General features: G+C 43.6%; 1 protein-coding gene across 2 annotated transcripts; it reads right to left on the minus strand.

Annotated features, from left to right (window-relative positions):
* Positions 1-31299: 31299 nt before the first annotated feature.
* Positions 31300-56599, minus strand: LOC106586625 (atypical chemokine receptor 3). Of its 2 annotated transcripts, none has more exons than XM_045707681.2 (2): positions 56313-56599; positions 31300-35415 (listed from the first exon to the last, which is right to left on the minus strand). In XM_045707681.2, the coding sequence occupies exon 2, from the start codon at positions 35363-35365 to the stop codon at positions 34232-34234; it is 1134 nt and encodes a 377-aa protein (XP_045563637.1). In that variant the 5' UTR covers positions 35366-35415; positions 56313-56599; the 3' UTR covers positions 31300-34231. The 2 variants fall into 2 exon arrangements, with proteins under 2 accessions (XP_045563637.1, XP_014029587.1); XM_014174112.3 differs by lacking the exon at positions 56313-56599 and adding an exon at positions 45751-45927.
* Between the last annotated feature and the right edge of the window lie 9707 nt (positions 56600-66306).

A 66306-nucleotide genomic window follows, 5' to 3' on the forward strand; every position in this document is an offset into this window, starting at 1 on the left:
TAATCCTCCCAGTCAACCAGGTACTGGAAACCCCTGCCCCGTGGTCAAACACCCAGGAGGTGTTTCACCATGTAGGCCAGATGGCCCTCGATGACACAAGGAGGAGGGGTGGGCATGGAGACTGTGAGGCACGGCTTAATCCTAAACACATGGAAAGTAGGGTGAATACGGAGGGTACGGGGTAACAAAAGACGGATAGCAGTGGAGCTAAGGACTCTATAGATGGGAAAAGGGCCAATGAAACGGGGGACAGTTTGCGGGAATCCACCAGAAGGGACAGATCCTGTGTGGAAAGCCATACCCTCTGTGGTAGTGGGGAGCTGGAGTCCGGCGGCGGTCCGCTGGTCGACAATACCTGGAGTTGGTCTTGAGAAGTTCCGCCCGAGCACTTCTCCAGGTACGTCGACAGCGGCGGACAAACATCTGGGCCGAGGGTACGTTGACCTCCTGCTCTTGTTCTGGGAAGAGCGGAGGCTGATACCCCATAGAGCCTCAAAAGGGGAGAGTCCCGTGGCTGAACAGGGAACGGTGTTCCGGGCATACTCCACCCAGACCAGTTGTCGGCTCCAGGTAGTGGGTTGGTTGAGACCAGGCATCTTAGGGTGGTTTCCAGGTCCTGGTCAGCTCACTCCAACTGGCCGTTGGATTAGGGATGGTATTCGGTGGACAGGCTGGCCGATGACTCAATAAGGGTGCAGAATGCCTTCCAGAACTGAGACGAGAACTGAGGACCCCGGGCAGAGACCATGTCCACCGGGAGTCCATGGATCCGGAAGACGTGCTGCACCATAAGCTGGGCCGTCTCCTTGGTAGAGGGTAGTTTGGAGAGAGGGATGAAATGGACAGCCTTGGAGAACTGATCCACTACCATCAGAATGACAGTTGTTGCCATCAGACGGGGAGAACCCAGTGACAAAGTCCAGAGAGATATGGGACCAGGGACGATGAGGGACAGATAGTAGCTGAAGGAGGCCAGAAGGAGCTTGCCATGGAGTCTTGTTCTGAGCACACACAGTGCATGCTGCAACAAAGGCAGAGATGTCAGGAACCATTGTGTGCCACCAGAAACGTTGTCAGGGGAAGGCTAGGATATGACGGGAACCTGGATGACAGGTCAGCCTGGAGGAATGAGCCCCTTCCAGGCCCCGGGATTGGACTGAGTTAGGAACAAACAACCAGTTAGCCGGGCCCCCTTCAGGTTCAGGCTGGGAACGTTGTGCCTTGCGGACCAAGGTTTCAATACCCCAACCCACTGAAGTCGCAAGGCATGGGGTAGGGAGAATGGTTTCGGAGACTGAGGGTGTGGCAGAGGAACTGTATAGGCGGGAGAGGGCATCAGGCTTCACATTTTTGGACCCTGGGCGGTAGGAAACGGTAAAGTTGAATCTTGTGAACAATAAGGCCCACCGGGCCTGCCTGGAGTTAAGGCGCTTGACTGTATGGAGATATTCCAAGTTCTTATGGTCGGTCCAAACCAAGAATGGCTGTTCTGCTCCTTCCAGCCAGTGCTTCCACTCTTCCAGCGCCATCTTGACCACCAGGAGTTCTCGGTTGCCTACAACGTAGTTCCTCTCTGCAGGATTGAGACGATGGGACAGGAAGGCATAGGGATGGAGCTTTTGGTCCTGGGCAGATGGTTGGGACAGAATGGCCCCCACTCCAACATCAGAAGCATCAACCTCTACCACAAATTGACGGGTCAGATCCAGATGGACGAGGATGGGTGCTGTTGTGAACCGCTGCTTCAGGTCCACGAAGGCTCTGTAGACAGCTGGAGACAACTTGAACTGTACTTTGGGAGAGGTGAGTGCAGAGAGGGGGGCCGCCTGGGTGCTGTTGCCCCGAATGAAACGGCAGTAGAAGTTAGCGAACTGCAGAAAACGTTGTAACTGCACCCTGGACGTAGGTTGAGGCCAATCTACCACTGCTTTCACTTTTTCAGGATCCATTTGGACATTTCCATCAGCAATGACATATCCCAGAAAGGAGATTGTAGAGCGGTGGAACTCACACTTCTCAGCTTTCATGAACAATTGGTTCTCTAGGAGACGCTGAAGGACTTGTCTGACATGAATAACGTGCTCTTGGGCAGACCGGAAAAAAAACAGGATGTCATCAAGGTAGACGAACACAAAACGGTTTAGCATGTCCCGGAGCACATTGTTTACCAGAACCTGATAGACAGCGGGGGCTTTGATGAGTCCCAACGGCATGACCTGGTACTCATAATGTCCGCTGGCTATGTTAAATACTGTCTTCCACTCATCTCCTTCACGTGTACAAACCAGGTGGTAGGCATTCCGAAGGTCCAGCTTGGAAAAAATGGTGGCCCCGTGGAGAGGTTCGAAAGCTGAGGAGAGGAGTGGTAGGGGGTAATGATTGTTGATCGTTATATCATTCAGACCCCGGAAGTCAATGCACGGACGCAGGGTCTTGTCCTTCTTCTCCACAACAAAAAACCCTGCGGCAGGAGATGAAGACGGGCGGATGTCTCCAGTAGCCAGAGAATCCTCAATATTCTCTCCCATGGCCTTGGTCTCCGGGCCGGGTAGAGAATATAGCCGACCACGAGGTGGTCTGGTGCCTGGGAGGAGATCAATGGCTCAATCATAAGGATGGTGCGGTGGAAGAGAAGTAGCACGTGCCTTACTGAAGACCTCCAGGAGGTCATGGTACTCAGTGGGAACGGCAGAGACATCCGAGGCTTTGCTTATGTCCTGAGGGGGACGTCTCAAGGACGGCTGTTCTGCTTTAACCCTTTCACGCGTGAGTTCCAAATATCTCTAACGGTCGCCCCAGCGTGAGTTTTTTTATGCACGTGATGTTCGAACGTTCTCTCCATTCCAGGATGTGATTGTTACATAAACAACAACACTGAATGGCTCAGAGTGGGAGTGAGAGGTTACCGTGATTGACTGCCTGCACGCGCCATTTGTATCAATAAATCACTATCAGAAAATGTTTTGTGTGGTATTATTGATATATTTAGTATTTTATTGACGTTTTTCAATTACCCGTGATAAATCATGCATTCCGATTTTTGCATAAATTGTAATGGGCGCATAGTATGTGTGTAAAATAATGTTTTGAAGGTTGTACTGATTATGATGAGCTAAGCTAATTCCAGCTATGTGTATGGAGCCATGTTTCTTGACATACAATGCATTCTGGGTTTCACGTAATCATCCGTTTGACCAAAGATGTTATAACAAAATGAGGTGAGTAAGAGTTCACTCATTTTTTGAGGACTACAAATGAATGGTGGGATGTGAACGACAGTAGATGATACACCCCTTCAACACTATAAACAGACCGAACTCATCTTGTCTTTTATTATCTTTGGTTTCTGTGAGGAAAAAAAGCATGGCTGCGAGCTGAAACTAATCGACGGATTATTTTCAGTTTCTAGAAAGTGTTTTACCTAATTATTTCGATCAATGGTGAGCTCACTCGTGATGTGATTAATTATACATAGTAATTGCTATTAGCTAATTCATGGTATAGTTTACGTCAGCCGAGAGTTAGAAAATATGACCGCTTGTGTTGCGTCAATCTTTCCTCAGTTAGCGCTAGGACAAATGTAGCCTACATTTTTCCAGTTAGGATGATTGTGTTATGCTATACATACTTCTGTGAATATCTGAACATTGTATCCAAAAATAAACTGCTCACATTCTGGACATAACTTTGTAAGGACTGTTTGTGCAAATAGTTTCTGAAAAAAGTGTGGCCAGCTGCGCGCTGAAATTAATCTACGGATTACTTTAAATTTCTAGAAAGTGTTTTACCTAATTATTTCGATCAATGGTGAGCTCACTCGTGATGTGATTAATTATACATAGTAATTGCTATTAGCTAATTCATGGTATAGTTTACGTAAGGACTGTTTGTGTAAATAGTTTCTGAAAAAAGTGTGGCCAGCTCAAATGCTGATTGTTGCGTCATTCGAAACTGGCCGTTCTAAATGAGCGTTCTAATCACACGGGGCGTGATCGTACGCTTCAGGGACCACTGTAGAACGATCACACCCCGTGCGATGGTACGTGTGAAAGGGTTAAAGCACTGGAGATGACAAAACGGGCTCCAACCCAGGATGGAGCTCGTGGTCCAGTCAATAACAGGATTGTGTTTCTAGAGCCAGGAAAGCCCCAAAACCACAGGAACATTGGTGGAATCGATGAGGAGGAACTGTATCGTCTCACTGTGGTTTCCTGATACCCGTATATGAACGGGCACTGTGCTATGGGTGACTCTTCCAATAGAGTGGCCGTCCAGTGCCCTTGCATCCATGAGGACAGAGAGAAGTTGAGTGGGAATACCTAATTCAGAAACCATGGTAGCATCCATAAAACTTTCATCAGCCCCAGAGTCAATGAACACCCTGAGAGACGTAGACTGGTCACCCCACAGCAGAATCACAGAAAAGGTGGGCCGATGATGGAAATTAGGGGACTCCCAGTCTGGCTCACCAGAGTACTTGTACCCACTAAAGAAAAGGGTTTCTTAACTGGGCAAGTGGCTATATAATGTCCCGCCCCTCCACAGTACAGACAACAGTTAGAATTCAGCCTACGTGAGTGTTCCCCAACCGATAACCTAGCTCTTCCCAGTTGCATGGGCTCAGGCGTATCCAACTCACCCGTTGTCGATGATTCTGCCACACTACGGGAGTTCTGATGTACCTGCAGTAGTTTTCGAGCCGCCTCCCTCCCGGGCACTGGAGAATCAAAAATCTTCCTCACTTCTGCCACGAATTCCTATAGGCTATGGCACACAGCAGATTGCTGCTCCCACACAGCCTTTGCCCAGGAGAGCGCTCTTCCGGACATTAGCGTGATTAAATACGCTATCTTCAATCGGTCCGACGGGAACAAAGAGGGCTGGAGTTCGAAAATGAGGGAGCACTGGGAAAGGAACGCCCGGCAGGTACCAGGATCACCAGCATAACGCTTCGGAGGAGGTAAGCGGGGTTCTCGGGAGCTGGGGTAGGTTGAACAAATCCACTAGTAGTAGCAAGGTTACTGGGTGGTTGGGAGGTCTCAGATGTGACGTGCTGCCTATGAGCTAATTCATGGATTTGCTCCTTGATAGCCTTGAGCCCTTGGTCGTGGCATTCTGTCAGGGAACGAAGCCCTTCCAAAAGGTTCCGCAGTAGCTCCTCATGCCTCCCAATGGTGGCTCCCTGCAGGGAGACAACGTGACGGAGCTGGTCCAAGTCTGCTGGGTCTGTCATGGCCAGTTCGTACTATAAGGGCACAAGGCGAGACCCAAATGCAGACACAGGAGGCAGATGGTTGAGCTCCTATATTTATTATACCAAAAGTGGTAGGAAAAAGGCAGGTCGGGGACAGGCGAGAGTTCATAACCAGGTCAGAGTCCATACAGTACCAGGCGATAGGCAGGCTCGAGGTCAGGACAGGCAGGGGTTCAGTGATCAGGTCCGACTCCAAACAGTACAAGGGAATAGGCAGGCTCGAAGTTAGAACAGGCAGAGTGGTCAGGCAGGCGGATTTGGCGTCAGGACAGGCAAGGGCTAAAACCAGGAGGGCTAGGAAAAAACAGAGATTGGGAAAAATAGGAGCTAAGAAAACCGCTGGTTGACTTGGCAAAACAAGACGAACTGGCACAGTGAGACAGGAAACACAGGGATACATACACCGGGGATAATAAGCGACACCTGGAGGGGGGTGGAGACAAGCACAAGGACAGGTGAAACAGATTAGGGCGTGACACTCTCCAATCTGTTTTATTTGATTGTCACTCTGTCTCAGGATATCAGCCATGTGAACCCGTTTAGCGGCTTATCATAATGGCATGCATTACCAATGCAGTCATAGACCTACAGTATGATGGGATTACTGGCCTAATGGGCATGTGCAATTAATGTGCCCCTTGTCATTGTACATCTGAAGTAGAGAATAGCTAAACTCATTTGCATATTGTTGAGCTAGCTATGTGTTCTAAATTGTAAATGATTACAGTAGTTAATGTATATGAGGCTAACCATAAGCCACATTTTATACATGCTTTTTCTGACATCAAATTGTTTAGTGCAAATTCAACCCTATTTTAGGTACAGTACTGTACATGAAAAGAAGGATCTGAGAATTTGTAGGCTAATTAAAAATAGCAAAAAGGAACATAATGGGGCGTGGGGAACGTTGTAATTCTATATTGTTCATTTGCTGAGAATGATTTTAGAATACAGATAAAATCAGAAGGTGAGAATCAGATGTTAGTGTTAATGGTGGATGAAGAGAGATTTGCACAACAATGTTTGCAAGTCAAAGCCATAATTTCCTTTACCCAAAGTACCCATTCATGTGCATTTTACATGTAGTCCTACAGTGCCTTCAGAAAGTATTCATACCCCTTGACTTATTCCACATTTTGTTGTGGTACAGCCTGAATTCAAAATGGATTTAAAAAAAAATGTATAACCCATCTACACGCAATACCCCATAATAACAAAGTGAAAACATGTTTTTAGAAATGTTGGCACATTTATTGAAAATTAAATACAGAAATATCTCATTTACATAAGTCATCACACCCCTGAGTCAATACTTTGTTGAAGCAAATACAGCTGTGAGTCTTTCTGGGTAAGTCTGAAAAGTATGAATGTCACGTCGTGACCATAGAGTGGTCTTATTTTCTTTGGTGGAGATGGTCAGGACATGACTAGGGGGTTTACCTAGTTTTTTTCTATGTTATATTCTAGTTCCTTTTTTCTATGTTGGGGTTTTGGTATGATTCCCAATTAGAGGCAGCTGGTCATATTTAAGGAGTTGTTTTTGCCACCTGTGTTTGTGGGAGTTTATTTTTGAGTTAGTGCATGTAGCACATCTTCGTCACGGTTTGTTGTTTTCTTTAAGGTTTATTGTATGTCTTGCATAGTTTCACATAAAAATTTAAATATGTGGAACGATACCCACGCTGCGCTTTGGTCCGTTCCTACACACACACGTGACAGAATCTCCCACCACCAGAGGACCAAGCAGCGTGGTCAAGAGGAATGGACCTGGGATGAAATATTAGACGGGAAAGGACCCTGGAGGCAGGAAGGGAAGTATCGCCATCCGAAGGAGGCGATAGAGGCAGTGAGAGCAGAACGGCGATAATATGAGGAACTATACCAACAATTGAAGCCCGAGAGGCAGCTCCCCCCAAAAAAATTTGTGGGGGGGGGGGGGCACACGGGGAGTTTGGTGGAGTCAGGTTTGGGACCTGAGCCAACTCCTCGTGCTTACCGTGGAGAGCCGAGGGGTGAACCAGAGCCAGTCAGGGAGACAAGTGAGGAACTCGACGCAAGAATCCGGAGAGAGGTGTTGGCATTGAGAACGCTGCAGAGCGGGCGTGCTGAGGAGCGTGACACCAGTCCGGTGTCATATGCACCTGTTTCACGCATCTGGCCGTCAGTGCACCTCCCCAGTCCGGTACGTCCTGTGTCTCCTCCATGCACTCGCTTTAAGGAGCGCGTGACCAGACAGACACCGTGTTATGCAGTGATGCGCACCGTATCTCCAGTGCGTCTCCACAGCCCAGTGCGTCCTGTGCCAGCGACCCGCACTTGCCTGGCTAAAGGGAGCGTTCAGCCAGGACTGGTTGTGCCAGCTCTACGCTCCAGACCTCCAGTGCACCTCCACGGTCCAGTATATCCTGTGCCTCCTCCTCGCACTCTTCCTGAAGTGCGTGTCCTCAGTCAGGTACGTCCTGTGTCTGCTCCTTGCACTCTCCCTGAAGTCTGTGTTCCCAGTCAGGTACGTCCTATTCCTGCTCCTCGCACTCGCCCTGAAGTGCCTGTCACCAGTCTGGTGCCACCTGTCCCGGCTCCACGCACTAGGCCTCCAGTGCGCCTGCCCAGTCCGGTGCGTCCTGTGCCTGCTCTCCGCACTCGCCCTGAGGTGCGTGTTACAAGTCTGGCGCCACCTGTGCCAGCCCCACGCATCAGGCCTCCAGTGCGCCCCACACATCAGGCCTCCAGTGGTTTATTGTATGTCTTGCATAGTTTCACATTAAAATGTAAATATGTGGAACGATACCCACGCTGCGCTTTGGTCCGTTCCTACACACACACACGTGACAATGAAAGTAGTATGAAAGTATGAAAAAAACTATGCGCTCTCTATTGTAAGTCACTCTGGATAAGAGCGTCTGCTAAATTACTGAAATGTAAATGTCTTCCCCACCTGGATTGCGCAACATTTGCCCATTGTTCTTTTCAAAATTCTTCAAGCTTGTTGATCATTGCTAGACAACCATTTTCAAGTCTTGCCATAGATTTCAAGTAGATTTAAGTCAAAACTGTAACTTGGGCACTCAGGAACATTCACTGTCTTCTTGGTAAGAAACTCCAATATAGATTTGGCCTTGTGTTTTAGGTTATTGTCCTACTGAAAGATAAATTAATCTCCCAGTGTCTGGTGGAAAGTAGACTGAACAAGGAGGATTTTTTTTAGGATTTTTCCTGTGCATAGCTCCATTCAATTACTTTTCCCCCCCACTCCTTAATGATTGATTACAAGCATACCCATAACATAACGCAGCCACCACTATTCTTGAAAATATGGAGAGTGGTACTCAGTAATGTGTTGTTGTATTAGATTTGCCCCGAACATACTGTAACACTTTGCACTCAGGACCAAAACTTAATTGCTTTGCCATATTCTTTTGCAGTATTACTTTAGTGCCTTGTTGCAAACAGGATGCATGTTTTGGGATATTTTATTCTGTACAGGTGTTTTTCCTTTCAGTCTGTCAATTAGGTTAGTATTGTGGAGTAACTACAATGTTGTTGATCCGTCCTCAGTTTTCTCCTATCACAGCTATTAAACTCTGTACAGTATCTGTTTTAAAGTCACCATTGGCCTCATGGATAAATCCCTGAGCGGTTTCCTTCCTCTCCGGCAACTGAGTTAGGAAGGACGCCTGTATCTTTGTCATGATTATGTTTATTGATACACCATCCAAAGTGTAATTAATAACTTCACCATGCTCAAAGGGATATTTAATGTCTGTTTTTTTTTAACCTATCTACAGTACCAATAGATGCCCTTCTTTGCGAGGCTTTGGGAAACCTCCCTGGTCTTTGTGGTTGAATCTGTGTTTGAAATTCACTGCTTGACAGAGGGACCTTACAGATAACTGTATGTGTGGGGTACAAAGATTAGGTAGTCATTCAAAAATCATGTTAAACACTATTATTGCTCACAGAGTGAGTTCATCTGTAACGGCCGTCGAAGGGAGTAGACCAAGGCGCAGCGTGATTAGTGTTCATCATGAATTTATTGTACTGAGAACACATGAACAGAGAAACAACAGACGACAGCCAAACAGTTCTGTCAGGTAAGAAATACTAAACAGAAATAAACCACCTACAAAACCCAAAGGAAAACAGGCTACCTAAGTATGGCTCCCAATCAGCGACAACGATGTACAGCTGTCCCTGATTGAGAGCCATACCAGGCCAAAACAAAGAAATACAAAACATAGAAAAAAGGACATAGAATGCCCACCCTAGTCACACCCTGGCCTAACCAAAATAGAGAACAAAACCCTCTCTATGGCCAGGGCGTGACATCATTCTACTTATTATGTAAGTTATTAAGCACATTTTTACTCCTGAACTTATTTAGGCTTGCCTTAACAAAGGGGTTGAATTCTTAAATAAAATATAAGACATTTCAGCTTTTCCTTTTTAATTATATTGTAAAAAATGTGAAAAACAATTCTTCTTTGACATTATGGGGTATTGTGTGTAGGCCAGTGACAAAAAAAATCTCTATTTAATCCGTTTTAAATTCAGGCTGTAACACAGCAAAATGTGGAAAAAGTCAATTTTTACAGGAAGTGAGCTATAATCATCAATGTCACAACACAGGTATAATGAAAGAGCCATAAACTATAATATATGAGAATAATAATGTTAAGATACCATAATCCAATTGGTAGTTTATTACATGGGAAATTCAAGCTTAATGTATCATTTACAATGTTATAATGCGTGTTACTGGTGATTTCTATATTTGGTGGGCAAATGTCACAATTTAATTTAGTCAACACATTCACAAATGGTGCCTTTGATATCAGTTTTGAGGTTGATTTATGTTCATAGCAAGCTAGCAGCACAAGCAAACATTGTTGTGCAAATCTCTCTTCACTCACCATCAACATCAACATCCTTTGTAATCCTTCTCCATGCCATTTACGTTTTTTGATTTTGATTCTGTATTCTAGCAAAACGACATCATACACAATTGGAAAATCAGACACAGCGATTATTGGCTTTCCACCATCTTTTTTGATTGTGCTTGCCCGGAACTAATGACACGCACAACTATGTTTCATGAACGGAAGATTTTCAAGCAAACATTTGCTCCTTAGCTGATTGGATAATGGCAGCGGTGGCCGCGTGCAATTTGCGTAAAGTAGAGCAGAGCGGAACTTTTTCTATCGCTCCACTAGTAGGGTTCTCACCGCTCACCTTCCCATAATCCCCTTGATCCGCGTGCTCACGTTGAAAATGAATGGGAGAGGATCTTCGTCTGACAAATTCGGAAGTGGTGAAAACCATATCGTTTGGACCACAGGAAGAGTAGCTGCTGCCTTGGCAGTAGCTAATGGGGATCCTTAATAAATACAAATATGTAAGTCATTGTAATGTGTCTGAATGCAAAACTGTAGCCTTATAGTTTCTTCCTAATAGGGGTGTAAAACATATTATTACTGGAACTCATACGCCTCCACATTCCTTACCTTTACTATAAACATATTTTACTACCTCATAAGCAACACTGAAGCCCCGTCTCAGTCAACATCTGTGGTACTGGTGACTGGTTGTCTTTATAAAAATCCCTGTTTCAGTCGTTTGTTTACCCCAGGTGGACTAGCTCTGGAATGTAGCTGTGATGTTTTTGCCTACACTTCACTTTCCAGCCCTCAGTCCAGCTGCTCTCTTCCTCTGGCCCAAACCTCCATGATCCTATTCTCTGAGGTCACTTATAGGTGGTGTTACTCTGCCAAGATATCTTTGGGGTGGCAGGGTAGCCTAGTGGTTAGAGCGTTGGACTAGTAACTGAAAAGTTGCAAGCTCAAATCCCCGAGCTGACAAGGTACAGATCTGCCCCTGAACAAGGCAGTTAACCCACTGTTCCTAGGCTGTCATTGAAAATAAGAATTTGTTCTTAACTGACTTGCCTAGTTAAATAAAGGTAAAATAAAAAAAACGATAGCATGACCTTTGGTTTTAATCCATTCACTCCCATCCCTAATGCCGTGTTAGCTCCACTTCGCAGATCATAAAGGGCTTGATTGTTATAAGCAATATCCTTCTATCTTGCTAGTAGACCAGGTGCAGGTGGAGGAGATTGGTGCTTGGCCTATAGTCTTCTGTTAGTCTACCTAATGTACCACACAAGGGTAGTATAAGGATATCAGATGCAGGGATGGAGGTATGTGGATAATATAGTAAAAACGAGCTATAAGGCTGTTTGCTCTGTGATCCGTGACTTACGATAGTGTACTGTCGTAATCAGCTGAAAACAAAGAGCTCCTTGTTAAATGAGTGCTTGGTTCTCTGTCATTTGTCGGGACAAAATGAGGTGACTCCCTGTTGACTGCAAGCGTAGGGGAATGAAAAGCTTACCGGCATCGATAGAATTGGGAGTCTAATTCAGCCCATACCCCCTATATCGACTTCATTAGGTTTTTCAATGGATTGTTATGTCTGATTATTCTGGCTCTTTCAAAACATTGAGCTTTACCAAAGCAATCAAACCCTTTTAAGTACACAATATTAGTCAATATACATTGATGCTTATTTTTCTAGATCAGAATCTGGATGGGTATTTTTCTCCAATGCAATATTATGGTTTCAGATCAGATGTTTCTCCTATCTCAGTGGTTATTTCAAACCAACTTTGAGGCTGCAGTAGTTATCTACACGTCAGCACTTTTCTTTTATCACTTTGGCTCCACGTTAACATGGTACAGGTGGCTTATTAAAGCCTAAACAGCAGCATGTATGTCAGATGGGTTTGAACTCATTTTACACGCTTCTAAAGCACATTGATTTATTGGCTATTAATTCAACTCAGCTGGCATATTAATTCCAAACTCTCTCCAAATGTGAAGCCTGAAACAACAGAGGCAGTCTCAGTGAAAACAGACATATCAGACCACCCAGGATAGAACCAGACTGAAACAAAATATTAGATGGGAACAAGAATAAGATTTGTATTGTCTTCCAAGTAATTCCAGTAATAACAGTGAAGTGAAGCTGTTCAGGCTCTGCTAACATTACAATAAGTGTTCCTCAAGATGTGTTTGATTTACACAGATATGTCCAGCGTGGGGCATATCTGACCTTTGACACCTACCATTCTCCATGCAGGAACAGGAACAGCAGCAGTGTTCTTTACTGTACCTTCTGGATGGTGGTTGATTTAATGATCAAACGGTATACAGTCGTCATCTGACTTATTGTACAATCAGGTCGGTCAGTGTGTTCCTCCTGGCTTCCTGCTGGAGTTGACTCTAGCCTCCTGAGCAAACAGCCTGAGATGGATCTACGTCTTCAGAAGGTCTGGAGGAGTATCAACCCTGTCGGGGGCCCGGAGGGGGAAGGGACAGGGGAGATATCACATCTCCCTCCCCAAGTCTGATTGTCCTGATTTATCTTATGTTTGTCTTCCTGGGCGTATGTTCTGATGAGGCCTGCACTGCTATTTTCTCTTGTTAATGAGACACTCGTTAGGGAAGCCCTCGTTACGGAGGAGTCTTGTGAGGCAGACGTTCGGTAGCAGTGCTCTTGATGAGGGGATATCCATGAAGATTGGCAGGATGTGCAGGGCGGGTTGTGTGAGGGCTGTCACCACATCCTGTAGAGGCTACTGGGAGGAGAGGGAGGGAGACAGATAGAGATAAAGGGAATGAATGATGAATATCGTGATATTGCTGATATTCCTCCTCTCTTCTCCTGTCAGTATGAGTTTTCACTTTGGACTAAGTAGTGAATTCCAGCCATTTGACCTATTAGCTCTTTTCTCCTAAGTTTTAAGTTTACATGTACTGAGTCTCTCTAGTAAGATTTAGTCTGTGTTTGTACCAGTTATAGGGCCAATATATCTCCCACTGTGTATCTTAAGGATTATTTACTCAGCGGTCATTGCAAGGACCCTAAATCATGACCGGGTCATGTCATGTCTCATTACTTCTTTCAACGTGACCAGAGCATCAGCATTCCAGTTTAAACTGCCCTGACTGTCCCCCACCACTTCAGAGGGCTGCTGTGGCCCAACATGTAATCATCTGTGTAAACCCCCTCCAGGGAGAAATGTATGTTCCATGAGTCATAACTCTAGTCACTTTAAGCACTGGAATGTGTCATTCAAAGAGGCAGAAATGGAGAGTATGAATGAGAAAGGATTTAGTGCTGGTCCCAAATGATACATTGCCATTTTATTGCTGAATGGGCATTTACTGCAAATACATCTAAATGACAAAAATGAATAAGAGCTGCTGCTTCATTCAGCCTGTGTCCGTCAAGTGAATTCCTTGCTTTTCCTGCGTACATCAGCTCAGAAAATCCTACATTATAAGGTTAGTTAGGGTAAACTAAGCTTCATACAGACTTGACTAGGGCGATCTTTTGAACCTTGTATTTGTAAATCCCCCTAGTTAAATTATTGGTGGAAAAATATATATTTCAAGCCCTAATGGATTATCATGCATTTTTATAACCCCTTTTCTTAGTGGAATGTTAATCCAACAGAATAACCCTTTGGCATTTCCCCCACTAATTAGAAGAATCTACAGAATATCACACTCGGGCAGTCTTCATATTAAACTCCCAGCAGGGGCTCTGGGTACTGAAGGGTTGTTTATGAAAGGAGAGAAAATCCAGGTCTCATAAAATCCTTACAGGTCAAATGATTGCGGAGAGACACACAGACTCACTGCCTTCCACACTCAAGACTTTTATGAATACGTCTCCATTCCTACTTTCATTTGACATCTCTTTCAATCTCTGATCTCTAATCTCCCTTTCGCTCTCACTCATGTGCACACAGACACAGAGACACACACACACACAGTACACGTACACATCCCTTTGAAGCCGTCCTCTACAAACACTTCAAAGCGTGTCAGGCCTTTACCATTCTTCAGGTTCAAGTCAAAACAATGGGGGTTTGATCTTCTGTTAGACCTGGTAGTTCTGAGAGTGAGACTGATATCAGCCACCATAGCTCAGCAGAAACATGTAGGAAACCAACTGGGTGCAAAAGTGAACCGCCTTTGCAGAGTGAAAATATGTCTCTCTTTCTTACGAACAGAAGTGCCAAAATATTATTAGTATCACATGATGTAGTGAAAGGAAGAGTTCCCAGCCCCACATAGCTTAACCAGCTGTTGTATACCCACTGTGGTGAGCTATAGAGTCTTTAACAACATTAACAAATGATTAATTTTGGCGGGCAATTCATAACAGCATCATTGGTAGAGGATGTCTGAATGCTGACTGTACTGTGTCCACGTCAGAGAAGCTATTGGATCACCCACAGGTGTAGTACTGTAACTAACTGTAACTAGCCTTCCCTGTAGCTCAGTTGGTAGAGCATGGTGTTTGCAACGCATGGTGTTTGCAACGCCAGGGTTGTTGGTTTGATTCCCATGGGTGGCCAGCACAGAATTTTTTTGTATGAAATGAAATGTATGCATTCACTATTGTAAGTCGCTCTGGATAAGAGCGTCTGCTAAATGACTTAAATGTAACTGTTACTGTTTTACTAATGTTCAAGCCGGGCTTGCAGTTGTCAAAGAAAGCATTGCCACATCAAGTGTAGTAGCCTAAATCTCTCTTTGTGTGACTTGTGAGTTTAAGCATGCATATACACACGCACCCTCTTAACTTGCCGTGATAGTCTATCTTCCTGTCCCTGAGATGTAACTGTAATAGTCTCCGGGTAGGATCTGTCCACTATGACCCTCTGGGGATGACAGAAAGCAGAGGGCTTTCCCAACGAAGCTACAAACCACACACACTAGGCTACAGTACCCATATAATCACACCATACACATACACACACATCATATACTGTACTCACAACCACCTAACCACTCATACACACACATCATATACACACACTGCCACTCACAACCACCTAACCGGCACCCTGTAGCTCAGTTGGTAGAGCATGGTGTTTGCAACGCCAGGGTTGTGGGTTCGATTCCCACGGGGGGCCAGCAAAAAAAATGTATGAAATTGTATGAAATGTATGCATTCACTACTGTAAGTCGCTCTGGATAAGAGCGTCTGCTAAATGACTAAAATGTAAAATGTAACCACTCACACACACATCACATACACACACTGCCACTCACACACACATCATATACACACACTGCCACTCACAACCACCTAACCACTCACACACACTAATGTGTCTCAATAATGTTCATGGTAGGCCACCCTCTCCCACACAGTTGTGTTAACCGTCATAATAACACAAGCATTTATGAGCTGTACATATACAACAGTATGTGTGTAATTCCTGCCTGCAGGGAACTCCACATCTGTGGACCTCTATCCCAGGGTGAAACAGCAGCTGTGTCTAGTTTGGCTAGCAGGGTTGTAATGAACTCCTGCAGCTGGTTGTTCAGACACGCAATGAGTCCTCCCTGGGCCTGTTCTTATAGCACACAGACCTTATCCTTCTGCTGGATTGGGGGCCAGGGTCTGCTGCTTGTACAGGGTTGCACACATGCACTGTGACACAAACACACACAATATCCATCTGCTAGGCCAAAGCATGTCTGCTACCCTAACACATGATACACACATCATAATATCCATCTGCAGGGAGAATGAGTGGGAAAGGAAAGAGTATGTTTGTGGTGTGGCGGGAAAACGCTCATCTCTGCCGGCACCCTGTAGAGGTGAAGTAGTGTAGAGTCCACTGTGCTCTACTCACTGGTGGAAACATCACCATGGACACCACTGGACTGCTGTTACCAGAGGAAATTGCTTGTTAAAGTAAAGCGGTCCTCAGCGAGTGATTCCATCCCCTTTCTCTCTGTCACTCACAGACATACATACAGACAGACAGACAGACAGACAGACAGACAGACAGACAGACACTTCCTGACAATGGCTCTCTCTCCAATTAGCCAGAGAACACACAGAAGTAGACAGAAGCTGGTTTAAATATCATGTGAGGTATTCACCATCCTTTTATACTGGTTCTCCTCCTGCTGGTTTAAATATCTGGTGAGTTATTCACCATCCTTTTGTACTGATTCTCCTCCTGCTGATTTAATTATCCTGTGAGCTATTCACCATCCTTTTGTACTGGTTCTCCTCCTGCTGATTTAATTATCCTGTGAGCTATTCACCATCCTTTTGAACTGGTTCTCCTCCTGTGAGCTATTCACCATCCTTTTGAACTGGTTCTCCTCCTTCTGATTTAATTATCCTGTGAGTTATTCACCATCCTTTTGAACTGGTTCTCCTCCTGCTGATTTAATTATCCTGTGAGCTATTCACCATCCTTTTGAACTGGTTCTCCTCCTGCTGATTTAATTATCCTGTGAGGTATTCACCATCCTTTTGAACTGGTTCTCCTCCTGTGAGCTATTCACCATCCTTTTGAACTGGTTCTCCTCCTGCTGATTTAATTATCCTGTGAGCTATTCACCATCCTTTTGAACTGGTTCTCCTCCTGCTGATTTAATTATCCTGTGAGCTATTCACCATCCTTTTGAACTGGTTCTCCTCCTGCTGATTTAATTATCCTGTGAGGTATTCACCATCCTTTTGAACTGGTTTTCCTCCTGCTGATTTAATAATCCTGTGAGCTATTCACCATCCTTTTGAACTGGTTTTCCTCCTGCTGATTTAATTATCCTGTGAGCTATTCACCATACTTTTGAACTGGTTCTCCTCCTGCTGATTTAATTATCCTGTGAGCTATTCACCATCCTTTTGAACTGGTTCTCCTCCTGCTGATTTAATTATCCTATGAGGTATTCACCATCCTTTTGTACTGGTTTTCCTCCTGCTGGTTGTCAGTAAAAAAGGCTAATATTGACTGGTTCTCCTCCTGCTGGTTGTCAGTAAAAAAGGCTAATATTGACTGGTTCTCCTCCTGCTGGTTGGCAGTATAAAAGGCTAATATTGACTGGTTCTCCTCCTGCAGGTTGGCAGTATAAAAGGCTAATATTGACTGGTTCTCCTCCTGCAGGTTGGCAGTATGAAAGGCTAATATTAACTTTGCTGATGTGTTTTTGTTTGGCATGGGAAAGCTGAAGGCTTTGGCTCGGCCTGACCGTGGCGAGCCGGCTACCAAAGGGAGCTGGCAGAGGTCCAATGTTTATAACGGTGTAATAATGGACTACATTTATATAGCTCCTCTTGTCATGTCTCAGGGTGCTTTATAATGTGTGGGGGAATTCAACTAATCCACTGCGGATATGATATGTACAGTAGCATTAGCACCTATCGTCCCTGTGGCCTGAGGGACACTGAAACAGGGAGGAGGTCATCATTTTTGAATTTTATTTTATTTCACCTTTATTTAACCAGGTAGGCTAGTTGAGAACAAGTTCTCATTTTCAACTGCGACCGGGCCAAGATAAAGCAAAGCAGTGCGACACAAACAACAACACAGAGTTACACATGGAATAAACAAACGTACAGTCAATAACACAACAGAAACATCTATATACAGTGTGTGCAAATGTAGTAAGATTAGGGAGGTAAGGCAATAAATAGGCCATAGTGGTGAAATAATTACAATTTAGCAATTAAACACTGGCGTGGTAGATGTGCAGAATATGAATGTGCAAGTAGAGATACTGGGGTGCAAAGGAGCAACAAAATAAATAACAATATGGGGATGAGGTAGTTGGGTGTGTTATTTACAGATGGGCTGTGTACAGGTACAGTGATCGGTAAGCTGCTCTGACAGCTGATGCTTAAAGTTAGTGAGGGAGAAATAAGTCTCCAGCTTCAGTGATTTTTGCAATTCGTTCCAGTCATTGGCAGCAGAGAACTGGAAGGAAAGGCGGCCGAAGGGGAAGTTGGCTTTGGCGGTGACCAGTGAAATATACCTGCTGGAGCGCGTGCTACGGGTGGGTGCTGCTATGGTGACCAGTGAGCTGAGATAAGGCGAGGCTTTACCTAGCAAAGACTTGTAGATGACCTGGAGCCAGTGGGTTTGGTGACGAATATGAAGCGAGGGCAGCCAATGAGAGCAAACAGGTCGCAGTGGTGGGTAGGGTTAGGTCATAATAAGGTGCATTACCACAACTGACCTCAGTTCATCTTTCAATCACCCAAGTGGTCTTTTGCTTCTAAAAACCAATGAAGAGATGGGAAAGGCAGGACTTGTAGCGCGTTCTGTGTCACAAATATAATATTTTAGCGCTTGGCAACGCAGACACTCGTTGGCGTGAACGAGCAGTGTGGTTGCAATGATTGAATAACATGTATGTGTATATTTATTTTGCAATGCTCACGCACGGGACACGTCCAGTTTGGGCATTGTGTTAGGTGCTCTTCTCCATCGTGTGTGGATTATGTGTGGGTGTGTGTGTATGGGTGTATGCATGCATGTCTACTCACTCTCTCTCTCTCTCAAATCAAAATCAAATCAAATGTATTTATATAGCCCTTCGTACATCAGCTGATATCTCAAAGTGCTGTACAGAAACCCAGCCTAAAACCCCAAACAGCAAGCAATGCATGTGAAAGAAGCACGGTGGCTAGGAAAAACTCCCTAGGAAAAACTCCCTAGAAAGGCCGAAAACCTAGGAAGAAACCTAGAGAGGAACCAGGCTATGAGGGGTGGCCAGTCCTCTTCTGGCTGTGCAGGGTGGATATTATAACAGAACATGGTCAAGATGTTAAAATGTTCATAAATGACCAGCATGGTCAAATAATAATAATCATAGTAGTTGTTGTGGGTGCAACAAGCACGTCCGGTGAACAGGTCAGGGTTCCATAGCCGCAGGCAGAACAGTTGAAACTGGAGCAGCAGCACGGCCAGGTGGACTGGGGACAGCAAGGAGTCATCATGCCAGGTAGTCCTGAGGCATGGTCCTAGGGCTCAGGTCCTCCGAGAGAAAGAGAGAAAGAGAGAATTAGAGAGAGCATATTTAAATTCACACAGGACACCGGACAAGACAAGAGAAATACCCCAGATGTAACAGACTGACCCTAGCCCCCTGACACATAAACTACTGCAGCATAAATACTGGAGGCTGAGACAGGAGGGATCAGAAGACACTGTGGCCACAGAAGACACTGTGGCCCCATCCGATGATACCCCCGGACAGGGGTATCTCTCTCTCTCTCTCTCTCTCTCTCTCTCTCTCTCTCTCTCTCTCTTATCTCTCTCTCTCTGTACTCTGTAATCTGTACTCTGTACTGTGTAGCTTTCTAGCTATAAACCCTGTCCCTTCATTTTTATGAACAGCTCTACTGAGGTGCATGTATCTGGAGAGTTCAATCAATAAAATGTATTTATAAAGCCATTTTTACATCATTTTACAAGCGCTATACAGAAACCCAACCTAAAACCCCAAACAGCAAGCAATGCACATGTAGAAGCACGGTGGCTAGGAAAAACTCCCTAGAAAGAGTTTGAGTCCTTGGTGGGACAACGTGACTAAACATTATATTTAACATTCTAAACATTACAGCTTGGAATATGATTATGATTATGGTTAGGATTACATTTCAGAGCTCAGAAAGTATGTTTCAACCCTAGGGTGGCAGGTAGCCAGGCGGTTAAGAGTGTTGGTTTGCCAAGATTTGCCCATATAAATCAACCACAGAAGAGCAGAAACAAAACATTATGCAATACCAGGGGTGAAACTAACAACATCACAAACCATATTAAAAGCAGTGAAATGCTGATGTGGTTCTTGTTTGGTTATTGAATCATGACACCTTCTCTTTCTTGATAGGCCATTTCTCTTTCAGGACCCCGCTAGCTACCTGATAGAGTCAGAGAGAGAGACTCCCACTGTGGTGAGGTCATGCTGACCCTATGTGGAACTCTCTAAGTGACCCATCCCTGAACCCACACGCCTAACCCCCTCGTCACACACTCCAGACCTCCATGTCACTACTGCTCCTGTCAATCCCACTGTGTGACTTTGCTGGCTCTCCAAGAGCCCAGACAGTGCACACGCGTAAACACACACATCTAAGCATGATTGGGACACAAACACGCACACACGTAAGCAATCAATCAATCAAATGTATTTATAAAGCCCTTCTTACATCAGCTGATGTCACAAAGTGCTGTGCAGAAACCCAGCCTAAAACCCCAAACAGCAAGCAATGCAGACGTAGAAGCAGAAGGAATGAGACGCACAAAGGTACCTCACAAAGTCACTGTCTTTGTCAATCAAACTTTATAGAACTTTACAGGCCCTCCATGTGGCCTGGAGAGCGAGAACACACACACCCAACGGACACAATGAACAATGAACACAATGCGGCCCACTGCCTATAAAGGCTCTGGTAGACTATTTGTTCTGCTCTCTGGTCTGTGTTTAAACGTCCCAGTAGTGACTCAGACAGCAGTGCTGCAGTAGGTGACTGACACATGTCAGCCTGAGCCCTGACCCAGGCAGAACAGTGGATGATAGACAGTTAAACTACACCCTGGCTGAACTCCAACTAGACCCCAGTGGCATCTAAAGCCTATCTCAGCGTATCTCGGTATATCTCAGCGTATCTCGGTATATCTCAGCGATCTTCACCTATCTAAAGGAGACAGTCAGCCTTTAACACAGACTGTAAAAATGTCAGATAATCAGAGTGACAGGCCAGTATGGGATTTAGAAGAAACAGAACATGGGAAACAGAGAGGAGAGTGGTTAACAGGGTCTAATAATACAGTTCATTTCCCACCATGACTAATGGCAACAAAGCGCTTGTTCTCTATCCAACACAGTGCTATTCATCACATATATCTTTACCTATGATCCACTAAGTAAGACATTGTGGTATCTTTAGATTACGGAGTCGGGGTTAACTTCATAGTGTAGTTCAGGGAAGTCAGTAATGAGCGAGAGGCCCCAAAGCACTCTGGGTCGTTTGTTAAAATGTGTCATAGCTAAGGGCCCACCAGAGGCTTTTAGCCAATCTGCCTGTGTGAGAAAGTGTAAACAGTCCAGCCATAATGTTCTCACCCGCTTGCATAACATACACACACACACGCATACACACACATGAGGTGCAATGAGCACATAAAACACACATACTTGCACACACATACACAACACACACAAACAATACATATTCCCCCCATTGATTAATGAATATAGCGTGAGAGTGAGGGGGAAGCCTTTGGTATCAGTATATCAGTGTTTCCATTATGACAGCACCTCCACAGCTCTATGTATAAGCCAGTCTGCAGACATAGTCCACATAGCAGGGAGAGCAGGGGAGAAAGGAGGGAAGGACTGGAGAGCAGGGTGTATATAATGAGAGTGGAGAGAGGAAGAGAGGGAAGGACAGGAGAGCAGGGTGTATATAATGAGAGTGGAGAGAGGAAGAGAGGGAAGGACAGGAGAGCAGGGTGTATATAATGAGAGTGGAGAGAGGAAGAGAGGGAAGGACAGGAGAGCAGGGTGTATATAATGAGAGTGGAGAGAGGAAGAGAGGGAAGGACAGGAGAGCAGGGTGTATATAATGAGAGTGGAGAGAGGAAGAGAGGGAAGGACAGGAGAGCAGGGTGTATATAATGAGAGTGGAGAGAGGAAGAGAGGGAAGGACTGGAGAGCAGGGTGTATATAATGAGAGTGGAGAGAGGAAGAGAGGGAAGGACTGGAGAGCAGGGTGTATATAATGAGAGTGGAGAGAGGAAGAGAGGGAAGGACAGGAGAGCAGGGTGTATATAATGAGAGTGGAGAGAGGAAGAGAGGGAAGGACAGGAGAGGGGGATGTACGTAATGAGAGTAGAGAGAGGAAGAGAGGTAAAGAGAGGAGAGCAGGATGTATATAATGAGAGTGGAGAAAGGAAGATAGGGAATGTAAGAATAAGGACAGAAGAAAAATAAACCAAATTGTTGTTCAAATCAAATTGTATTTGTTGCATGCGCCGAATACAACACATGTAGACCTTACAGTGAAATGCTTTCTTACAGGCCCATAACCAACAATGCAGTTCAAGAAATAGAGTTAAGAAAACACTTACTAAATAAACTAAAGTAAAAAATAAAATGAAAAGTAAAACAATAAAATTACACAACAATAACAAGGTTATACACAAAGTGACGATTTCATTAATTGTATAGCAGTCTTATAGCTTGGGGGTAGAAGCTGTTAAGGAGCCTTTTGGACCTAGACTTGGTGCTCCGGTACCGCTTGCCGTGCGGTAGCAGAGAGAACAGTCTATGACTTGGGTGACTGGAGTCCTTGACAATTTTTTGGGCCTTCCTCTGACACCGCCTAGTATATAGGTCCTGGATGGTAGGAAGTTTGGCCCCAGTGATGTATTGGGCCGTGCGCACTACCCTCTGTAGCGCCTTACAGTCGGATGCCAAGTGGTTGCCATACCAGGTGGTGATGCAACCGGTCAGTATGCTCTCGATGGTGCAGCTGTAGAACTTTTTTAGGATCTGTGGACCCATTCCACATATTTTCATTCTCCTGAGGGGGAAAAGGTGTAGTCTGCCCTCTTCACAACTATCTTGGTGTGTTAAAACCATGATAGTTTGTTGTTGATGTGGACACCAAGGAACTTGAAATTCTCAACCCACTTCATGACAGCCTCGTCGATGTTAATGGGGGCCTGTTCGGTCCTCCTTTTCCTACAGTCCACGATCATCTCCTTTGTCTTGCTCACATTGAGGGAGAGGTTGTTGTCCTGGCACCACACTGTAGGCTGTCTCATCGTTGTCGGGGATCAGGCCTACCACTGTTGTGTCGTCAGCAAACTTAATGATGATGTTGGAGTCGTGCTTGGCCACGCAGTCATGAGTGAACAGGGATTACAGGAGGGGACTGAGCACGCACCCTTGTGGGGCCCCAGTGTTGAGGATCAGCGAAGTGGAGGTGTTGTTTCCTACCTTCACCATCTGTGGGTGGCCTGTCAGGATGTCCAGGCTCAGAGTTGGGTTCAGACCCAGGGCCTTGAGCCTAATGATGAGCTTGGAGGGTACTATGTTGTTGAATGCTGAGCTATAGTCAATGAACAGCATTCTTAGGTATTCCTGAACAGCATTCTCAGGTATTCCTCTTGTCCAGATGGGATAGGGCAGTGTGCAGTGTGCAGTGTGATGGGATCGGTGGATCTATTGGGTCGGTAAGCAAATTGAAGTGGGTCTAGGGTGACAGGTAAGGTAGAGGTTATATGATCCTTGAATAGTCTCTCAAAGCACTTCTTGATGACAGAAGTGAGTGCTACGTGGCAAAAGTCATTTAATTCAGTTACCTTTGCTTTCTTGGGTACAAGAACAATGGTGGCCATCTTGAAGCATGTGGGGACAGGAGACTGGGATAGGGAGAGATTGAATATGTCCGTAAACACACCAGCCAGCTGGTCTGTGCATGCTCGGAAGACGAGGCTAGGGATGCCGTTTAGCCATACTCCCAAGTACTTGTATGAGGTGACTACCTCAAGCTCTTAACCCTCAGAGGCAGGAATCACACTGGTGGGGAGAGGGGTATTCTACTTACCAAACCACATGACCTTTGTTTTGGAGGTGTTCAGAACAAGGTTAAGGGCAGCGAAAGCTTGTTGGACACTAAGACTACTTTGTTGTAGAGCGTTTATTAACACAAAATCCAGGGATGGGCCAGCTGAGTATAAGACTGTGTCATCTGCATATAAATGGATGAGAGAGCTTCCTACTGCTTGAGCTATGTTGTTGATGTAAATTGAGAAGAGCGTGGGGCCTAGGATCGAGCCTTGGGGTACTCCCTTGATGACAGGCAGTGGCTGAGACAGCAGATGTTCTGACTTTATTCACTGCGTTCTTTGACAGAGGTAGTTAGCAAACCAAGTCAAAGACCCCTCAGAGACACCAATACTCTTTAACCAGCCCACAAGAATGGAATGGTCTACCATATCAAAAGTTTTGGCCGAATGATGCCCTGAGGTTCTGGAGCTGTGTGTTTGTAGGTGTGCTGTTGGCAGACAGTTATGGATGACTGTGTTTGGGAGAGTCAGTAGTGGACTTTGTCATAGTTGGCAGATAAGTCAGGCCTATTGATGGTGTGTGTGTGTTGTAATATGTGTGTGAAATTATTGATGACCGTTGTACTGTGGATGCTGTTATTCCGGCTATATTGAAACCCAAGGTGACACACACGTGAAGGAAGCCTATTAACCAGTGGGAGACATGGAGGTAGTACACACACTGGTGTCTGTCCCAATCATCCCTGCTCAGATACAGTTACTGCAACACCACCTGATCATGTACCAAGTGCAAGGTCAGGATGGAGAGAGCAGAGAGCAGGTAGTGGTCATTCATCATGACTGAGACAGAGACACAGTGGCAGGTATGACTTCACAACCAACAACAAGGAACAAGGCACTGTTTCTAGGTGTTCATGTTTGCCTCATTAGCTGGCTTTGTGATGAGCCTGTTGGTATGCAAAATGACAAGGCCAGGAAACCATGGACTCCAAAGAATACCGGTGTCATTCTGAGTAATAATGGAGATTTTATTTCCTAAAGAATCTTCACAATAAGGAAGTGGTGAAGTACATCACTCTAGGTTCAAACTTGGAATTAAAGTTTCTAGGTTCAAACTACTTCCTGAACTGTCCTTTAATGAAATTGTGCTTTCAGGATAGTTAATTATTTGATTGTTTATTTTCTCCATTCCCTCCATCTTTCTTACTGGGAATCATGGGTCCGACCTGTGTGAAGCACTGTGTGTGTGTGTAGAGGGGAGAGTAGAGAGATATAATTTAGCATAGAGATGTGGTTGGGGTTAAGATACTGTACCATGGCCTTGATTAATAACCTGTTATGTCTAAGATTCCAACAGTGATGTGTGTTTTAAGATAACCTATCTCAATAGTGTTCGGTGTCGGATGTGTTGGGCGTAACATATCTCCCAAATACACGGCTCCCCCACTCTAACACCCCCTGCCTCCTTTCCCCATCCCCCTTCCCCCTCTCCAGAAAATACAGCTTCCGCTCCATTCATCTCAATTCAATTCACTTTGAATGGAGCTATGGAGCTTTTTTGCAAAGTAATTTGTCAAACTTTTACGTCCTCAGATATTGAGCCCACAGCAACAGTGGAGAGGAAATAGTCCCTTTTATTATGAGCACAGGAGGAAACTGAGAGAAAGCACACTACAGGGGGTTCAGCCTTTATTCTCTGTGAGGGTGAGTGCATGAGAGTGTGTGTGTGTATGTGTATGTGTGTTCACTCGGGCATGTGTGTGTGTATGTTTGCGTACAATCTTATCACAGTGGGGTGCACAGGGTGTAACACTAAGAGCCTTGGCGAGTGTATAGCTGCGACAACAACATGAGAATAGAGGGATGCTTGAGTGCGTGACAAAAGAGCCGGACGAGGGAATCTGGGGGAACTATCAGTAACTGGGAGGGGTATGTCTCTGTGAAAGCCAAAACAGGAGCAGAAAACCAGGGATCATCTTCCTAGTTATTATGGCTATTTTCTCTATTCCATAGGTGTTTACTGAAAGGTGGCCGGAGCCCAGGGTGAGAAGTGTGTGTGGGGGTGAGAGAGAAACTGATACTCACAGTGATACCAGGCCCTGTCTCTATCCTGCTGGGTAGAGAGAGAGAGAGAGAGAGAGAGAGAGAGAGAGAGAGAGAGAGAGAGAGAGAGAGAGAGAGAGAGAAAAATTCCACTGTCCTATAGTGTGTTATATAAGACAGAAGACATTTGTCTGGCCCATACCATGAAGCGCAATATTCCACACACTCCAGATAAGCTGAGACATCCTTAGCTCTACGTCCAGGACAGGAACATAAACACATGCTGACTGTGAGAAAGTTTATTGAGAGAATGTGTGTGACAAAAGTGGGTGAGTGCCTGATGGGGGGGAAAAGAGAGTTGGAATTTGGTGCAATCAGTAACTGAAGCTGAATGAGACAAAACATCACTTTCAGTACATTGGAGGCCAGACCATCTCGCTTGGAGCCTCCAGAACTTGCCTCTATGGTTTAGGTTGTAATTATTGCCCTCGTGTTATAAGGTCAATAACATTAGCGTTTTTCCGACCCGCCTGATTTGGGAGGCAATTGATTTACATGATGTTTCTAGTGGTTTAAAGATGTGTAATCATTTCCAGGCAAAAAGCCAATAACATGAATTAGGTTTCTGGCATTGGATGTGCATTTCTTTATTCCAAAGTGGATACTGGCATTCATTCCTATCTGAGCACTCTGAGCCCCATGTAAATTGTAAAATGTAAATTGTTAGTGTGTAAATTCTCGTAACGTGTCTCAAAGCATCCATAGGAGAATATGTAATCACCAACAGTAATCAGGTTACCTCTGCAAGTCAGTGTTAGTGTAACTCTGTTGGTTTCATTCACCATGCTGACGGTGTGTGTGTGCCTGTTGGTGTGAATAAATCTGTGTAACAGTGTGAGCGGGACAGACACTTCTCTTCTATGGCTTGGCTGTTTTTCAGACCGTTTCAGAGAAACCAAATCATTATGTCTCCCTGTACACGGAAAGAAAGGCCTGTGAGACATATATTGTTTTATAAAGCTGTCTGCACACTGCATGTGTGTGTCTCAGCAAACAGACCTGTTTTTACTGGGGGAAACCAAACCCTGCCCCAGACAGGAACACAGCAAGAGAGGAGGACATTCGTAAACTTAAATATTGTCATGAACCTGACTGTACTGCAGATGTGTGAACGTAAGCCAAACATCTCTTTGTGTTTCTTTAAAGACTTCAGAGGAGCCCATAAAATACAGTATGTTGTTTTTCACCACGGACGTCATGTCACTCAAAAGTCTGTTTCCCAAGAGTTATGAGTCTGAAGTTAAACATAAAGTTAAACATAAACCTCTGTCATTTTCACACTGTTCTGTGCTATATTTCTAACTAGGGTATCACTTTCACACCAGACTTCCAGCACACCAGGTAGGCCATTCATTATACTGTACCAGTTACATCAAGTGTCAATCTTAGTGGATGAAGTTGTTTTGAATTTAAAAAAAATGTTTTAAATAAAGAATATGGTATCCCATAGGGTTACTATGGTGTGAGGGGAAAAGGGTTATATGGACCATGAGTTTGGCTTGCTGCTCACTTATGGTCTCTATCCATTTCCTACTGTCCCTTTATTGATATGACTTTTAATATATTTCCCATTCTCTCTTTCTATCCAAAATAAAAGATAAAGAGGAATAAGCTGGATGAGTAAAATAGGCAACAGTCAAAATCAAGTTTTTGATAATGTGATGGAAGAGTATCACATAAATGGTTTTGTTCAGGTTTTGTGTCTTAAAGGTTTAAACAGCTACCATCTGTTCACAGGCGCTTCTCTGAAGTTCCGACATTCAGGCTGACACTAGCATGCTGCTCTGACAATGTGTGGGTGTGCAGGATAGGGTGAGGTGTGCAAGAGGGAAAGTTTCACGAATCAAGATAAGACCCAAGTACAGACTGTGTGAAGTAACAATGTTTATTGTAACAACAGGGGCAGGCAAACGACAGGTCAAGGCAGGCAGGGGTAAATAATCCAGAGTAGAGGCCAAGGTACAGGACGGCAGGCAGGCTCAGGGTCAGGGAAAGGCAAAGTAGTCAGGTGGGCGGTTACAGGGTCAGGACAGGCAAGGATCAAAGACCAGGAGGATGAGAAAAAGAGAGGCTGGGAAAAGACAGGAGCTGACAGGACGAACGCTGGTAAGCTTGACAAAAAAGACAAACTGGGAACAGACAAACAGAAAACACAGGTATAAATACACAGGGGATAATGGGGAATATGGGCGACACCTGGAGGGGGTGGAGACAAGCACAAGGACAGGTGAAACAGATCAGGGCATGACAGAAAGTGTATGAGGGTGCCGGTAGAGCTTTATAGGGGAATGGGGGGGCCGGGTGAATTAAGCGATGTCTAAATACCTGATCCATAACGTCTGCACGTATGAGCAATATATATCAACATTATTAGCCCCGGCTTTCAAAACCATGTGTCATATATATATATATATATATATATATATATATATATATATATATATATATGACACATGGTATGACAAAGCAAAAACTGGTTTTTAGAAATGTTTGCTAATTTATAAAAAATAAAAAACAGAAATACCTACATAAGTATTCAGACCCTTTGCTATGGTACTTGAAATTGAGCTCAGGTGCATCCTGTTTCCATTGATCATCCTTGAGATGTTTCTACAACTTGATTCCAGTCCATCTGTGGTAAATTCAATTGATTAGACAAGATTTGGAAAGGCACACACATGTCTATATAAGGTCCCACACTTGCTCTGACAGTACTTGTCAGAGAAAAAAACCAAGCCATGAGGAATTGTCCGTAGCGCTCCGAGACAGGATTTTGTAGAGTCACAGATCTGGGGAAGGGTACCAAAAAATGTATGCAGCATTGAAGGTCCCCAAGAACACAGTGGCCTCCATCATTCTTAAATGGAAGATGTTTGGAACCACCAAAACTCTTCCTAGAGCTGGCCGCCCGGCCAAACTGAGCGATTGTGGGAGAAGGGCCTTTGTTGGGGAGGTGACCAAGAACCCGACGGTCACCCTGACAGAGCTCCAGAGTTCCTCTGTGGAGATGGGAGAACCTTCTAGAAGGAAAACCATCTCTGCAGCACTCCACCAATCATTCCTTTACGGTAGAGTGGCCAGACGGAAGGAGGTTTATTGGACCTTCCTTAGAATGTCTTGGTTCTGTTTACTGATTGACTGGGTCAGCAAAGAGGCAATCCTAACCAACCAAGTATCCCTTACATATGCAGAGCATCAGCAGGGCATGAACCATGAGATCTATTGCTCCATAGCAATGTAAAGCCCTCCACCAATATCTTATCTGACCCATTATCTGTCCATATTACATCAAACAGACTGTACTGTAAGTCTTACACACACACACACACACACACACACACACACACACACACACACACACACACACACACACACACACACACACACACACACACACACAAACAGAGAGAGAGAATGGCTTACATCAAGTCAAACAAAAGATGATTTCAACATTTACAAACCATATGTGGCACTTACAGTACCATACTCAGCCTCCTTGTTGTGCTTTTATGTACTGTGACTGTGCTGTATATCCTTCCTATCTGTGGGCGGGCCATGTGAACAGAGTATTTCACAGATATTTAATTAATGTGTGTGTTCATAACGGTGAGAACAGAAGCCTGCTTATAAGCGAGAGTGCTGTCTCTAAAGTAGACAGCTCTGACAGGACACTTGACAGAGTTTGCCCCAGAGTGGATGGTCTGCGTATGTTACCGAGAATCAATGTGTTTAGTTATGTAATGATGGCTGGATCTGGAATACTACCCTTTGACTCGTCCTGTGTAAGCACTAAGCACATCCAACGGCACATGTTAGAAAATCAAAAGTGAATCATAACTGACGAATCGTGAAGGGAAGCGAAAACACTTCTCGACACAGTGCGAGCCAAAGAAAACACATGCTCTTCAGTCAGAGTCGTGAAACAGCAGGAGTTTGTGTGTTACTGTGTGTTACTGCAGTTTAGTCCAATCAGTGTGTTTCCGGCCCTGCCTGAAGAATCAAAACCATATGAGAGTCTGAACACATGCCGTAGAACCACATGGAGGCTCTTGTCTGTTCTCTGCTAATGTTGATGCACTTTTTAAACCTTAGCTGTATCACTCCATCTAGATTTTATAGCTTCAGTAAATGTTATGATTGTCATCATAATTCTGGTAGGAAAGACTATGGAATTCCATGTGGAATAGCAATAAGGCACCTCGGGGGTTTGTGGTATATGGCCAATATACCACGGCTAAGGGCTGTATCCAGGCACTCCGCGTTGTGTCGTGCTTAAGAACAGTCCTTAGCCATGGTATATTGGCGATATACCACACCCCCACGGGCCTTAACGCTTATATATACATTTGGAAAGTAATCAGACCCCTTGACTTTTTCCACATTTTATATATGAGCTCCAGAGTTCCTCTGTGAAGATGGGAGAATATTCCAGAGGGACAACCATCTCTGGAGCACTCCACCAATCAGGCCTTCATTGTAGAGTGGCCAGACACAAGTCACTCCTCTGTAAAAGGCACATGACAGCCTGCTTGGAGTTTGCCAAAAGGCACCTAAAGACTCTCAGACCATGAGAAACAAGATTCTCTGGTGTGATGAAATAAAGATTGAACTCTTTGGCCTGAATGCCAAGCGTTACATCTGGAGGAAACCTGGCACCATCCTTATGGTGAAGCATTGTGGTGGCAGCATCATGCTGTGGGGATGTTTTTCAGTGGCAGGGACTGGGAAACTAGTCAGAATCGAGGCAAAGATTAACTGAGCAAAGTACAGAGAGATCCTTGATTAAAATCTGCTCCAATGCGCTCAGGACCTCAGACTGGGGTGAAGGTTCACCTTCCAACAGGACAACGACCCTAAGCACACAGCCAAGACAACACAGAAGTGGCTTCGGGACAAGTCTCTGAATGTCCTTGAGTGGCCCAGCCAGAGCCCGAACTTCAACCCAATCAAACATCTCTGGAGAGACCTGAAAATAGCTGTGCAGTGACGCTCTCCATCCAGCCTGACAGAGCTTGAGAGGATCTGCAGAGAAGAATGGGAGAAACTCTCCAAATACAGGTGTGCCAAGCTTGTAGCTTCATACCCAAGAAGACTCGAGGCTGTAATCACTGCCAAAGGTGCTTCAACAAAGTACTGAGTAAAGGGTCTGAATACTTATGTAAATGTGATATTTCACATATTTCAAATGTCAAAATTTAAAAAAAAAACAACTATTTTTGCTTTGTCTTTATAAGGTATTGTGTGTAGATTGAGGAGGAAAAAAAACGATTTCATCAATTTTAGAATAAGGCTGTAACGTAACAAAATATGGAAAAAGTAAAGGGGTGTGAATACTTTCCGAATGCACTGTACCACACCCTCTGAAGCCTTATTGCTTAAATATAGCTCACTTTATCCACTGGAGGTGTCCAGTCAGAGCTGCTATACTAAAGCTGTCCAGTAATGCAATAAACACTGGTTACATTTCACCATTTGTTACTTTAATTAAAAAGCTGTGATTAAAGTACTAATGCAAAGCAAAAGATCTTCAGACACAGTATTAATTGTTGGTATTTAATGAGTAACAAAATCCATAGCATACAGTAAACATAAAATATCTCTATATAATATAATGGAATGCCTCTTCTTGTAGACATGCTGGTCATGGTTTCTTTATTTTTTTAATAATCACTGCTAGGATTGCAACCCTTACAATGTAATAGGATACATATGCATCCAATCAGATAACACGATGACTCATGACAATGTATCAAACTAAATATGTTTGCTACCTCAGACAGAAATAGCATTGTACACATAAATGTTTAGGACATATCCAACTAGGGATAGGGGTTTGACATCTGTTCAATATTTGAATAGTATCATACATTTTTGTTGGATATCCAGATATTGAAAATACTTGTGTTTTTTTTTTTACTTAAGGACTATATTCAATCAGTTCCGCTTTAGCCGACATCGGCATAGTGGTTGTTTTGGCGGTGTCTGAGGTGGAACTGGAATGCAGACTAGCAGAAAAATAAGTGAAACTTGACAAATTATCCAATGGATTATGATAATTTGCTTGTAAAAAAAAGAGGGGAGATGCAAAAACATTAATTTGTGTTAATTTAATTTGCTCCATGGCAAGGCGGCCAAGTGTAGGGTCGTCACTAGTTAACACAGCCACAAAGTCATGAACCCCGTCTATTTCTACATTTTCACATCTTAAAATTGGATTTTTAATCAAACTCTCACCTAAACCCTAACATTAACCACACTGCTAACCTTAGCCTAACTCTAACCTTAAATGAAGACCAAAAAGCACATTTTTGTTTTCACGAATTTGTATGGTATAGACCATTTTGACTTTGTGGCTGTTTTATCTAGTAGAAACCCAAGTTTTTGCTACAGAGAAAAGCTGTTTGGCTCTCAGATGACTTGCGAATAGGAAGAACTTTACAGCATGTTTCTGATTAATTAACATTGCCATGTTGGTAGGTGGTAACATTTAAATAAAACCCAACTTTGAAACAAAACATAGGCTGTAAAGAATTTGCACGTCATCCCATAAGAAAAAAGGCGTAAGACTCACAGAAACATCCAAAGTCACACATTCGGATTTGGCATTTCAAGCTCAAATATATCATAATGTACTATGACTAAAAAGATTAATTATTTACATCATTGTGCAACATAATGGGTAAGCTCTGGCCATCGTCTTTCAGCTCGAGAAATTTATTCCTACTGTTGTGGGTGTTTAAAATAGGCCTATACATTTTTTTTCTAGCAGAAATGTATATTCACACAAGTATTCGAATACTAACATCCGTTCGGACATTTTAATATTCAAATAATCATGCTCATCCCTATATCCAACATCATAATTTGGCATGGAACACTGTGTGAGTCACACGGTTTGCACTGTGGCCCACAACATGTAGTCAGACACACACGCACACACAGACACATGCACGCCCACATACAAGCTGTCTCTCGCACTCACAGACATACATTGACACACACAGGATATATCCCAATAAAAGATTCAGAATGTAGTTCCTCTTTTTCGTGTTGATAGTCTGCAGCATTTATACACATCTGTCCAGCATTGTGGCTGTGGCTGCCTACACATGGATGCAGTAAAGCTGTGTTGGGTTATTGGTCATAAAGCCCTCTCTGTCTGTGCTGTGGTCTGTGTGCTGATGCAGCGTCCTAGATGCCATATGAAGCACACATGTCTCACTATTATCGCTAATGCTAATATTAGCCATAACGTATTGTATGGTTACAGCTATGCTATATGTGGTGATAGAGATAGAGGCTGTGTCAACACTCCTACCTAGCTTCCTTTCCTTGTCTCCTCTCCTTAAATGATCACTGTTCTGAGAACTCAACATTTTCTGAGACAATTCCGGGACCTCTCTAGTCATTCTAGGTCAGGCGTCACAGAAGGAGGGAGATGAGGAAAGGGAGCTGGTTCAAAGCATTATGAGATTGAAGTAAACGGCAGGACTGGTGTCACAGAGCAAGGGACTCTCATTTACAATGAGGCAGCTTTATGAACACATAGACATTACTGAAATGGACTTCTGAATCCACAACACAATGAGTAAAAACATAGAAAATACAAAGTTGGAAAGTCGAAGCATAGCATAAATATGTACAAAAATATATCTAAAGTTAATAACAATCTCATAATGATAATATATGTACAGTATTTTAATGCCCTTCGAACTATTTTCAAAGTGGACTTTGAGGTCCCCACACCGCGTACGCACACACACACCTCTAGCAGTTTAGAAAATAATGCAGCTATTGGGTCAACTCTATATATAATCACTGCTGCAGCTCGAATACAGGCAATGCTAGGACAGACCGTTCTGTGAACTTGTGTGGCCTACCACTTCGCGGCTGAGCCGTTGTTGCTCCTAGACGTTTCCACTTCACAATAACAGCACTTACATTTTCCTGAGGCAGCTCTAGCAGGGCAGAAATTTGACTAACTGACTTGTTGGAAAGGTGGCATCCTATGACGGTGCCACATTGAAAGTCACTGAGCTCTTCAGTAAGGCAATTTTACTGCCAATGTTTGTCTATGGAGATTGTATGGCTGTGTGCTTGATTTTATACACCTGTCAGCAACGGGTGAAGCTGAAATAGCCGAATCCACTCATTTGAAGGGGTGTCCACATACACTATATATACAAAAGTATCTGATTGGCCAGCGGTAGGCCTATAGGTGTACTTGATTTGATCTCCAGGACCACCGGGTGGGCAGAGTTTGTACCTTAAATGATAAAAAAGTGCACCTACCGCAAACAGTGCAAATCAATTAAGAACACAAGGCTTTATCGTTGGGCTTTTTACAGAAATGTTTGGCGATCGACTAGGAAAGCCTTGGAGATGGACCAGTTGGTGACTACTGATCTAGACTATGTTCTAAATGTCCTTGATGTGTTTTTGAGTTCCAGAGTGTGTTCTAGAGTTCAGTCTCAGATCTGTGGTGTGTTCTCCACAGCGACGGCAGAGTACTCTGTCTCAGAAACATGGGTCTGTTCTATGAGCCTGGCCAGGCCTGTACGTGTGGAGTACTTAAAGATGAAGGCCTTCATCAGGTCGTAGCGGTAGTTCCTGTTGATGAAGTTGTAGAGGATGGGGTTGAAGCAGCAGTGGAGCAGGGACAGACACTGGGTGAGGTGCAGCGCCACGTAGAGGGCGTTCTCCAGCCCACAGCTCAGAGGAACCAGGCCAAGCAGGGAGAGGGCATCGGCCAGGAGCACCCCGTGGTAGGGGCCCCAGCAGCCGAGGAACACCACTATGTAGGCCAGGATCACCTTGCGGCTCACACGACGCTCTTGCTCCACTGCCGAGGAGGAAAAGGAGGAGGAGAGTGCTTTGGCCAGGAGGGCATAGGCCAGAGTGATGATAGGGAAGGGGATGATGAAACCAAGCAGGATGAAGCTCAGCTGGACCCCTACCATCCACTCCCTAGGGTGTTCCTCTGGGTACACCGGCCTGCACAGCACTACCTCCCCTTGTGATGACCTCAGAGCCCGCAGGAAGTACGTGTCCGGCAGGGAAGCCACCAGAGCCAGAAGCCACACCCCCATGCACACGCTGTGGCGAATCAGCTTTCGGCGCCGGCCCCCATCCTCACTGTCGGCCGGCCGCGTCACGCTCAGGTAGCGGTCGACGCTCATGCAGGCCAGGAAGAAGATGGAGCTGAAGAGGTTAACGGAGAAGAGTAGGTGGGTGAGCTTACACGCCAACTCGCTGAAGGGCCAGTGGCCGTGCTGTGCCAGGGAGCTCACCCACACGGGCAGTGTGACGCATACGCACAGGTCAGCCGCCGCCAGATGGGCGATGTAGAGGTGCGTCTCGTGGCGAGGGGAGGAGCTGGAGGTGGTGTGCTGGGCACGGATGTTGATCCAGAGGACGAGGCCGTTGGCGGCCAAACCGACCACGAAGATGAAGACGTAGAGGATGCACATGGAGTGGAGCAGGGCGCTGCGGTCGAAGGCCGTGGGACAGCCACCCATCTCCACCCGCGTCCCGTTCTCCAGGAGGCCTGTGAGGTTCAGGTCCTCCCATGTGTCGAACAGCTCATCCAGATCGAAGCTGTTCATCCTTCTGCCGTTTGCTGGGAACGATCACGCACACCTCACTGATCTGGGATCTGTAGAGACAAGAAGACAGCAGCCCATCAGTCCTGATATCAATCTGTCTGTTTGCCATGTCACAGTAAATGTTTGAACTATATTTAGAGAGCGCTGCCCTGAGTTCCTTTGACTTTTATTAACAAGATCTCAACCCATCAGTCCTGACCTCACTCCGTTCCTGGGGCAGAGCTAGATCAGAAAAGCAATTCACTTCTTAACAGAGCCCTGCATTCTACAGTATGTTATGCGATCTAATAGGCACCCAAATGAAATTAACAAAAAAAACACATAGCTTTTTATTATACGCCACCAGATCTGGAAAAAATCTAAATGTAGTTAACTCGTAAAACAATGCTTTATTAATTCATAATGGCTCTGTTGTTTTGGGATGATTGAGGAATGACTGCCAAAGCTGTCTTTTGCCATCCAGTCAGAGGGCAGCACCAGCTATGTTGCCATTAGTCCAAAAACACAACATCCAGATTAAATGTGAGGAAGTGGATCTGTAACCCAAACATTGTGTATTTTCTCAACTTTCCTGGCGTTCCCAGATTCAGCGTCAGTCGGGATGAGAAACCCGATGCCGTTTTAAATAATTCTCCTCCTTTTCGTGCTCGTTACAAGGGAAACATTAGCCTCTGCACCTCCAGAAAGAGAAGAGCTGTCATCGCAAGAGGATCAAAGGACAGCTCTGTCATAACCACAGCTATGTGATCTGAAAACATTTGAGACTAATCATATACAGTACACACACTCACGCAAAGGGATCCTACACACTCATGCAACATGCATCATGAACACTTACACACACGCACAAGCACACACTGCTCAATATTTTATTACAGCACAACCTCTGACCTCTCTGTATGTCTGATTGGTCCTCTTACACTCAGGTATGATGTCTCTCTTCCCCTGACAGTCAGAACATGACGGGAGGAATGTGAGGGATTGAAGAACAAACCCTAAACATGAAAACCATGAGTGATATAACCTCTCCTTTTCCTCCTGATTGGCACACGTCCACATACTGAGACGTGGGGAGACAGAGCCGGGATATCAGTGTTTGCCACTAGCGCTGTACAACCGGTTACACACAAATTTCCAGCCGGGTACATTTTCCACTTATACTGAACAAAAATATAAACCCAATATGCAACAATTTCAAGGATTTTACTGAGTTACAGTTTATATAAGGAAATCAGTCAATTGAAATAAATTCATTAGGCCCTTGTCGCACTCCTCTTCGTCTGAAGATATCGAGAAATCGCTGTCGGAAAAAGTGGACCAATACGCAGCGGGTTGCGTGCTCATCATATTTTACTTAAATGTGAACACAAAAACCAAGACACAATTACCGACAGGACCAATTCTGCAGGCTATATACAACGCAATGCAAAAACAACTACCCACAAACTACAACCAAAACACAAACCTATATATAGGACTCTCAATCAGAGGCAACAGAAAACACCTGCCTCCAATTGAGATTCCAACACCCAATTACTTAGACATAGAAATACAAAGAACTAGAATGAACCTAGACATACAAAACATAGAACATAAACCCGGAAATAATAAATCAAACACACCTACAAAATTCACACTCAGCCTAAACCATACAAAACAAATACCCATCTGCCACATCCTGACCAAATTATAATACAATTACTCCCTTTGCTGGTCAGGACGTGACAGCCCTAGTATATGGATTTCACATGACTGGGCAGGGGTTCAGCCATGGGTGGGCCTGGGAGGGCATAGGCCCAACCACTTGGCAGCCAGGCCCACCCACTGGGGAGCCATAATTGTGGAAATGCATATCCTGCTATAAAATACTTTAATCTCAAGAGAGGACAGGTTAATTGTTAAAAAAGGTTTATGTTTTCTTACCTAGAAAATAGTCCTGATCATATAAGCTTAGAAGATATCCCCCCAAAAAAACAATACACTGAATGAATACCTTTTCAGGATCCTGGCTGGCTACTTTTTCTATTTGGCTGGCTACTCCGTGTGCTTCTGGAAAACACTGGGTTGCCAGGGGGTTTAACTACTTTAGACCCGGTCCAGCCATGGTCAAAGACAGTCAGCGCCGCTGGGCGACACAGCGTGTTAAAGTGCATTGAAACGTGACCGCTTAGAGCAGCTGGGTGTGTGAGAGCTGTGTGATAGTGTGTGACCGCAGAATACCACGTTGCCCACGCCAAGCTGTCTGCGATATCTGTGACTGAGTGTGTTAGTGCATGTACCTGGAGCAGTGGCCAATAGACATGTGTGTGTTGTGTTAGGGCTGTCTGTGGTTTCAGCTCATTCTTTCAACGATCATGGCGCTATTCAATTGATAGCCCCTTTCATTGCTATTTGGCACTTGACCCCTTCACCTCTGGCACACAACATCAAATCAAATAATTTGTATTGGTCACATACACATGGTTAGCTGGTGTTATTGCGAGTGTAGCGAAATGCTTGTGTTTCTAGTTCCGACAGCGCAGTAATATCTAACATGTAATCTAACAATTCCACAACAACTACCAAATACACACAAATCTAAGTAAATTAATGGAATAAGAACATATACATATAAATATATGGATGAGCAATGACAGAGCAGCATAGGCAAGATGCAATAGATGGTATAAAATATAGTATATACATATGAGATGGGTGATGCACGATATGTAAACATTATTAAAGTGGCCTTATTAAAGTGACTAGTGATCCAGTTATTAAAGTGGCCAATGATTTCAAGTCTATTTGTAGGCAGCAGCCTCTCTGTGTTAGTGATGGCTGTTTAACAGTCTGATGGCCTTGAGATAGAAGCTGTTTTTCAGTCTCTTGTTCCCAACTTTGATGCACCTGTACTGACCTCGCCTTCAGGATGGTAGTGGGGTGAACAGGCAGTGGCTCTGGTGGTTGTTGTCCTTGATGATCTTTTTGGCCTTCCTGTGACATCGAGTGCTGTAGGTGTCCTGGAGGGCAGGTAGTTTGCTCCCGTTGATGCGTTGTGCAGACCGCACCACCCTCTGGAGAGCCTTGCAGTTGTGGGTGGTGCAGTTGCCGTACCAGGTGGTGATACAGCCCGATAGGATGCTCTCAACTGTACATCTGTAAAAATTTGTGAGGGTTTTTGGTGACAAACTAAATTTCCTCAGCCTCCCGAGGTTTAAGAGGCGCTATTGCGCCTTCTTCACCACACTGTCTGTGCGGGTAGACCATTTCAGTTTGTCCGTGATGTGTGCGCCGAGGAACTTAAAACTTTCCACCTTCTCCACTGCTGTCCCGTTGATGTGGATAGGGGGGTGCTCCCTCTGCTGTTTCCTTAAGTCCACGATAATCTCCTTTGTTTTGTTGACGTTGAGTGAGAGGTTGTTTTCCTGACACCACACTCCGAGTGCCCTCACCTCCTACCTGTAGGCCGTCTCGTCGTTGTTGGTAATCAAGCCTACTACTGTTGTGTCATCTGCAAACTTGATGATTGAGTTGGAGGTGTGCATGGCCACGCAGGCATGGGTGAACAGGGAGTACAGGAGGGGCTGAGCACGCACCGTTGTGGGGCCCCAGTATTGAGGATCAGTGAAGTGGAGATGTTGTTTCCGGCCCGTCAGGAAGTCCAGGACCCAATTGCACAGGGCAGGGTTGAGACCCAGGGCCTCAAGCTTAATGAGGAGCTTGGAGGGTACTATGGTGTTGAATGCTGAGCTATAATCAATGAAGAGCATTCTTACATAGGTATTGCTCTTGTCCAGATGGGATATGCCAGTGTACAGTGTGATGGCGATTGCATCATTTGTGGACCTATTGGGGCGGTAAGCAAATTGAAGTGGGTCTAGGGTGACAGGTAAGGTGGAGGTGATATGATCCTTGACTAGTCTCTCAAAGCACTTCATGATGACAGAGGTGAGTGCTACGGGGCGATAGTCATTTAGTTCAGTTACCTTTGCTTTCTTGGGTATAGGAAAAATGGTGGCCATCTTGAAGCATGTGGGGACAGCAGACTGGGATAGTGAGAGATTGAATGTGTCCGTAAACACACCAGCCAGCTAGTCTGCGCATGCTCGGAGGACGCGGCTTGGGATGCCGTCTGGGCAGGCAGCCTTGCAAGGGTTGACACGTTTAAATGTCTTACTCACGTCGGCCACAGAAGGAGAGCCTACAGTTCTTGGTAGCGGTCTGCGTCGGTGGCACTGTATTATCCTCAAAGCGGGCAAAGAAGGTGTTTAGTTTGTCTGGAAGCGAGATGTCGGTGTCCGTGACTTCTTGCCCTTTATTACAGTAGTTTTGTCATTCTCCCTAATAGCAGCAGCTGCACACTTTTCTCTTGCTCTTTCTCCTTCCTCCCCCTCTCATCTGCCCCCCAAAGCAAAAGGGGAATATTCAGATCACAAACCTTTAGTTTCATCACACTCCAAACACCCAATGAGGCTGAGCTGGTTACAACATAGATAGACTACCTACCATGAGAGCTAGCAGGGCCTAAAATTAACACCTGCCACATGCGGGTAGATTTTAGCACTGGCAGGTAAGATGTCTGTCAGGGCTTCACATTGCGAGCATTTCACTAACATTATTTTGTGAATAAAAATTGTCACGTGTGATCACATGTATAGTCAAGTAGGATCACATTTATAGTTAAAGAAATGCTGCAGTAGCCGTTTTGTTTCATAGCTGGTAAATGAATCGCACTACAACTGCCTGGCTGGCGGCTGTGAACATGTGAAGAGCTGATTGAAAGATTTTAGAAGCGCTATGCACAGGCATAACAGTTGGTCTAATTTACTTGAAAAAAAAGTCTACAGAAGTGAGATTTAGTCCTTGGCTATTTACATTGTTTTGTTGACAAGCTAGTTTGTTTTTCTATGTTTGAGATTCAACTGCTATGGATGAAAAGACAATGCCTCTAGTCTAGTCAGACTCGATCTCACAAGTGCAAACATGACTCAAATCGCACTACCACGGTAACCTCCCGCAGTTAAGGGGGCAGGTGAACATGTTGGTCTCATCTGTGATTTTTTTTAAAATATATATTATTTCACCTTTATTTAACCAGGTAGGCCAGTTGAGAACAAGTTCTCATTTACAACTGCGACCTGGCCAAGATAAAGCAAAGCAATGCGACAAAAACAACAACACAGAGTTACACATTACACAAATATATTTTATATGATATTTTGGTAAAAAAGTTTTTTTTTTTTTAATGAAATTAAACAATATACCACATTACTTCTTACTAGTAACACAGTTCTTGTTCTAGAAACATTACAAAGCATGATCATCAGTTTGTGTTTCGTTTGTGTAATCTTAGCCGGAAAACAATATTTTGACTGGTAAAAAATCTGAGTGACTGGTAGATTTTTAAATCTACCTGCCACAGTAAGTAAGGCCAAAAAGTTAATTTTATGCCCTGCTCAAAGCCAGTATGTATGAACTTGAACATTATATTATTATATTTGGCACCACTGTAAGGGTGGCTGTATCTTATTATTGCTGATGATTACACATTAGGCAAGCAGCATGCAGGGCCGATGATGCATTACAATACAAGACAAAAAGGGAGCATTAAAAGCTGTTTACCTGTGTTAACCCTCCTCCACCAAACTTTACAGTTGGCACTATGCATTTGGGCAGGTAGTGTTCTCCTGGCATCCGCCAAACCCAGATTCGTTCTTTGGACTGCCAGATGGTGAAGCTTGATTCATCACTCCAGAGAACTAATTTCCACTGCTCCAGAGTCCAATGGCAGCGAGCTTTACACCCCTCCAGCCGACGCTTGGCATTGTGCATGGTGATCTTAAGCTTGTTTGCGGCTGCTCGGCCATGGAAACCCATCTCATGAGACTCCCGACGAACAATTATTGTGCAGGCGTTGCTTCCAGAGGCAAACTGGAACTCGGTAGTGAGTGTTGCAATCGAGGACAGACGATTTTTACGCCCTACGCACTTCAGCGGTCCCGTTCTGTGAGCTTATGTGGCCTACCACTTCACGGCTGAGCTGTTGTTACTCCTAGACGTTTCCACTTCACAATAACAACACATACAGATGACCGGGGCAGCTCTAGCGAGGCAGAAATTTGACGAACTGACTTGTTGGAAAGGTGGCATCCTATAGAGGTGCCACGTTGAAAGTCACTGAGCTCTTCATTAAGGCCATCCAATGTTTGTCTATGGAGGTTGCATGGCCGTGTGTTCAATTTTAGTCACCTGTCAGCAACAGGTGTGGCTAAAATAGCCGAATCCACTAATTTGAAAGGGTTTCCACATACTTTGTATATATAGTGTAGCTGCTAAAGCAAAATGAGATGAGGAAGAGGAACTCTTTCGTTTTAGTTATATATTTGCTATATTGGGAACCTTTTGTACCTAAGCACCTCAAATCGAATCACTTTTTAAAATCTTTTTACTATGCTATTAGATTATCAATGTGTCACAATTATTATTTTATAAATGTCTTATAATTTTATCAGAAAATAATTTTTTATAGGCAAGGGAACTACTACATTTTTATCAGTGAGACACACACACACACACACTTATGTTGAGTAATAAAAAAAAATTGTCTTGGGTAATGTCACATCCTCACCATAGAAAGCTTTTATTTTCTATGGTAGAGTAGGTCAGGGCGTGACAGTGGGTTTTGTTTAGTTTATTTATTTCTATGTTGGTTCTAGTTTCTTTTTTCTATGTTGGGGCTTTTGTCTAGTTTCTGTATTTCTATGTGGGGTTCTAGTTTCTGTATTTCTATGTTTTTTGGGGGGATGATCTCCAATTAGAGGCAGCTGGTCATCGTTGTCTCTAATTGGGGATCATATTTAAGTTGTTTTTTCCCCCCACACTAGGTTTGCTGGGAGATTATTTTGAGTAAGTTGCACCTCTTCGTCACAGTTTGTTGTTTTGTAAGTCTTGCATAGTGTCACAGTTATAATAAAATGTGGAATGATACACACGCTGCGCCCTGGTCTCCATCATCATCATCATATGACAAACGTGACAGGTAATTCCACAACATGAGTCCCTTGAGGGTAGTGTAACTTGGTGGACTTTGTTTTACTTCATAAACATGTTTTCCCATCTCAAGAGGTTAAATAAAATTACTATAGTACGTGCCTATTAATTGCCAAATAAAGTAACAGGGTTGAAGTTTTCATCTTAAATCAGCCATAAATCCCCTTAGGCCTTTTCACACTGCATTGTTCATAGCCCCAGGCTTAACCTGTACATATAAGCATTTGTTAACCTGGGCTAAACTTTAGCCCTGGGCTAAGGATTCACACTTGTATACCAAAGTCCTAGGCTAACAGACGCACACACATGGAACCAACATTCTATCTCTACCAAGCGACCAATGTTATAAGCATTATGGCATGTATTAACCAATTTACTCTTGCTTCTAGACTTCGATTTCCAACAGCGATGGTTTGTATAAACCTTCCTGTCTGCTTGTCAGACCTCGGAAACAATGTTTCGCTTTTTAAATATATTGCCCCTGTACAGAGAATGCTGTGCATGGACGAGACATTAACTTTTCTGATCTATGCGAAATCATGCAACACTATTTGTTTTGTTAGCATATATCCAATTAAATATCAATAGAAAAGCTATGAAAACTGATGACAATTGAGCGTTTTCGGCCCGTTCAGCTGTTTGTGGAGCAGTTGGCTATAAAAATGAGAAGACGCCGACTCTGCCGGACGAGCATGCTTTTGCGGCACAGTCGATAGCGCGCCGGACTTCGGGCTTGAAGGTCGAGGGTTCGAGACCTGCTCTCTGCTGTTTCATTACACTGGTGAAGGAAGTGATCGGACCTTGCATCCACGACAGTGCGTGTGCTTGGCCGGTGAGCGCGTTTCTGTAAGACGTTGAGTCGCAAGCTAGCGCGAGGACGCGCTCTTTGAAAGGAGGGAGTAGTGTAACGCGGAAATCGACTCTGCCGGACGAGCATGCTTTTGCGGCACAGTCGATAGCGCGCCGGACTTCGGGCTTGAAGGTCGAGGGTTCGAGACCTGCTCTCTGCTGTTTCATTACAATACGTTATAAATTTGCATACCATATGTTACGAATTCTAGCAAGGTGGCTAACGTTAGCTAAGCGTTAAGGTTAGTGTTCAATTTAGGAGTTGTCCGTGATTAGAGTTAGAACTCGCAACCATTGAGTTGCTAGACGTTTGCGTTATACATCTACCCATACAATCCGACCAACCACCCTACTTTTGTTTTTGCCTTAAATAACCATCTGTTTTACGTAACCATACCAAACGTAACATATCAGGGTTGGGTAGGTTACTTTCTAAATGTAATCCGTTGCAGTTACTAGTTACCTGTCAAATTGTAATCAGTAACGTAACTTTAGGATTACCCAAACTCAGTAACTTAATCTGATTACATTCCGTTAATTTTAGATTACTTTCCCTTTAAGAGGCATTAGAAGTTTTGATAAACTGAGGGATGGGCCTGGAGAAATGTAACCACTCTCAAATTAATAGTCAGAGCTATAGATGCGAGGACTGACCATCCCTGATACAAATATATATTTTTGAACCATGTTATGAGGCAAAAGTGTTTGTTTACATTTACAATGTTTACAAACATTGGAGAAAAACAAGCTTATATTTTGGGTTCTCATGGAGTGTGACAGTTGAACTAAGCTGATGCATTTATAAATTAGATTCTTCAGTAATCAATGGATATATACATCAAAAAATTGATGTTGCAACTACAGATTGCCTCTTTAAGTCTTTCAAAAGTTTGCGAGTTTGAGCTTGTGTCCATTAGGCCTATGGATTTATTTATTTTATCAGCATGAATTACATTGAGCAATAAAAGCCCCACTTTAATTCCATAGGCTTGGATCTGCACTATGCAGCTGTTGCAAGAGCGCATTTTTCACTGGCTGTCCACTGGTTTCAAAAACAATGACTGATAGACAGCTTAAACTTCTTGAATTCAACGACTATTGGTTTCAAATACACATTTAGATTTGTGAACAGCCATCCACAACAACCACAATCCGTAAGGTGCAAATATCTAAATGAGAGGACAGCAGTATAATTCACATCAATACGATTTGATTTGATTTGAATACGCTATGTAGATATCAATAAGTGATATCTGTATCACCGTAGACTACATCATTGGAAGACATAGCTTGTACTGTAGCCTACAAAAGCCTATTCCTGCTATTCTCCCGCGATCCATCAAACACATTTGATGTGTCATCATAGTGGTCTCTGATTTGTGGTCAGACTCACTCAGATTTTTTTCAATGCTGATTTGAATGTCATTAAGAAAACAGAAGTGTCCAAAAAAATTCTCTCGCAAACATCCTTTCTGAATTTAAAAGTAATCCTCGAAGTAATAATCTAGTTTTTCAAAAGTATCTAATCTGATTACAATATTTTTGTTGGTAACGTACCGGATTACAGTTAAACATTTTTTTTGTAATTTTTGTAATCCCTTAGATGTAATCCGTTACTCCCCAACCCTGCCTATCATACTAAAGGGAGTGTCTCGGATTTAAGTACAGAATAATACAAAATGCACTGAGACCAGTTTGCAAAATGAGTGACAGTTTTAAATGAATCATTAACTGCATGAAATGAATAATAATCTTCAGAAATTACTTTGACAAAGCAAAAAAAATTATTGGCCTTTAAAATGATTGGGGAAATGTTGGGGTTGAGTGGGTTAAAATCTTCTTAGAAGTCAGAGGTTGCACAGAGGGCCAATATTTGCACTTTATAAAGTCTCTGTTCATATTATAAATCTGATTTATAGAATTGTCCATGTATTGTCAATATTAACGGGAACTTCACATTTAATATGACAGGCTTTTAATGACAGGCTTTTAATATGCAATATTGGTGCACAATTTCTACAAAATAAAATATGAATGGGTCGCAAAAGGGACTCATTTCGTGGAACGACACCTTTACACACGACCTGAAGCCTATCTATTTGAGTGCACATTCAATTCCGTCCCATTGTAATCAGGTTTAAATCTGCCGTGACAACAAACCACATTCCTTATCAAATGCCAGCGGACTCAGTGTAGTAAACTGGCGGCGCTCATTGAATGGGCACAGCTAATCCGCGCGCCCCGCTGCGAAAGAGGATGTCTCTATCTATGACTAGAATGACTTGAGAAGTTTCAGAGGCCAGTAGTCACATTAGGCTAATATCTTACACAAAACTCCGCTGCAGCAATACACCATTAGCCTAACAAATGCAGTGTTTGCTGAAACATAAGTGTTTCTGGAACCGACATTATAGGACTGCAGCTCTTTGGTCCGCAGCCTCTTGTTATGGAGATGCTCCTGTCAAGTGGTTAGCAAAAGAAGCTAAAATGTATGTAAAATGCCTTACTTGTAATTGAGAGAAAAAAATCCCTTATTTGTGGCCTCTTCGAAGAAATGGCACAGTGTCTAGTGCGAAGTGATGTCCAGTTATGTTATGCTTTGTCCGAGATGGGGAGATGGTGGTTGTGAGCTCTCCGCTATCTGGCTTTGACTGAGTGGGTGAGTGTCCCGTCTCCTCCCAGAGATAGTGAACCTGGCCTCATACCTCCCACTGCACTTGTTAATATACTGCGTAGTGAGTGATACGCCTTCCAAGGCAAGTCCCACAACACATTCATTGTTTCTTACAAGAGTGGAAAAGGCGTCGGATTTCCTTCCACTTTACATCCCACAAACAATTGCCCAAGAGACTGAAACACGTTTGTGCTTTGTACACAGCTGGATTTTTGGTGTGCAGAGACTGCCAAAGTGAGACGCTAATAGCAGTCATATCATCTGAGATATGTTTATGACAGAAATCTATACTTTTTTTGTGCACATTCCTCATTTCAATGTATAGCAACTAGACTAATTTTGTCATTTTGATTCTTGTGGTTTGGGTGATAGACCCATCTAACTTCATATAACATGTATTGCATTTGCCAATGCAAGCTTGTGGTTGTACCCTATACCATGAATACTGTATTTAAAATGTGTTATTCAATTGTGAGTATGAAAATATGTATTGTTCCCTTCGACACAAATAAAGTTCACAGCCCACACCCGTCTTCTCTCAGTTCCTCTCAACTGTTAGTGACTATTTATGAAACTGAGGTCAACAACATAAAGCTACCCATAGACTCACACCCACAGCCCTCCACTCACTCAGAGCAACCACAAAATCGGCTCAACCCAGCGCCTCCAGACATGTGAGACCAAAAACACCCAATATGATTAAAAGATGTACCAACTGAAAAAAAATGTATGGCAATTATAAACTGTCTATTACTTTGACGTCTGTCTGACATCCTGAGGACAATGTCAAATGCAGTGGATGTGGTATAGTCAAGAAACACAAGGCAAAATTATGTGCAAACATCACAAAAAACATTGCCAGAGTTAGAGCCAGAGTTAGAGCCAGAGTTAGAGCCAGAGTTAGAGCCAGAGTTAGAGCCAGAGTTAGAGCCAGAGTTAGAGCCAGAGTTAGAGCCAGAGTTAGAGCCAGAGTTAGAGCCAGAGTTAGAGCCAGAGTTAGAGCCAGAGTTAGAGCCAGAGTTAGAGCCAGAGTTAGTGCCAGAGTTGTGTCTCAGTCTAAGCCCAGGTACCTGTTTCTGTTTGCCTGCGGGCTGGAAAGGTTTGTTTATTTCTTAACTGGCGTACAAGACATTCTCTCTCAGTTTGGGTTTACTTATATACTGTTTCAACAGGAGCTGTTTTTATCTGCAATCTTGTAGTTTATTAATGATCAACAGTGGACAGGGTGGTCACTGTAAACTACCCTCATATGGCACTGAGAGAGAGTTACAGTAGAGGGGGCTGATAGAACAGTGCAGTAGAGGAAGCTGAAAGAGTTAAATTAAAGGATCGGTGTCCCAACCACGGGATGGTTAAGCTAATGTAGACTAATGTGATTAGCATGAGGTTGTAAGTAACGCACATTTTCCAGGACATAGACATATCAGATATGGGCAGAAAGCTTAAATTCTTGTTAATCTAACTGCACTATCCAATTTACAGTAGCTATTACAGTGAAAGAATACCATGCTATTGTTTGAGGAGAGTGCACAATTATAAACTTAAATGTATTAATAAACCAATTGGGCAAATTTGGCAGTCTTGATACAACATTTTGAACAGATATGCAACGGTTCATTGGATCAGTGTAAAACTTTGCACATACACTGCTGCCATCTAGTGGCCAAAATCTAAATTGGATCTGGGTTGGAATAATACATTATGGCTTTCTCTTGCATTTCAAAGATGATGGTACAAAAAACAATCTTTTACCAGATCTAATGTGTTATATTCTCCTAATTTAATTTCACATTTCCACCAACTACAAGGTATTTCCTTTTAAATGGTATCAAGAATATACATATCCTTGCTTTAGGTCTGGCTTTGGAAGACCACCAAAAACTCTGAAATCTCCATCCCTAACTACAACATTTTCAGACAAGATAGAACGGCCAAAGGGGGCGGTGTTGCAATCTACTGCAGAGATGGCCTGCAGAGTTCTGTCTTACTATCCAGGTCTGTTCCTAAACCATTTGAACTTCTACTTTTAAAAATCCACCTTTCTAAAAACAAGTCTCTAACCGTTGCCGCCTGCTATAGACCACCCTCTGCCCCCAGCTGTGCTCTGGACACCATATGTGAACTGATTGGTTAGAAGAGAGTCGGCCCGAGAATTGAACCATGTGGCACACCCATAGAGACTGCCAGAGGTCCAGACAACAGGCCCTCCGATTTGACACACTGAACTCTATCAGAGAAGTAGTTGGTAAACCAGGCGAGGCAATCATTTGAGAAACCAAGGCTGTCGAGTCTGCCAATAAGACGTAGGAAGACCCCAGCCACCCTAGTCATAGACTGTTCTCTCTGCTACCGCATGGCAAGCGGTACTGGAGTGCCAAGTCTAGGACATAAAGGCTTCTCAACAGTTTTTACCACCAAGCCATAAGACTCCTGAACAGGTAATCAAATGGCTACCCGGACTATTTGCATTGTGTGCAAATCATCCCATGTGAAGAGTCAACTCATTTAATTAAAGTTAAATTCTTAACTTAATAGTTTTTTTTTAATTTCTATTGGCAGGATTTAATCATTTGCAATTATGTATATTTATAAGGTAAAAGGTTTATGTTTCTGTCTCCATATGATATGGTAAATATATCCAATGCAAAAACCATCTACATTTAAATGGTATTAATATTAATTTGCATATATTTCCGTTAATTCCCATATATTCCCATGGAAAGTTTCCACCTCTGAATATTCCCCCAAATATGCAACCTTATTAGAGACAGAGACAGAGTTAGAGACAGAAGGAAATACAAGGTAGTGTCTCAGTCTAAGCCCTGGTACCTGTTTCTGTTGGCCTGCGGGCTGGAAAGGTTTGTTTATTTCTCAACTGGCGTACAAGACATTCTCTCTGTTTGAGTTTACTTATACACTAGTTCAACAGGAGCTGTTTTTATCTGCAATCTTGTAGTTTAATGATGTTCAGCAGTGGACAGGGTGGTCACTGTAAACTATCCTCATATGGCACTGCTCAAGGTCATCATGGTTTAGAGACAGAGGTAGGGAGAGATGGAGGACAGACAGCGAGAGAAAGAAACAAAAGTCCTTCATGTTAAGCCCTCTTCAGCGTGGCATTGTCCTCCCACCCTTATACCTGTAGGGCTGAGAGAGAGCTACAGTAGAGGAGGCTGAGAGAGTGTTACAGTAGAGGGGCTGATAGAGCAGTGTAGTAGAGGAGGCTGAGAGTGAGTTACAAGAGAGGGGTATGCGCAATGCTGTCGGGGGTACGCCAAATACAAATGTGATTCACATTTATTTTTTAAAGATACATATTATATTTTTCTTCACATTTTCGAAAAGTTCATTTATATTTTCCGAACGGAGCTATACATTTGGATGAGGTTTTTTTCGCGCCTGAGTAGCCTCGTTTCACTGCCAAATGTAGCAAAACGTAGCTGCTGCTCATTCCGTTTGCTCGAAAATGGATAAATAGTTTACAAAAGTAAGGACAGCGTCCATAGAGACACATACCAGCTCTACCGGTAGTATTGCTACTAGCAGCAGTACTACACCTGCACCTGTCAAAGATACAAGTTGTTTTGCTTCCACGAGCACATCCAATGCTAGCATCAGTAATTCTACATTTGTTGTTAGCCCAGCTATTATGGACACTGACAGCTATTATGGACAACAGACAGAGACGTTGGACCATCGAAGAGGCGCAAATATGATGAGAACTACATTGATTTGGGGTTCACTTATATTGGGAGTAGGGTCTTTCCTCAGCCACAGTGTGTTATAGTACTTTTGCACATATCTCACAACTCAATGAAACCGTCACTCTTGCCCAGACATTTTGAAACAAAACATGCCAATTTGAAAAATAAGCCACGTGGGTTTTTGAGTGAGAATTAAGACGACTTTCGAGTAGTAGACATGTATAAAAGCAACAGATACCATAAGAAGGGGCTATAAGCGTCTTATATGGGGAGCTACTGAGTGGCTAGGACAGGCAAGCACCATACTATTGTGGAGGACTTAATTCTTCCTGCTGCCGCGGATATGGCTGGGACAATGCTGGGGGAAAAGGCCCAAAAAACTATACAGCCAATGACTTCATCAAACAACACTGTTTCATGAAGCATCAGTGACATGGCAGGAGATGTTTTGAAACAATTACTGCTTTGCATACAAGCCAGTGTGAATTCTATGCATTAAAGCTGGATGAGTCAACAGATGTGGCGGGCCTGGCACAGTTCCTGGTATATGTCTGTTACGTTTATGAGGGGTCAAGTAAGGAAGACATCCTCTTCTGCAAACCATTGGAAACCAGGACAAAATATATTTTAAAAATACCGGACAGCTTTGTGACATGAAATGAACTTTGGTGGTCAAGATGTGTTGGAATCTGTACTGATGGCGCAAAAGCCATGAAAGGGAGACATAGTGGAGTGGTAACACGCGTTCAAGCAGTTTCTCCTGACGCCACTTGGGTACACTGCAGCATCCACCGAGAGGCTCTTGCTGCCAGGGGAATGCCTGACAGCTTGAAAGAGGATTTGGACATTAAAGCAAGGCCCCTGAACTCTTGTGTATTTTCTGCAATACACAATGATATGGGCAGCAACCATGTAACACTTTTACAACATAGAGAAGTGCGCTGGTTATCAAGGTGCAAAGTGTAGACATGTTTTTTTTATTGAGAGACGAGCTTAAAATTTTCTTTACTGACCATAATTTTCAGTTGTCTGACCGCTTGCATGATGACGAGTTTCTCACATGACTGGCCTATCCGGGTGATGCTTTTTCTCGCGTGAATGATCTGAATCTAGGATTACAGGGACTCTCCGCAACTATATTCAATGTGTGGGACAAAATTTAGTCTATGATTAAGAAGTTGGAGCTCTTCTCTGTCTGAATTATTAACAAGGATAACACATAGCTTTTTCCATCATTGTATGATTTTTTGTGTGCAAATGAACTCAAGCTTACGGACAATGTCAAATGTGATATAGCGAAGCACCTGAATGAGTTGAGTGCGCAATTACGCAGGTACTTCCCCGAAATGGATGACACAAACAACTGGGTTTGTTATCACTTTCATGCACTGCCTCCAGTCCACTTACCGATATCTGAACAAGAGAGCCTCATCAAAATTGCAACAAGCGGTTCATTGAAAATGTAATTTAATCAGAAGCCACTGCCAGATTTCTGTATTGGGCTGCGCTCTGTGTATCCTGCCTTGGCAAATCGCACTGTTAAGACACTGATGCCCTTTGCAACCATGTTCACTAGCATGAAAACTAAATACAGGCAGACTGTGTGTGGAAAATGATTTAAGACTGAGACTCTCCAATACAACCCAACATTGCCAAGTTAGAGGGGGTACGCAGCAGAAGGGGTACGGGACTATAAAAAGTATGGGAACCACTGCTCTACAAGATCGGTCCTCCTCCCCCCCCCCCCCCCCCACACACACAGGACAGTTAAGCTAATGTAGACTAATGCGATTAGCATGAGGTTGTAAGTAACATGAACATTTTCCAGGACATAGACATATCCTATATGGGCAGAAAGCTTAGATTCTTGTTAATCTAACTGCACTGTCCAATTTACAGTAGCTATTACAGTGAAAGAATACCATGCTATTGTTTTAGGAGAGTGCACAATTATGAACTTGAACATGTATAAATAAACAAATTAGGCACATTTTAGCAGTCTTGATACAATATTTTGAACAAATATGCAATGGTTCATTGGATCAGTCTAAAACGTTGCACATACACTTTTGGCCATCTAGTGGCCAAAATCTAAATTGCACCTGGGCTGGAATAATATACTGCTCAAAAAAATAAAGGGAACACTTAAACAACATCCTAGATCTGAATGAAATAAATAATCTTATTAAATACTTTTTTCTTTACATAGTTGAATGTGCTGACAACAAAATCACACAAAAATAATCAATGGAAATCCAATTTATCAACCCATGGAGGTCTGGATTTGGAGTCACACTCAAAATTAAAGTGGAAAACCACACTACAGGCTGATCCAACTTTGATGTAATGTCCTTAAAAAAAGTCAAAATGAGGCTCAGTAGTGTGTGTGGCCTCCGCGTGCCTGTATGACCTCCCTACAACGCCTGGGCATGCTCCTGATGAGGTGGCGGATGGTCTCCTGAGGGATCTCCTCCCAGACCTGGACTAAAGCATCCGGCAACTCCTGGACAGTCTGTGGTGCAACGTGGCGTTGGTGGATGGAGCGAGACATGATGTCCCAGATGTGCTCAGTTGGATTCAGGTCTGGGGAACGGGCGGGCCAGTCCATAGCATCAATGCCTTCCTCTTGCAGGAACTGCTGACACACTCCAGCCACATGAGGTCTAGCATTGTCTTGCATTAGGAGGAACCCAGGGCCAACCGCACCAGCATATGGTCTCACAAGGGGTCTGAGGATCTCATCTCGGTACCTAATGGCAGTCAGGCTACCTCTGGCGAGCACATGGAGTGCTGTGCGGCCCCCCAAAGAAATGCCACCCCACACCATGACTGACCCACCGCCAAACCGGTCATGCTGGAGGATGTTGCAGGCAGCAGAACGTTCTCCACGGCGTCTCCAGACTCTGTCACGTCTGTCACATGCTCAGTGTGAACCTGCTTTCATCTGTGAAGAGCACAGGGCGCCAGTGGCGAATTTGCCAATCTTGGTGTTCTCTGGCAAATGCCAAACGTCCTGCACGGTGTTGGGCTGTAAGCACAACCCCCACCTGTGGACGTCGGGCCCTCATACCGCCCTCATGGAGTCTGTTTTTGACCGTTTGAGCAGACACATGCACATTTGTGGCCTGCTGGAGGTCATTTTGCAGGGCTCTGGCAGTGCTCCTCCTGCTCCTCCTTGCACAAAGGCGGAGGTAGTGGTCCTGCTGCTGGGTTGTTGCCCTCCTACGGCCTCCTCCACGTCTCCTGATGTACTGGCCTGTCTCCTGGTAGCGCCTCCATGCTCTGGACACTACGCTGACAGACACAGCAAACCTCCTTGCCACAGCTCGCATTGATGTGCCATCCTGGATGAGCTGCACTACCTGAGCCACTTGTGTGGGTTGTAGACTCCGTCTCATGCTACCACTAGAGTGAAAGCACCGCCAGCATTCAAAAGTGACCAAAACATCAGCCAGGAAGCATAGGAACTGAGAAGTGGTCTGTGGTCCCCACCTGCAGAAGCACTCCTTTATTGGGGGTGTCTTGCTAATTGCCTATTTCCACCTGTTGTCTATTCCATTTGCACAACAGCATGTGAAATGTATTGTCAATCAGTGTTGCTTCCTAAGTGGACAGTTTGATTTCACAGAAGTGTGATTGACTTGGAGTTACATTGTGTTTAAGTGTTCCCTTTATTTTTTTGAGCAGTGTACATTAAGGCATTTCCCTTGCATTTCAAAGATGATGGTACACAATACAAACACATGTTTTTTGTCTTTGTATTATCTTTTACCAGATCTAATGTGTTATATTCTCCTACATTAATTTCACATTTTCACAAACTGTAAAGTATTTCCTTCGAAATATTATCAAGAATATGCATATCCTTGCTTTAGGTCCTAAGGTACAGGCAGTTAGATTTGGGTATGTCATTTTAGGTGAAAATTGAAAAAAAGGGGCAGATCCTTAAGAGTTAAGGGGGGCTGAGACAGAGGTACAAATCTCCATTCAGAGGGTCCCTCTCCAATCCCATGTACTCTATTCACCCTGACCCACTCTTTTACTCCCCAACCTTCCTCAACCCCATACTCCTCACCCACTCAACCCTGTCTCCATTGTACAACCCACCCTCCTGCTACACGCAACCTCACCCCCTCTCTACCTCCCTCCTTCCTCTCACCACACCCCCACTCTCACTCTCCACATATTCTCTCATCCCCCCCTCAACTCCTAACTCCTAGAGACAACATACGTAATTAAATGCTTTGGTGTGGTGAAGAGATCTCAGGTGTTACCATAGAAATTGTATTTCTGTGGATGTTATGTTGTTGTGTGTGTTTCATAAGAAAATGTGACACACTCTCATGTTGTTGTTTTGCGTGTGTGTAGGAGGAGAGTCATGTGATCTCATGTTGTGTCTCTGGGTCAGACTCATGCAGGTGTATATTTGGCAGAGAGTGTGTTCCTGTCACGTAGCACGGTCATAAAGACATTTCATACACTGACTGTGTCCCTCACAGTGACCATGAATAGAACACAGCTGAATCCTGATTACTGACTAAATGTCAAATATGCAGGAAAAGCCAGAGTTTACCAAGACGCTTTGTTATGGAGGTATACAGGTGCGAAATACTTATTTCTTACCTCTTCTCAGTTTACCTTTCGCTTGAAATGTCTTAGAGCGAAGGAGAGACGGTAACAACCTTTTCTCTCTTTCTGTCTTTCCCTCTCTTGCATTCTCTCTCTTCTCTCACTCTTTCTCCCTCTCCAGTAGTGCTCACTTGTTCAGTCACTCAGAGCCCCTATGTACTGTTATCTTGAACACATCTTATCCAGCCTGAGGATGTCTATCCTTCTATCATCACAGTTTAATAACTGGAGAAAACACATTGTCTCGAGCTTCATTCACCTGAGTATGACCTCTATGAATGAGGGTTCACCTGGCTTATCCTGGATCGTTCCATGGAAAGAGTGCCTTTTGCATCCCTTTGATAATTTAAGTAGAAACTGTGCACCAACATTGAATTTTAAAAGCCTTATATATTAAATGAAGTAAGATACTGTAGACCACATGCAGCATTCACATTTTTTATACGAATAAACGCTCGCTAAACTGCCAAAATCCAGCATTTTGACCTGTCCCTCCGTCAACCCTGTGTAACTTCTAGGAGTGATTTTAACCCACTTACTCCCAAAATGTCTCACCATCATTGTAAAGCCCTAGTTATTTTGTTGCTTTGACAAGGTCATTTCTGAAGATGTGATTAGTGATTAATTTATGTCTGTCACTCATTTTAAGGTCAACCCCAACATGAACTCTCATTTTAATATAGTGAAACTATTCCTTTAAAAAAAGAACACTGAAAATCTAAAAGCTGGTGAGCTGGTTCTACTCTTTTTGGAAATGTTCTGGTGTTTTCTGGTGGAAAACTGAGCAGGTCGAGCATAGCACGTCAACCCATATACAGGCTAGAAATGTTTTAACAATAAAAAAAAAATAAAAAATCAGGCTTGTATTCCATTGCCCTTCCCTTTTATCACATAACAAGCCTCCATTTCCCCTGTCACAAGCTAGGGATTTATGGCTGATTTAAGAAGAAATAGAAAACCCTGTTATGGTGACCTAGCTACTTTATTTGGCACTTAATAGTCACTTACTATAGTCATTTTTTATTTAACCTCTTGAGATGGGAAAACTAATTTTTTTTATGACAGAATGTTAAAATGAAGTGAAATTAGGGCTCTGGCAGTCATTGCATTTTGTCAGCTGGCAATTGTTATGCAAATGACTGCCAGTCTCATGGTAATTTACTATTAAAGAGCATATACACATATAGCATCCCCAGGCCTCCATGCACACAAGCCGCTGATGCAGAACTTTGGAACAGCTTCATTTAAAAAAGTATAATAAATCCATTGAATATAGCCTGCCCTACACCATCACAATAAATCCATTGAATATAGCCTGCCCTACACCATCACAATACATCCATTATTTTATTTAGGCAGGTCTAAATCAGTTTTATTTTTTCATGAGCATGGCCTTATTTCTATTACAGCATATTGAATGACTGTCATTCATATTCTATTCACCCAGTTCAATGTAACAGTGATAGGTTTAGGCAACTACATGATACAAACATTTTCCTTATACCCATCATGCTACAACATAACCTATGAATTATAGTTTACCACGAAGGTGACAGACAGTGACACATGGACAGACAGTGACACATTCAATACCGCCTTGCACACTCTTGCTTGCATCTAGCTGATATAGGGTGTAATCAGTACTCCAACAGTTGCAAAAAATTGTTTGCTTCTGTTTAAGAAACGTTTTTCAGCAGAATCGTCGGAATGAATACACCCCTGATCATGGGTAAACACAGCTCACTTTTATAGCAGCCTCGTTGTATGCCTTCTCGCATCTATGCACTCTTCTCCTCTCACTTTTTCCCTTCGATTGTGGACTTACATCAACTGTATGTGACCAGGCGAAAAAACCTTTCAAGCCAAACCATATCATAACCACTACACACAGCCTAGATAGTTGTCACCATATTAGCTAAAGTAACGTCATAGTCAACATAGCTAATAGAACTAAAGCTTTAGTAAACCCACTACAATCATGCAGTAACGTTACAGTGTAAGTAGTTTAGCACTTACACCGGCGGGCCCCGGTGGCAATAAATTAGTAAAACCAAAAGCTTACCTTGACTTGGAAGAGTTCCGGTGTTGGATAGTCATAGCCAGCTAGCTAACATAGCATCCCTCTGATTGAGCTGGGTGTTTGAGTAGGCTAAACTAGCTAGCTGCATTTGCTAGCTAAGTAAGTGAAACTGAAAGTGGGAAAAAATTACTCTCTCTATCTCTCTCTTGCTTCTTCTTCATTTTGGAAGAACTGAATTTGTTCAAAACTGTTAAACTATTGTCTTTCTCTCTCTTTGAGTCAACTACTCACCACAACTACTCACGTACCTTCTCCACTATGCAATCTGGTTTCCGAGCTGGTCATGGGTGCACCTTAGCCACGCTCAAGGTCCAAAATGATATCATAACCGCCATCGATAAGAGACAATACTGTGCAGCTGTATTCATCAACCTGGCCAAGGCTTGACTCTGTCAATCACCACATTCTTATCAGCAGACTCAACTGCCTTGGTTTCTCAAATGACTGCCTCGCCTGGTTCACCAACTACTTCTCAGACAGAGTTCAGTGTGTCAAATTGGAGAACCTGTTTTCCAGACGTCTGGCAGTCTCTATGGGGGTGCCACAGGGTTCAATCCTCTGGCCGACTCTTTTCTCTGTATACATCAATGATGTTGTTCTTGCTGCTGGTGATTCTCGGATCCACCTCTACGCAGACGACACCATTCCGTATCCTTTTGGCCCGTCTTTGGATACTGTGTTAACAAACCTCCAGATGAGCTTCAATGCCATACAACTCTCCTTCCGTGGCCTCCAACTGCTCTTAAATACAAGTAAAACTAAATGCATGCTCTTCAACCGATAGCTGCCCACACCTACCCACCCGTCCAGCATCCCTACTCTGGACGGTTCTGACTTAGAATATGTGGACAACTACAAATACTTAGGTGTCTGGTTGGACTGTAAACTCTCCTTCCAGACTCACATTAAGCATCTCCAATCCAAAATTAAATCTAGAATCGGCTTCCTATTTCACAACAAAGCATCCTTCACTCATGCTTCCAAACATACCCTACTAAAACTGACTATCCTACCGATCCTTGATTTCGGCGATGTCATTTACAAAATAACCTCCAACACTCTACTCAGCAAATTGGATGCAGTCTATCACAGTGCCATCCGTTTTGTCACGAAAGCCCCATATACTACCCACCACAGCGACCTGTACGCTCTCGTTGGCTGGCCCTCGCTTCATATCTGTCGCCAAACACACTGGCTCCAGGTAATCTATAAGTCATTGCTAGGTAAAGGCCCGCCTTATCTCAGCTCACTGGTCACCATAGCATCACCCACCCGCAGCACGCGCTCCAGCAGGTATATTTCACTGGTCACCCCCAAAGCCAATTTCTCCTTCGGCCGCCTTTCCTTCCAGTTCTCTGCTGCCAATGACTGGAACGAACTGCAAAAATCACTAAAGCTGGAGACTCATATCTCCCTCACTAGCTTGAAGCACCAGCTGTCAGAGCAGCTCACAGACTACTGCACCTGTACATAGCCAATCTGTAAATAGCACATCCAACTACCTCATCACCATATTATTTATTTTGCTTCTTTGCACCCCAGTATCGCTACTTGCACACTCATCTTCTGCACATCTATCACCCCAGTGTTTAATTTGCCATACTGTAATAATTTTGCCACTATGGCCTATTTATTGCCTCATCCCCCCTATAAAACCTCTCTGGGGTATGTGGGACGGTAGCGTCCCACCTCGCCAACAGCCAGTGAAATAGCAGAGCGCGAAATTCATAACAACAAAAATCTCATAATTCAAATTTCTCACACATACAAGTATTATACACAATTTTAAGATAATCTTCTCGTTAATCCAACCACAGTGTCCGATTTCAAAAAGGCTTTACGGTGAAAGCATAGCATTAGATTATGTTAGGACAGCACCTAGACAAGAAAAACCACACAGCCATTTTCCAAGCAAGGAGAGGCGTCACAAAAAAAACAGAAATACAGCTAACATTAATCACTAACCTTTGATGATCTTCATCAGATGACACTCCCAGGACTCAATGTATGTATGTTTTGCTCGATAAAGTTCATATTTATATCCAAAAAACCCATTTTACATTGGCGTGTAATGTTCAGAAATGTTTTGCCTCCTAAACTTACAGTGAATGAGCACATAAATTTACATAAATACTCATCATAAACTTTGATAAAAGATACAAGTGTTATGCACAGAATTACAGATAAACTTCTGTGTCAGATTTCAAAAAAGATTTACGGCGAAAGCAAACTATGCAATAATCTGAGTACAGCGCTCAGACATCAAAACAAGCCATACAGATACCCGCCATTTTGGAGTCAACAGAAGTCACAAATAGCATTATAAATCTTCACTTACCTTTGATGATCTTCATCGGAATGCACTCCCAGGAATCCCAGTTACACAATAAATGTTGGTTTTGTTTCGATAAAGTCCATATTTATATCCAAATACCTCCTTTTTGTTCGTGTTCAGTCGAGTAATCCAAATGCACTGTGCTCGTGCAGTAAGTTCAGACAAAGTCAAAAAAGTTATATTACAGTTCGTAGAAACATGTCAAACGATGTATAGAATCAATCTTTAGGATGTTTTTATCATAAATCTTACATAATATTCCAACCGGACGATTCCTTTGTCTTCAGAAATGAAAAGGAACACACCTAACTCTCACGGGAGCTCGCATGATTAAGCTCATGTCATTTTCTCAGTCATCTGATTCCTAGAGCTCTTATTCTCTCCCCATTCACAGTAGAAGCATGAAACAACGTTCTAAAGACTGTTGACATCTATTGGAAGCCTTAGGAAGTGCAAAATGACCCCACAGGCACTGTATATTAGATAGGCAATCACTTGAAAAACTACAAACCTCAGATTTCCTCACTTCCTGGTTGGATTTCTTCTCAGGGTTTTGCCTGCCATATGAGTTCTGTTATACTCACAGACATCATTCAAAAAGGTTTGGAAACTTCAGAGTGTTTTCTATCCAAATCTACTAATAATATGCATATTCTAGCTTCTGGGCCTGAGTAGCAGGCAGTTTACTACGGGCACGCTTTTCATCCGGACGTCAAAACACTCTCCCCTACCCCAAAGAAGTTTTAATTAACCTACCTCATTTGCACACACTGTATATAGACCTTTTCTATTGTATTATTGGCTGTATGTTTGTTTATTCCATGTGTAACTCTGTGTTGTTGTTTGTGTCGCACTGCTTTGCTTTATCTTGGCCAGGTCACAGTTGTAATTGAGAACTTGTTCTCAATTAGCCTACCTGGTTAAATAAAGGTGAAATAAAATAAAAACATGTTATGCACTGCAGTTCTATCTAGTACTGAAAGCTTATACTTTCAGTACTAGATTCATTCTCACCTTCGATTGAGTGGACAACATGTCAGTTCATGCTGCAAGAGCTCTGATAGGTTGGAGGATGTCCTCTGGAAGTTTTCATAATTACTGTGTAAATCTATGGGAGGGGCTGAGAACCATGAGCCACCTAGGTTTTGTATTATAGTCAATGTACTCAGAGGGGGACGGTAGTTACAGTAGCTGTCCTCCGGTGACACAATGGTGCTACCCTATAGAGTGCTGTTGAGGCTACTGTTACCTTCATTGCAAAAGTGTGTGTTTTAATCAATTATTTGCTGACTGTATTATATTTAGTATAGTTTTATCTAAAAAGGATAACTTTTAAAAAATGTTGCCATTTTTATTTTTATGAAATTGACTGAGGAGGATTGTCCTCCTCTGAGGAACATCCAATGGTCTAAAGAAACATTATAATATGAATACATGTATTCCAGAAGAACAGAATATGAGTCAGACAACTGTATGTTAGCTGGCTATGCTGGCTACTGTATGCGCCATGCCATAGGCTGTAGGCTAGTTTGCTTAGCAGACAAGGTATGCTTGTAAGTCCCGTGCCATTGTTTTATATTATATGACTTTCTAGTATGAAGAATATACTTGAACTTAGTTGAATAAAATATAAATAATATTTTTCCCATTCCGGAGCGAGTGCGCATATGAAGTGACTATATGTTGAACGTAAAAGTATATAATTTGAAACTGGTCCATTACGGTTTAGCTTAAGAAGTAACTATATTGTGCATAAAAGTCATACTTTGAAATGGGTCCTGTACTCCAGATGTAGAGTTACATGGCAAATGTATTTGTGAATGATACAAACTCTGGAATGTCTTAGAAATCAAAACTAATATGGGCTGCATGATGTGACTATAAGCCATTGATATAAAAAAGTTTTTAAAAAAGGCTTGTGCTCTGTTCCTTGTGTAACCGGTGTGAAATGGCTAGCTAGTTGGCGGGGTTCACGCTAATAGCGTTTCAATCGGTGACATCACTCGCTCTGAGACTTGAAGCAATACTGTTTACTCTTTCCTCAGGCTGCACACGCAAGCGATCATATTTTTCCCCATACAACTATTCTCAATTTAACTATTTAATATATACAATTAGTTTTGATTTAGAATGGCCCATTATCAAATGGGCAAGAACAGGTGTAGGGGAAAAAATACACGTCATCCATATGCACTTGAATAGCGAATGGAGGCTGGTAGGCTCCTCTGGTTTTATAGCGGGACAATGCTTAATATCAGAAGCTGAGAAATAAATATTGTAGCAGTAGAAGGCTGGGATCCTCCTCTTTTAGTGGAAACCATCAAAACTCTGCTTTCACACAGAATTTCATATAGAAATGTCTGGGCTTATAAGAACACTTATTTCACTCCATGCATCAACCATTATTAGAGGAGCATGCAGCCTCTCGCTGTGCACAGGTGATGCTGCTACCAGCTCTAAAAGTCTCATGTCAGAGTTAGACATTCATCCATGTTTCTTGTGGCACAGGTGACCTTGCTGGATATTCCGCCCAAACTTTGTATGCCATGGGCTCTCCAACCCTGTTCCTGCAGCTATCCAGTGTTTAGTTTGGGTACAAAGTTCGGGAACAAATCTGTTTTTCACAACTAACTATATTTCATTAACACAGTGTCCAAAGAAGGGCCATAAGTATACAGAATGGTATTGTCTGCGTAGAGGTGAATCAGAGACTCACCAGCAGCAAGAGCAACATCATTGATGTTTTCAGAGAAGAGAGTCGGCCCAAGAATTGAACCCTTTGGCACCCCCATAGAGACTGCCAGAGGCCCGGACAACAGGCCCTCCGATTTGACACATTGAACTCTATCAGAGAAGTAGTTGGTGAACCAGGTGAGGCAATCATTTGAGAAACCAAGGCTGTTGAGTCTGCCGATAAGGATATGGTGATTGACAGAGTTGAAAGCCTTTACCAGGTCGATGAAAATGGCTGCACAGTATTGTTTCTTATCGACGGCGGTTATGATATCGTTTAGGACCTTGAGTGTGGCTGAGGTGCACCCATGACCAGCTCTGAGACCAGATTGCATAGCGGAGAAGGTACGGTGGGATTCGAAATGGTCGGTAATCTGTTTGTTAACTTGGCTTTCGAAGACCTCAGAAAGGCAGGGTAGGATAGTTATAGGTCTGTAGCAGTTTGGGTCAAGAGTGTCCCCCCCCTTTGAAGAGGGGGATGACTTTAGCTGCTTTCCAATCTTTGGGATTAACATGATGCCTTCTGATCCCTCCTGTCTCAGCCTCCAGTATTTATGCTGCAGTAGTTTATGTGTCGGGGGGCTAGGGTCAGTCTGTTACATCTGGAGTATTTCTCTTGTCTTATCCGGTGTCCTGTGTGTATTTAAATATGCTCTCTCTAATTCTCTTTTTCTCTCTTTCTGTCTTTCTCTCGGAGGACCTGAGCCCTAGGACCATGCCTCAGGACTACCTGGTATGATGACTCCTTGCTGTCCCCAGTCCACCTGGCCGTGCTGCTGCTCCAGTTTCAACTGTTCTGCCTGCGGCTATGGAACCCTGACCTGTTCACCGGACGTGCTTGTTGCACCCTCGACAACTACTATGATTATTATTATTTGACCATGCTGGTCATTTATGAACACTTTAACATTTTAACATTTTGACCATGTTCTGTTATAATATCCACCCTGCACAGCCAGAAGAGGACTGGCCAGCCCTCATAGCCTGGTTCCTCTCTAGGTTTCTTCCTAGGTTTTTGGCCTTTCTAGGGAGTTTTTCCTAGGGAGTTTTTCCTAGCCACCGTGCTTCTTTCACATGCTTTGCTTGCTGTTTGGGGTTTTAGGCTGGGTTTCTGTACAGCACTTTGAGAATATCAGCTGATGTACGAAGGGCTATATAAATAAATTTGTTTTGTTTGTTTAATTGCAGTCGCTATCCTCGGCTTACGGCCAGACAACTTTCTCATGGATTCTGGAGGGAAATGCTGTAGGAATGCTCAACCGGTGTCGCTCATTCAGCCAACAGAAACTTTCAACCGGTTCTCCCCATTAAGCAGCGAGCCGGAGTCAGAGGCCGAGCCTTCTCTGGTTTCTACTCCTCCCGTTACGGGTTCTGAGACACCGAATCCTCCCACTATTAGCTCTGACAAATTGAAAACCCTAGTCATTGGCGACTCCATTACTCGCAGTACTAGACTTCAAACGAATTATCCAGCAATCATACACTGTTTACCAGGGGGCAGGGCTACCGACGTTAAGGCTAATCTGAAGATGGTGCTGTCTAAAGCTAAAACTGGTGATTGTAGAGAGTATAGGGATATTGTTATCCACGTCGGCACCAACGATGTTAGGATGAAACAGTCAGAGGTCACCAAGCGCAACATAGCTTCAGCGTGTAAATCAGCTGGAAAGATGTGTCGGCATCGAGTAATTGTCTCTGGCCCCCTCCCAGTTTGGGGGAGTAATGAGCTCTACAGCAGTCTCAAAACTCAATCGCTGGTTGAAAACTTTTTTCTGGCCCTCCCAAAATATAGAATTTGTAGATAATTGGCCCTCTTTCTGGGACTCACCCACAAACAGGACCAAGCCTGGCCTGCTGAGGAGTGACGGACTCCATCCTAGCTGGAGGGGTGCTCTCATCTTATCTATGAACACAGACAGGGCTCTAACTCCCCTAGATCCACAATGAGAGAGGGTGCAGGCCAGGCAGCAGGCTGTTAGCCAGCCTGCCAGCTTAGTGGAGTCTGCCACTAGCACAGTCAGTGTAGTCAGCTCAGCTATCCCCATTGAGACCGTGTCTGTGCCTCGACCTAGGTTGAGCAAAACTAAACATGGTGGTGTTCGCCTTAGCAATCTCACTGGAATAAAGACCTCCTCCATTCCTGCCATTATTGAAAGAGATTGTGATACCTCACATCTCAAAATAGGGCTACTTAATGTTAGATCCCTCACTTCCAAGGCAGTTATAATCAATGAACTAATCACTGATCATAATCTTGATGTGATTGGCCTGACTGAAACATGGCTTAAGCCTAATGAATTTACTGTGTTAAATGAGGTATCACCTCCTGGTTACACTAGTGATCATATCCCCCGCGCATCCCGCAAAGGCAGAGGTGTTGCTAACATTTCTGATAGCAAATTTCAATTTACAAAACAATATATGTTTTCGTTTTTTGAGCTTCTAGTCATGAAATCTATGCAACCTACTCAATCACTTTTCATAGCTACTGTTTACAGGCTTCCTGGGCCATATGCAGCGTTCCTCACTGAGTTCCTATCCTATCGTATGTTTCAATGAAACATGGTGAAGCCCCAAAATTGCCCTCGCTGGAAGCCTGTGTTTCAGACATAAGGAAGTGGATGGCTGCAAATGTTCTACTTTTAAACTCGCAAAAAACAGAGATGCTTGTTCTAGGTCCCAAGAACAAAGAGATCTTCTGTTGAATCTGACAATTAATCTTGATGGTTGTATATTCTTCTCAAATAAAACTGTGAAGGACCTCGGGGTTACTCAACACTGATCTCTCTTTTGACGAATATATCCAGACTGTTTCAAGGACAGCTTATTTCCATTTACGTAACATTGCAAAAATCTGAAACTTTCTGTCCAAAAATTATGCAAAAAATGTATCCATGCTTTTGTCACTTCTAGGTTAGACTACTGCTCTACTTTCCGGCTACCCGGATAAAGCACTAAATACACTTCAGTTAGTGCTAAACACGGCTGCTAGAATCTTGACTAGAACCAAAATATTTGATCATATTACTCCAGTGCTAGCCTCTCTACACTGGCTTCCTGTTAAGGCAAGGGCTGTTTTCAAGGTTTTACTGCTCATAGTTGGTGGTTGAAGATATCCCTCTAGTGGTGTGGGGGGCTGTGCTTTGGCCAAGTGGGTGGGGTTATATCCTGCCTGTTTAGCCCTGTCCGGTGGTATCGTCGGATGGAGCCACAGTGTCTCCCGACCCCTCCTGTCTCAGCCTCCAGTATTTATGCTGCAGTAGTTTGTGTCGGGGGGCTAGGGTCAGTCTGTTATATCTGGAGTATTATATCTATTTCTCCTGTCTTATCCAGTGTCCTGTGTGAATTTAAGTATGCTCTCTCTAATTCTCTTTCTCTTTCTTTCTTTCTTTCTTTCTTTCTTTCTTTCTTTCTTTCTTTCTTTCTTTCTTTCTTTCTTTCTTTCTTTCTTTCTTTCTTTCTTTCTTTCTTTCTTTCTTTCTCTCTCTCGGAGGACCTGAGCCCTAGGACCATGTCTCAGGACTACCTGGCCTGATGACTCCTTGCTGTCCCCAGTCCACCTGGCCGCGCTGCTGCTCCAATTTCAACTGTTCTGCCTGAGGCTATGGAAACCTGACCTGTTCACCGGACGTGCTACCTGTCCCAGACCTGCTGTTTTCAACTTTCTAGAGACAGCAGGAGCGGTAGAGATTCTATGAAAAGCCAACTGACATTTACTCCTGAGGTGCTGACCTGTTGCACCCTCGACAACCACTGTGATTATTATTATTTGACCCTGCGGGTCATCTATGAACATTTGAACATCTTGGCCATGTTGTGTTATAATCTCCACCCGGCACAGCCAGAAGAGGACTGGCCACTCCTCATAGCCTGGTTCCTCTCTAGATTTCTTCCTAGGTTCTGGCCTTTATAGGGAGTTTTTCCTAGCCACCGTGCTTCTACACCTGCATTGCTTGTGTTTGGGGTTTTAGGCTGGGTTTCTGTACAGCAGTTTGAGATATCAGTTGATGTAAGAAGGGCCTTATAAATACATTTGATTTGATCAAAAATGGGTGACAACTCCTGCAGCTCTGTCGGACTCTGGGTATGTACATAATCAAATCAAAGTTTACTTGTCACGTGCGCCAAATAAAACAGGTGTAGACCTTACAGTGAAGTGCAGACTTACCTAACCAACAGTGTAATTTAACTTCTATGGGCTACGTGGGACCCACCTGCGGGACACAGCCAGTGAAATATCAGGGTGGCAAATTCAAAAACAACAAAATGTCATAATTCAACTTTCTCAAACATACAACTATTTTACACCATTTTAAAGATACACTTCTCCTTGATGTAACCACATTGTCTGATTTCAAAAAGGCTTTACAGCGAAAACAAAACATTAGATTATGTTAGGAGAGTACATAGACAAAAATAATCACACAGCCATTTTCCAAGCAAGAACGTGTGTCAATAAAACCCAAAACACAGCTAAATGAAGCACTAACCTTTGACGATCTTCATCAGATGACACTCCTAGGACATTATGTTACACAATACATGTATGTTTTGTTCGATAAAGTTCATATTTATATCCAAAAACAGCATTTTACATTGGCGCGTGGTGTTCAGAAAATGTATTCCCACCAAAACGTCCGGTGAATGTGCACATCAATTTACAAAAATACTCATCATAAATGTTAACAAAATATATAACAATTATTTAAAGAATTATAGATAGACTACTCCTGGATGCAACCGCAGGCAGCTTAGCCCCAGTGATGTACTGGGCCGTACGCACTACCCTCTGTAGTGCCTTGCGGTCGGAGGCCGAGCGTTGCCGTACCAGGCAGTGCTGCAACCAGTCAGGATGCTCTCAATGTTGCAGCTGAAGAACCTTTTGATGATCTGAGGACCCATGCCAAA

Source organism: Salmo salar, chromosome 25, assembly GCF_965601325.2.
Source record: "Salmo salar chromosome 25, fSalSal1, whole genome shotgun sequence".
Lineage (NCBI taxonomy): Eukaryota > Metazoa > Chordata > Actinopteri > Salmoniformes > Salmonidae > Salmo > Salmo salar.

Coding starts and splice junctions, on each gene's coding strand:
- LOC106586625 (XM_045707681.2), bottom strand. CDS start 35,365: ATGAACAGCTTCGATCTGGATGAGCTGTTCGACACATGGGAGGACCTG.